The sequence below is a fragment of the Diadema setosum genome, chromosome 12, assembly GCF_964275005.1.
Source record: "Diadema setosum chromosome 12, eeDiaSeto1, whole genome shotgun sequence".
NCBI lineage: Eukaryota > Metazoa > Echinodermata > Echinoidea > Diadematoida > Diadematidae > Diadema > Diadema setosum.
This window is the reverse complement of record NC_092696.1, coordinates 28357452-28429540: the sequence shown is the minus strand read 5'-3', so window position 1 is coordinate 28429540 and position 72089 is coordinate 28357452. Positions and strand designations below refer to the sequence as shown.

General features: G+C 38.3%; 2 protein-coding genes across 2 annotated transcripts; both read left to right on the top strand.

Annotated features, from left to right (window-relative positions):
- The first annotated feature begins 13553 nt into the window (after nt 1-13553).
- On the top strand, nt 13554-18397 carry LOC140235850 (uncharacterized). The gene is made up of 4 exons (XM_072315848.1): nt 13554-13722; nt 15675-15749; nt 17228-17352; nt 18031-18397. The coding sequence occupies exons 1-4, from the start codon at nt 13554-13556 to the stop codon at nt 18178-18180; spliced, it is 519 nt and encodes a 172-aa protein (XP_072171949.1). The 3' UTR covers nt 18181-18397.
- A 21226-nt stretch (nt 18398-39623) lies between these two features.
- Nucleotides 39624-59332, top strand: LOC140235849 (uncharacterized). The gene is made up of 9 exons (XM_072315847.1): nt 39624-39702; nt 43484-43795; nt 44777-45111; nt 45546-45681; nt 46126-46200; nt 47525-49059; nt 51796-51957; nt 57063-57245; nt 59273-59332. Exons 1-9 carry the CDS (start codon nt 39624-39626, stop codon nt 59330-59332), a joined length of 2877 nt encoding a protein of 958 aa, XP_072171948.1.
- Nucleotides 59333-72089: the final 12757 nt, after the last annotated feature.

Below are 72089 nucleotides of genomic sequence, written 5' to 3'. Positions count from 1 at the left end.
GGGGAGGGGGGGGGGGGATTCCCCCCCCCCCCCCCCCCGAGATCTCGGCCATCGGTGGTGCGATCGCGATGAAATTTTGCATGCGTGAGACCCGCGTCATAATCTACAAGATTGTGTTATAAGATTTTTTGAAACAATCAATTTCTAATTTTAATTAATTAATTATGCAAATTAAGCTCAAGGTGATATTTTAGCTTAATTAAAAGCATTGAGAGTCTAATTTTTGATCTGTAAATCTGTTTTAGCATATTCAACAATTGTACATCACAAAAAATTCCAAAACTCATTTCAATTCTTATGTATTTTATTGTTTTCAGAATTTCTTATGTATTTCTTTGTTTTTCAACTTTTGTTTTTTCTTTGTTTTTTCATTGGAAATTGTCACTGACCACTTTTCTACCATAATTAGCACAAAATTAATCAATGAAAGTGATTAATTGTAAAAATAATCAGGTTTTTATGCCTTTCATGACAGAGCACTGTTTTCCATAGGAAATGTACACAAAATCACAAAATTGTGCCCGTTTTGGAGCGACATTCCGTTACAAAAATGGGCGTGGCTTCGCAAAAGTATGCGCGGACATTGCAAATTTGGTCTCAAAAGTTGCGCGAGACTTGAACGAAGAAAGTCAAGAAGCCTCGCGATGAGGCCTTCTCGCGTTACAGAATTATAGCGCGAAACGTCGAGGGGGGGGCGGATTCCGCCCCCCCCCCCCCCTGGCCCTTTCGGAGCATGTAATTTCCAGTATACCAGAAACGTGATGTGATATTCTATATTTTTTAATTTTTCAATTGTGAAAATTACCAATCTGGAATCAAGTGAGATTTCTGTAATTTTAGATTCCTTGCTCGTGAAGTTTTATTCAAATGGAATAGATAATTATATAACAACATCATCTGATGTGGAGGATTTCATGTCAGTTTCAGCTTTCCTTGCCTCGTTCTGAACATTCTGAAACTTTAAAAGGTATGTCTCTTCTTAGATGGACTACACCCAACTTGAAAATCTTTCCTCTCATTTTTATACTCAGGGGATTCGAGCATATTCTCCCACTTGCACCAACAGTCATCAATGTCTATTTGTCTCCACTTGTATGATATTGTGATGTAGTGCAGACTTGACCCCCATTTCCCCTCCTTTTTTCTTCTCTCTCTCTCTCTGTCTCAGTTTCTTATTAGGTTATCTCATTAACACCCATCTATTAATTGATTTAATTTTAGAGAGAGAGACACATCCTGCGATAGATGAAGCAAAAATGAGCAAAAACAATATTTCAAGATTTAACCAAGGCATGTTGTGATAAGTAGTTTGAGTTGACCGTTAATCATCATTGTGAATTCACTGTGTTCCTTTTTATCAAGTTGCATGGAATTTTAAAGAGGTTTTTGATAAACTAAATATAACGAGTTGTATAGTGTGTTGAATTAATTCCCTGAACTGCAAGGCAATAAAGACATTAAATTGTGCAACATTGCAAACTTATACAAGGTATGAATAGGTAAAATGTGTTCAGTAATTTGAATTTTTAAGAGAGAATTTTAACATATGATATTCCATGCTTTACAATAATTAGAGTGAATGAGTAGATTTCTGTGTCAAGTCAGTTTCTTTGTGTGGACATATTATTTCATTTTATAAAATGATAGTGTGTGATTTTCTTCTTTTTTTTTCATATTAAATCATGTGAATGATGTTATTTTCTTGTAGAATTGCCCAGATGAGTGCACTACAGGAGAGTTACATAATTATTTTCCTAACAATCACACTTACAGGGGAAATAATTTTTGCAAACTCTAAAAGTTATTGTAACACTGGTTTACCTCATTTTAGAATGTACAGCTCTTTGCTCAGCATTATATCCCCATTTCTCACTAAATGTGAATGATCTCTAATTATAAAAAAACAAACAAACAAGAGCCCGAACAAGTCTCCCAACTGCAGAAGTATATTATATCATCATACAAGACATATGTTTTGCAGATAATAATGGTGGCACCTTAACTACCTGGAAAGAGTTTGTGTATTGCCTCAAAAGACCAGGCTTACTATTCTATATGTGACCCTGTATCACAAAACCAACAAAAAGTTGCCAAACATGAATTTTTTAGTTCAGAGCAGATTATGAAAGAGCAGAATTTATGCTTTAAAATGATGTATAACTATAAATTCAAGTGTGGACAGAGAGCACACACTCTGAAAAAGTGTCAACTGAGAGAAAAGGCTCTGAAGTACAGGGTCTATTCATGTGCTTAATCTTTATCAAGCTGCTGTGCTAGCTGTGTGATGAAAGGGACCAAAAAAAAAAAAAAAATGGAGGAACAACAATAAAGGGATTATGAGTTTAAGCTTAAATTGATCATGCTCTATTAACACCTTCTGTCCATGATTAATGCCAACTTTCAAGACGGGAGCATCATCCTTTCTAAAGTTATTAGAATTGAAAGTGAAGAGTGTGTACAGGGTTTTTTAACTCTTTATGTGCCATGGTGGAAATCCCCTGTGTGCCACGTTATTCTGAGACACGAAGGTAGTCATGCTTTGAGAAAGAATTCTGTTTTCCAATTTGTATAACTTCTACAAATTTTTGTTAAGATGGCATAATAATATGCAAAGTTAAAGAGGAATGCCAAGCTTTGTTTCGACATAAATTGTATGAAGAACCTATTTTCAATTTTTCTTTTGAATGACCAGTTGCTACATTACTGTAAAGGCATGAGTTTTGCACATAAAACCGTGACAGAAACTTATAATGTACGAGCAAATCTAGTTAAGAACACCACTTGATAGTCGATCACCACATAGAATGCAAGCCGTATATGAGAGGAACAAAAGCACGAGAAACGCTCTCATTGTGCCGCGGGATTAGCAGTGATTAGCGATTTATCGATCGGTTTTGGCTGCTTTCTTTGTTGAGCAGAATATGCGAAGTTGGCACGCCGTCGACTGAGTCGGACGTGCGAACGTGGCACATAAAGAGTTAAGAAATGTTAAAGGGGACTCTATAAGACACACATAATTACACCATGCTACAAAATGTGTTAGAGAAAAAAAAAACTTGTAAAAACACAGTTTCCTGTTTGTTTTGTGATCCCAAACTTTAGCATAATGTAGAAGAAGACTTCCTCTATCAGAATGTAGGGGGAAAAAATCAAAATTGACTGGGTTAACTAATTTCACCAATGTTCAATCTTCACACAAAATCAGTGTGTGCGACTTTTTCGTGGTTTTTGTGATGCTCGGTCACATAATTAAGGGCGAGAGAGACGTTTGTTATAATAATACGTGAAGACATGGAGCCATTAGTACCCGTACTGTTGGTTTCTGTCAAGGAATGCCCCACATATTTATTTCAATGGTAGCTGCTGGGCTATGTCTCCACACCTTTACAGCCAGGCATTCCCCATTGTGAGAGGAATGTAGTCATTATCAGTGGCAGATCCGCCCTTGATTATGAATGCATCTGCATTATCAGCATTGCCATTGGAAATTGAATCTTTACTGCTATGATATTTGAAGCGGGAATACCTTTGCAAATCTCTGACTTTTCTGGGCCATGTATTTTGTGGTGACTGTGTAAAGAGAACTTGTTTCTAGTGTTTGCTTCTGTTTTTCACCTGAAAAGGCTTGGGATATCAAATATGCTTGAAAGTATAATAGGTTATAGTATAGGATCCAACTAACCTCAGACCTGCCTGAGTTTAGATGAAATACTAAATTCTGTAAAAGATTCTTCTCTCCCGTGACAGAAAAAGAACAAGAAATCCACTCCTTATACCTTCTTGTGGAATATTCAAGAGTTGCATTGGCCAACATATAGAATGTTATGTTAGTTAATAAATGTGGTGGCCGACATGCAGAATATTATGTTAACTGATGTATGTGTAAGCCATGGAATATTGTAAAATGCATGTCAGAAAGTGAAAGGAACAAGGAATATGATGATTGTGATGAAATGCCCTCTTGCTTTTGATCCATGTAGGTAGATGTTTAAAAGAACATTCTGAGTCAGTGTTTAGGACATTTTTTTTTTCTCTCTCTCTCTCTTTTTAACTTGTATATTGTAATTTCTCAGGGATGTATGTGAACTAATAAGGCGAGAATGTATACGTGTTTTGCAGCGTCGGATTTGGGTGTAGGATTTTTTTTTTTTTTTGCATGGAGAAATAAACCCAGTTCTGTTTCTGTTTTTACCCCATTTTTCTTTGTATATTCTAGACACCTTCTATTTTATCTCTGTGGTAATACCTGTCTTCTTGTGCATAAGCCAAATTTAATGAGTGGAGCCTTTTTTATGATGGTGGTGCACACCTTATCTGGCTGTGTATATAAATGTTCTCTATCTTTTCGTCTTTATTCTTTTATCCTGATACGGCTTGCCAAAGTGTTGTACCATTTTTCAATCCTTGCTCCTTTTTTTTTTCCTTGATTGTTTGTTTGTTTGGGTTATTATTGTATTTTTTTCCTTCCAAATCTTGGCATCCTGAAAGAAATAAAAAAAAAAGATAAAATGTGAAACATTCTCACAAATTCTGTTTCTCTTTCTTACATTGCTGTGTAAAGATGTTATGATGTAGCTGAAATAAGAGCAGATATCAAATCATAAATATGATAAGATAGTTAGAGAATGCCATGTATTTATGTTTGTGACTGTGTGTGCTGTGTGTACAATGTATGCATGTTTTATATACAGTTTGACCTCGATTATCCGGCCATGTCGGGACCAGCGCTCATCCGGATAAGCGAATTGGCTGGATATGGGAGACACAATGTTAATGTATATAGCTGTCGTCCAAGCTGCCGTCCCAGTGCACTGGAAGCTGGGCAGGTAGCGCACCCCGCAACAGTGGAGTAATCTATGCTGGCCTGCGCAAAATTGTAGTCCCTTCTTCACAAACATAAAGTATATCTTTATGTGAAAATCATAGATGTTTTACCTCATTAGATATTGAGAAACCTATCATGCACATCTTATGAAATTAGTGAAATAGATCCATGAAAGTCACTGTTTTTTTCTTGATTTTTGGAAGGAAAAAAAGTCCTTCACTGCGTGAACGCGTCCGGATAATAGAGCTTTCCGGATAAAAGGAGGCCGGATAATCGAGGTTGAACTGTATATATATATATATATATATATATATATATATATATATATATATATATTTGTGCAAAATGAGCTAAGCACCATTTTTAAACATTTCAAAGTGAGGCCATCATATTAAGATAAATTAAACCTTTCCAGTAATACCTCACTATTGACATAACAAGGAAGATTAAAGATACTAGTGATTTTCTTTTTCTTTCAGCAGCTTTAATCACAGAATGTAGTTAGCTTGTTTTGTGAGAAAACTCTTCACACACACACACATTACATATATATATATATATATATATATATATATATATATATATATATATATATGAAGAGTTTGTTTGCAAAAACCATATTTGCCAAATGGAGATATTTGCGATTAAAGTTCAAGAAAAATAAAGAAAATAGAAAAAAATTGCTCCTTTTGACCATAACTTCAAAAATATACCTTTAGTGACCAATATATCATTTAAAAGGTATTATTTTGTACTTTTTGACAGAGATCGTACTTCAAAATCTTCAAAAATGGACTTATTGGTTTCTGCAAACAAACCCTTCATATATATATATATATATATCCAGGTTTATAGATAGACACATATCTACATGGTGTACTATGAATGTTATACACATAATGTATAAAACATTATGCTCATGTCAATATTTGTTTGTATATGAGTGTATGTCGGGGAGGAGTGGGTTGGCCTTTGTGTTTCAATGACAGTATAGACAATGTCTCAATGGCTGATAATAGCAATTTTAGGGGCCAGCAAATGTGCAGACCGCATGACATTTCTTCTCAACACACTTAATCACAGTTTTTGTCTTGTGTCTGGTGTAAAATAATTATGCATGAAACAGTCTGGTATCAATACTTTATTTGATGGACAAGCAATAACAGTTGTGTTAAAAAAAAAAAGATGTGGAAGTAGTAGTAGTAGTAGTAGTAGCAGTTGTAGTATCGGCGGTGGTTGTTGAAGTAGTAGTAGTAGTAGTAGTAGTAGTAGTAGTGTTGGTGGTATCGTAGTGGTAGTAATAGTATTATAGTGGTGGTGGTTGAAGTAATAATGGGGTAGTAGTACAAGTACTAGCAATACTTCTGCAAGTAGTATAGTGGTAGTGGTTGAAGTAGTAATACGGGTAGTAGTACAAGTACTAGCTATACTACTGCTAGCAGTAGTAATAGTAGTAGTTGTGGTGGTAGTAGTAGTGGTAGTAGCAGCAATGTCAGTACATGTAGTAGTAGTAGTAGTAGGAGGAGGAGGAGGAGGGGGAGGAGTAGCAGAATTAAAGTGGGTTGTATCTAGTGGTAGTGGAATGTAGTTGTGGTGGCATAAGGTACGTATCTATTTACTGAGGTAATACTGATGTTAAAGCAGTTGATGGTGATTGACCACTGAAATATATGCTAACTTAAGGCTGAGTTGTTTGTAAAAATGAGCAACTTCGACCTAATTCGTCACAAGCACCGTCTGATGTACGTCTTATGTTATTTAGGTAGGCCTATGTGAAAACAAAGTCATGTTGACGTCACTAAAATCACTTAGCGATGATAGGGCGACAAAACCCCGAATCTAGAAAATGTCCCTCCCTCTCAAAAAACAAACAAACAAACAAACAAACACAAAACACAACACAAAACAAAACAAAACAAAACGATGATCAGGAGTGCGAAAAGCAGCATAGCCAAAGCACTATAACAAATGGGATAGCCTTTTCGTTGACAGTCCGCGGTGGCTTCAATTTAGGGGCAAGTTAGCGAGGATTTGAACAGGATATAACTGTATGACAATCATGTTTTTTAATGTGATTTTCACCAAAAATTGAGATAGGCCTAGCTACAAAATTGTATCCTCCCGGCAACGGTAGGCCTAAATAATTTGTATAGTAGGCTGTCGTGATTTACTTCTTTAGTTTTGAATCCAAAATGGGGACCATGCTACCTGTGTTTGCCTATGAAAGAGCACCAGAATCCCTAACAGCAAACCTCACCACACATGGACAATAATTTGACATTGTGAAGTTCATTGTGGGTGTGTTCGTCCTCTCCTGTTTTTTTTTTAAACGTTCGTCATGCCACAGTTCTAGACCAAGGTTGGCTGTCGTGCCATGCAACAACGATTTCTCTGAAAAGGGTGAATCAACTGGAAATAGCTTTATTTCATACATTTCATGGGGGGCTCGGCTGGTGCAAAACACGACTCGTGTGAAATATGAAAGCAACAGATGAAAAAAAAAGAAGGTATGCTTCTCTATTATGTGCGACTAGTTATGGGAAGCAATGTGGGTGTTCGGTGCGTGTTCTATGCGAGCGATGCGCTGACTTCAGACGTGTTGTATACATTGTGAGTGTCATCTTTGATATTTCATGGATACTTTTCTTGGCTAAACGTCGGCGCGTCATTCGGGTAGAAAACAGGCAACGTCCTTGGGTGAAAAAAAAGGTAAGATTTGTAAAGACACCCCCAAAAATCGATGATTCTTTGTAACACTGCCAAAGAGATTTTTCTCCTCCCCACCAGTGTACTGGGGAAAATCTCTTTGAGCACTGCCTATACATTTCCCCTTTAGTTTTCACATTGACTACTACACCTCATGTCGACAGGGGGTGTCGAGAGATCGTGCCGATACGAATCGTCACATATTTGCCATTCTAAATCAGAGGGTAGAATCTGACAGTAACTGACTTGTTGGGGCGGACTTCCAGCCATTAGGAATGACAACTTGAGGCTGATGTATGCAATTGTAATCGTCAGCGTTTCCTAAGTAATCATCATAATCTTAATTCACTCCGAACCGCAACCGTCGTTGCTTCATGTGATACTAAATGAGCTTTGGCTGTTGCTGTTGTGGTTTTCATTGTTGTTGTTGTTGTTGTTGTTGTTGTTGTTGTTGTTGTTGTTGTTGTTGTTGTTGTTGTTGTTGTTGTACCGTTCCGCATCTGTGAAATCAATGCCTTCAAAAACTCGTTAAATCTTCAGCAATCTCAGCATGTAATGCAACCGATAACAAGGCCTGAAGTATAGAACCATCAGTAAATGATTCTAGATTTAGCATGCAATATATAGTGACAAAATACTGTAGTTATACGACAGTTAGTGGAGAGGCAGTCAGTAACAGTAACTTTCGTATTGACAATTTATTTTTGCGCCCATTCTTGCGGTAGTTTATAGCGCAACTTCCAAACTTCAGCTGATATGAATAGTCTTACAAGTCACAAATTCTAAAACTTTTTAATGGGCATATGTTTTGTGGTTGTGGATGTTTTACACTTTGGGCTTTTTATTCTTTTTTTTTCTGCACATACTAATAAGCTTCGCACATATAAAGCAGTTTGCAGTTTGTGATGCTTGATACTATGCACCATACTTTCACTACAGTGCGTATCCAAAATAGTAATAATAATAATGATTTTGTTTGTTCAGCATTCTTTATTATATCAATAAGCAATATATCATGAAAGGCCTAGGTTGTCTCCTGGATTGAACAGGAGGCACAAGGCAAAGACAAAGGACAATACAGAAAAACATGTAAATACATCATACATTGTAAAAAAAAAAAAACACACTCAGTTACAGTTACGTACTCACAAACAAATTTACCAAAGATACATTTATACACAAACAAATTAAGATATGCAATTCATATATTTCATTTCAAAATATACCTTATTATCAAAATAATGCAACTTCACCTCATTCTATTATTTTCATTTCTTTACGTTTTATATAAATCGTTCTCATAAAACCTTTCTCTCTCTCCCTCCCTCCCTCATTCACTCTCTCTCTTCTCTCTCTCTCTCTCTCTCTCTCTCTCTGCCTTCCCCCTGCTTTTCTTATACCTTTCTTTTACTCCAATACCATTAATGGAGTAAATTAATAACAATGGTATTAAAATGGTATTAAATGGTATTAAAAATAATAATCCACATTTGGAGGGCTACTTTCTCATAATTGTCAGCTATGAAGAGCGCAATATTGGTTGTGAGGAAAGAAAAACTCTTCCTCTTTCCATTGATACCTAATTATGTTGACAAACGTCATGCATGACTGAGCACATGAGCTTTAAAGACAACAATGACAAATTGCACTTTTTCCAAGTTTGAGTGTCTCATAAAGGAACCACTGAATGTCTCACTGAAGGGAGGAGATCTGTCAATGAAAGTGGCCACATAATTAATAGGCCAGCTTGCACGACCTGCAAACTCTTGTTTAGGGTTTGTGTTTAGGGTTTCTTCATACATTTTTTTTTGAATGGTCCGTAACCTTTAACATCATCATGGCCGCCTGTCCGTTGGTCACTCTCGCAAAGGCCAATCCATACAGTGCATTTTTCTTTGTTCATTTTCAACACATAGCTCGCAGCGACAAGCCATATGTTTTGAATATGAAGAAAGAATAATGGACAATGGTTTAGCCTTTGTGTGAGTTATCGACAACGTGGCCATGTTGAAGATTATGGACCGTAAAAGATGAGAAGAAATTTTACCCTACAAACACAAACCCGCAGTCGTGCAGGCTGGCTTGTTTAATTGACCACTTTCATTGACAGATCTCAACCATTAAGAGACACTCATTGTTCTTTAATGATAACACTCAAACTTGGAAAAAGTGCAATTTGTCATTGTTGTCATTAAAGTTCATGTGCTCAGTCATGCATGACATTATTTTGTCAACATAATTAGGTATCAATGGAAAGAGGAAGAGTTATTCTTCCTCACAATTTCAATTCAGTTCAATTCAATCATAATTTATTTCCAATCAACGAAAATCAAAACAAAGTACAAAGTATACATGTCATGAAATAATATTGTTCAAACATTTGCAAAAGATTCATTTAACAATGTGAGCTCTCCATTGCCACGATTGATGATAATTATGGAGTAGTATGCATCCATAGTTGGATTCAGGGGATGGTATAGCTTTGGTTGAGGTGGGAAGTTAGCTTTAACTTTTTGCGAGGTAATTAGAAACCACTTTATATGAAGTTACACAAAGTTTATTTGATGAATAAACGGTTCTGAAATGGCCGAGATATCCAAAAACAAAGTGAAAGTGAAGCTAATAAAAGGTGGGACCCACCTTTTCTTATGACAACTTTATTTGTTTTTGTTTTTGGATATATCAGCCCTTCCTACGTCGATTTTAATCAAATAAACGTTTAATTCCTCTGAATTGTATGCTGTTTAATACTTCATTAATACTAAATTATTATACTATTGATACTTAATTGGTTTCTAAGTAGCTCGCAAAAAGTTACAATTTGAATCTCATATCTCAACCAAAAGTATACCATCCCTTTAACTTGTTTTTGATAGTACTCACTTTATTGCTCAAAACCCAAATTGGCAACACAGGTCTCATAGAAGACACCTCAAGGGACATTTCAGATGATTTTCATAATTGAAGGGGTCGGTGCAATATAGTGCTAACCCACACTTTTGTCAAAATCGAGTTACATGGATTTTCATAATCCTTATCCTTCACTCTAACCTCCGTGAAAATATCATATTTTAATTCAACCAATAAGATGGTAAAAAATGCATGCATTCATGTTTTATTAATGTACAATGTATGGACTTTTCGAACATTCAACAGCGATTATCTCAAAATGACTATTGTGTGGGTTAGCACTATATTGCACCGACCCCTTCAATTTCACATCATGTAGTATATAAATCGACAACTTCATGTATAGATTTGTGGAATTTATTGTGGTTCTTGAGCAGAGAAACAATACTTTGAAAAACCTTAAACAAATTACACTGAACAAGGATGATGACATATCATAGGAGGTTCACATATTTCAGAAATGTAGCAGTGTAATTCCATTACAATATCGTTGCTTGCGAGTTCACCTGTATATAATCTATGCATGCCTTCTTCTTTTGTGCTTCTTCCTTTAGCCCCAACTCATGCATTCTTATGGTGATTCTGCCAAGTCATCATCCTTGTTTATTGCAGTTTGTTCTAAATTTTGAACATATTCTTATTCTTCATCCCAATTAACACAAATTCTGAAACTCTGTCCTTAGTATAACTAATTTATAGTTGTTCAAATGTAAAAATCTGAAAATCATCCGGAGGTCTCCTTTAAGTAGTTAACTATGAATAGTCCGTGACATGTGTGAAATACATTGCATTGTCATTGTGTTGTATTGTATTGCATTGCAGTGCGGCGCATTGCATTATATTAAATGGGTTAGTCAAATACCGGTTAGTGATTGGCTAAACACAGTCACGTGATGGAGGCACATTGGTTATGTTCGCCCATGGGCAGAACATTTTTGTAATGTTCTCCCATGGGAAAACATTTTCACGTACCAAATGACAAACGATAATAGTACCAAACGATTGAACGATCATATCTTCACGCAATCGCCCTGGATAGGATAACCAATAACATGAATAACAGATGATGGTATTTGAGTAACCCATATAATATAACAGATGATGACTTTTGTTTTCGGGAACATGCACGAAACGTTCCACCCTCAGGGTTTGAAATGCTATTTCGGGAGGCTTATAACCTCCCTCAATAGCATTTCAAACCATTCGGGTGGAACATTCGGTATGTTCCCTCCCCGCCAGTCATCATTCTATATACAATTGTAATGTTGCAGTGTATTGGAATGTATTGCAATGATTGTATTGTATTGTATTGCATTGTATTGTATTGTATTGTATTGTATTGTATTGTATTGTATTGTATTGTATTGTATTGTATTGTATTGTATTGTATCGTATTGTATTGTACTACCATGTATGTGCACACCATTTCCTTTTTTTTTTTTTTTTTTTTTGCTAGTTTTAGCTGATTTTTCTATTGATGACAACATGAAAGGCATTTCTTTGTTCTTTGGTTTTTTTTTTTACGGTTGGAGCTGAGCGAATGCAGGAAGAAAACAATAATTGAAAAAATGTTTAATTATATTTGAAACATGAACAATCATTATGATTATATTCAAAGGGAATATATGCATTACAAAATGAATGCATGCTAACTTGTATTGATTTACATAATACCCTGATCATCACTTAATGTGCCAAAAATATAATATGTGTCATATATTTTGTAATAATTGACGCAAGCATTATAATGATATACACGCAAAAAAAAAAAAAGTCACGAAGAGACAATCAAACTATGGCGTTTTTCTCGATAGTCATTTGTCCTGGGCTCCACAAATAAGTCATTTTAAGTCAAATGCATTAAGTAGTTTACAAGTGTTAAGACCCACACGACCATTCATTGACCTAGATACCGCGATTATATTGTACAAAAGCATGATACAACCCCATTTTGATTATTGTAATACAATTTGGATGAATTCCAATCCCACCGCCACACGGACACTGCATGAAGGAAGTAAATGGTATGTATAGTCGAAAGCTACTGTATGAAACATTTTAGATCGTCTGAAACACTAATTTCAAGAGAAATAACACATTTTATGTACCGTCCAACGTCTATAACAACCTCCCAATCAATCTCAGATGTGAAACCCAGTTAAATAGATTTGTGTCAAACATTGATCATATAATTTCCAAACTCCGTTTTAATCAGGTAATTTCAGATTTCTATAATTTTGTTTTGTACTATAATCATTATTTTGTAGTTTTATACCATGTAAATTGATATACTGTATACGGATTCACTGAAAAACAACCCCGACGTGCCTGAGGCTGATAGTGGGGTTCTTTAATCCGTATTGAAATAAAACAAACAAACAAACTCATTTTATTGATTTACTTCGATGTGAAAATGAGAATGATCTGTTTAGTCATGCATGATTGAGCACAGAATAAAGATAAATTGTTAACTTTTAAAAGTCACATAAGAGTCAACTTTGGGGGGTCTTTGGAACAAGATTTTTTTGTCTGTTTGTTTATTCATTTTCCATCTGAGAAGATGTGCTGTTGTTGTTTTATCATCCACCAATTTTCCCCCTCAAAACTATTTTGATAATTTTGACTTTTTACAGTTGGATGAACCCAATTTTAATTAAATGACTATGTCCATCTTTCATGAATTTGAAAAGTTCATTCAGTTAACTGAAAAAGTTGACATAAGGTGTTGTCGCTAACATGTACAAGCACATTGCATGCTGTGTAAACATGAGTATTACTTTCTGAATACAGAATAATGCAAATACGTACAGATGCCAAAAGTTCTCGTTGTTGTTGTTGTTGTTGTTTTTGTTGTAATTGTTGTTGTTGTTGTTGTTGTTGTTGTTGATTTGTTGTACTGAAAGTTCCTAATGACATATTACAATAAAATGTATGAGGATAAACTAACGCATTCCAATCGTCTAATTCCAATATATTGTGTAATGTTATAACAATAACGTTGTTGTACCATTATCTGCAGGTTATATAACTGATTGTCTCTCGCTGTCTATCTTTCTGTTTGTCTGTTTGTCTGTCTGTCTGTCTGTGCTCCTCCTCTCAGAACAGCCTCACAATGACTATGGCAGCTGCAAAGCAATCGACGATAGAGAGGGCCAATTACTACGGGCGCGCCCTCAACGGCGGTCGTGGAACAGTGCGCGGTTCGCGGACAGTAGCAGTCAATGGCTATGTGTATGGAAGTCTCAACCATCCCAGCACGTCTATGTCACCTAGCAGGAGACGTTAGTTGTTATTGCATTTTTTTTGCGACAGTGTGAATTTACTTTACGTTTTTCATTTCCTCGTTGTTCGAAATTATTGTTCGAGGTTGAGTAACACATCTCCGTTTACCTGCTTCCCGAGTAACAGCAAACACAACAATTGAATCTAAATTCTGAAGTCTAGACTAAAACGAGTCACAATATTTAGAATGTTTATGAAAACTCTAGCACAGAGCAAGAAAAAAAAAATTGAATTTAACCAAGTTGTGATTTCAATCGTAAGTTCAAATGCAAAGTAGATGAGGTGGTGCTTTAACACCTTTCCCTATTATTTGAGCAAGCGTGGAGGTGAAAAAAAAATATAAGCTCAACCTTTTTGATAGATAATTTGACAGCTACAACCCACCCACCTAAACTTGATTATTACTACGCTTATAACATGATATTCCATTAAGACCTTTCCCCATCTAACATTAATCTCATTGCTCTCTAAAGAGCAAATCCACCCCAAAATAATATTTACTTCCAAAGAAAGAGACAGTATTCCCTTATTTGAATATTCATAAGGACTGGTCAAAAAAAAAAAATAAATTTCACTTCGAACTGTTACATCTTCTTTATTATTTCTCATCCGATTTTCGTCATTTATTTTTGTATCGTTCTGTTGGGAATATTATTTTTCTTTCTTCTAAAGTTTGGGTGGATTTCCTCTTCAAAGCCTTCTGTGGAAACAAAAATGACTTTTTTTGTCTGCAATAACCGATTACGTTTGTAAAAACAATATATGAAATTAAGACATAGAAATTAAATGTTATCATCATCATATCTAACAGGTGTCCAAACTGGTTTTGACTATAAGTATCACCTCCGTTAAAAATAAAAGTTTAGGTGTAAAATCATAAATTAAGATCCCAATTGACTTTGCTTTTTCTGACCTCGATTTTCATGAACCATCGACTGCAATTCGTTTGTTTTATTTCACATAATAAGATCAACAGTGAAATAAACAAAATTAATCTGTGAAGAGGTATGCTATTCATGTACAAATAATAATTATGGCTAGTTTGACAATTGAAAAAATCATGTAGCTTTACTCCTGGACTTCAAGTCTTATCAATCCAGCATCGCTCCCGATAAACATTCGGGAGCGCATAAACTATTTTCTCTGTAATTCTTTTTTTTTTCTTCTCTCTTTGTAATCTATATACCTTCCTCAAAGATAGTCTCTGAAAGGGAAATTCCAGACTAATTAAAATTAGCATGAAAATAACGAATGAAATATAACTAGCGCAACTGTGAAAATTTGATCAAAAGCAGATCAAGGACAAGGGAATGATGAAATTTCAAAGATTCATTATTACTTGCACAACAGTTCTTGAACAGTTGATATGTATTATGGATATTTAAAAGAGTGAGCTGATGATGTCACAAAAAAAAAAATGGAGAAAATGAATTGTTTCATGTGTACAGGTTTAAAGTATCATTTTATTCCCGGTTGAATAACTTCAAAATAATGATCCGTCAGGATTTGAGACTGGGCCATGCATTTGATCAAAAAATTAGAAATTTTATGATTTTATGAAGGACCTATATACATACTGTACGTAACGTGAGGGGATAACATCATCGATTCACTAGTGCATATTTATATTGTCTGTTCAAAAACTGTTTCACGAAAATTAGCGAAATTTTACAATTTTACAATTTCCTTGATTCTCATTTGATTTTGACCAAACTTTTACTGTTGTGCTCTTAAGATTTTACTCTTTTTTTTTAAATCTCAGACTAACTTATATTTGTCCCGGATTTTCCCTTTAAGTGTCATAAAAAAAACATGTGATTTCGCCGGTTCAGTAACTATTTCGTAACTATAACAAGCAAAGAAAAACTTAAATGATAAGTACGACCCCCTTTTAATTCCTTGTCACGTCGTGTTTCTATTTCACTTTTCTTCTTATACATTTTATTTTCAGCAAGTCTCGATAGACCGAGAAATATCAAAGAGATTATGAAATTCCTGGACGATGAGAAAATGAAACAAGTGAAACGTAAGTACATCACTGTAAGTGAGAAACAAAGTTGCAAATGTACTTATGTGTACATTTTCTGTCTAGGTTTGTGCGTAAAATCGCATTATACTATTCTGTCAATGTACATTCTCTGTATGAATATGTAATCAATGTTTGCATATGAAGAGTTTGTTCGCAAAAACCGATAAGTCCATTTTTGAAGATTTTGAAGTTTGGTGTCTGTCATAAAGTACAAAATAATACCTTTAAAATGATATATTGGTCACTACATAAAAGGTACATTTTTGAAGTTATGGTCAAAAGAAGCACAGATTTTCGTATTATTCTCTTTATTTTTCTTGACCTTTAATCGCAGATATCTCCATTTGGCAAATATGGACTTATCGGTTTTTTGCGAACAAACTCTTCATATTATTATACACACACATATCATATACATAGATCTTTTTTTTTTATTAATTCCACAACGCAGTCGTGTAAGCATGAGTATGGAAAGCAATTATTATTCAAATTCAATTCAGTTCAGTTGTGCTATATTTCAATCCACAAAATGTGATACACTTGATAAATCATACTGCAAAAGTTAATTTTTTTAAGAAATACTTATTCATAGATTTAATTATAAATTCGATATGAACGAATGGATCGACACAATAATCATTGAGATTTAAGTATTGATCTTCCTCAGTCTTTCCTACCCCCTCCTCTTCAACCTCCTCCTTCTCCACTTTCTTTCTCTTCTGTCTTCCGCCTATAGTTACCTTAACTCCTTTGTTCCTTCATTGTTAATAGTCATGCTTTCCTTCTTCTATTTCTTTTTCTTCTCCTCCTTTGCATTATCTTTTCTTTCATTATTTTTCTAACATTTTTTACTCTTTGCTCGTTTCTTCTGCCTCTTCTGTCACCTGCTTCCCTCTTTCTATAGACACCTTCATTTTTTTTTTTGTTCATAACATCATGCACCTACTCATCTTCCATTTCCTCTTCTGTTACTTCTATTCCTCTCTTTCTTGTTTTCTCTTTCGCTTTTCCACAGTCTTGTTTTTTTTTTTTTTCTTCTTCTTTCCCGTCTTGCACCTTTTTGCCCTCTTTCTACCTCGCGCTTTTTCATCATATCGTCCTTTTCAAGGGGCTGATCTAGCTTTTTGCTATCAAAAGGGGGGGGGGGACGTCATATTATGATTCTTTCCAAGTCAGTTGACAAGCAAGAAGAAAAAAATATCTTCGCATTTTTCGCTGCCACTTCCCTCCAAAAATCGTCTGACAAGGCAAGCACCCCCCTCCCTAAAAAAAAGAAGAAGAAAATTACATCTTTGGCAGTCCAAGAGAGAGGGGGATGAATCCCCTAACCCCCCCCCCCCCGTTATCCGCCAATGTTCTCTTCTTTATCTTCTTCTTCTTCTTCCTTTTTCCCCTCCTTTTCACCTGTTAAAGGGAGACATTGTAGCAATTTATCGGCATTCACAACGTCTTCCTTTCTCCTTCATCCTTCACAGTTCGACAACAAAAGCAAAAGTTCAAATCTTTTGTGGCAGAGCCGATGATTGGTCGACCTGTGATCGATATTCCCGGTATCGGCGAAATAGAAGCTGATAGGCTCTATCGGCATGATATTACGAAGGTTCGTTGAATTATTAAAAAAAAAATGTCGCCATTGTGACTTCTACGCATCATATGTGAAGCAACATGAGTAACAACAAAACAGGAACGAAGTCCAAAAAATTCAAAACAAAACAAAATAGATGAAAGTTATTGTGATTTTGATTGCAATATATTGTCGCTAACACCAACTGATATCTTTTTCGAAGGACACTTTCAGCGTTAAGCAATATTGTAGACACTGAAACCATTCCGAGATTTATTCCTGTTTAAGCAACTCCATTATGGGTTTTTTTTTTTTTGAACAGTCATTTCATTTTCTTTTTTACAGGCATTGATTATGTATTGATTATGTGTATACTCTTTGTTTAACCCCTTATCAATAATTTATTCATTATTCAATAATTATTGCTGTACATGACGAGTATGTGAATACAATTACTGTGTATATATCTGTCATGCAAGATAATTAGAGATTTGACTCAATGACGCAGTACCTTATTAATTAGTGCCAATCATTCAGTGTTTAATGTTATTTTACGCAATAAATGCTTGATATGTTGCGCTTTAATAGACGGTACACAATAATGGAATGTTTAAATCTTAATCAATTTTTTAAAGAAAGAAAGAAACAAACAAACCCCAGGAGCAATCGAGGATGAAAATGTGGATATTCTTTCACTTTTGAACTTTCTCGCAGGCCTCCGACCTTCGGGAAGTATTCCTCGATCTCGGAAAAGAGGAGTTCATTGACTGGCTCGTGTATCTCGGGATTCCCGAGCCCAACGTGCGGGAATGCACGACAGCGATCAACAGTTGGTGTCTGAGACACATCCGTCTTTCGCAATAGGAGCCGAAGTCAATGACCACGATAAAACGTCTTCCGATTATGACGACGGACACGACATCGACGAAAGGAGTGGGAAGACAGAAGCCATTCTTTTCATTCCGGGACAGCCGCTATTGCATGTTCTATTATCACTACATACATGACGTACAAACTCCAGTTATCTTTCTTCTGTTAGAAATTGTCATTCTGCTGAGACGAAGCGTTGCCATGGCAGCGAAAGAAGCTCAGTCCCTATTGTAGAGCCATTCGGGCAGCTTATGAATGAAATGCGACCCGGCTTCACAAGACCAAAAAAAAAAAAAAAAAAAAAAAATCACCAGTTATGGATTTTTAGTTGAGAACAGATTCTTAAAGAGTAGACATTAAGCTTGAAAATGACACATGACTCATTTAAATGCAAATTCTCCTAATATATCTAAATGTTGGAAAGAAAGCACACATTCTTGAAAAGTGTGTATTGAGGAAAAGAGGCTCAAAGTATAAATTGGGTTTCTTCAAGCGCTTAATCTTACCGAACCGTGCTCTGTGCAGTGAGAGGTACAAAAACGATAGAAAAAACCCACAAACAATTGAAAGTAAAACTTCAAAGCAACAACAATGACGAGATTATCAAACTGAGCAAAATTTGATCATGCTGTATTAACACAATTCTGTCCATGACTAATACAAACTTTCAAAGCAGTATGATCATCCTTTCAAAAGTTGAAAATGAGATAGTGTAAAGGAATTTTGAGAAATGAAAGGGGGATCTAAGACACAAATCACAGTGTTTCTACTAAAAAGTGTTTTAGAAAAAAAAACAACTAAAAACACAATTTCCCATTCGCTTTATGGTCCCAAACTTTACAATCTCTAGAAGCATTCAAAGGAAATGAAAATATGAAAAACTCAAGATTTACTAGGATAACCCGTGTTATATATTTTGAGTACTCATACAAAATCATTTTTAAAACTTTTTGTTAGTTTTGTGATGCACTGTCACAAATGCATTTACTACTTGTAGTTTGCATGTATGTCTATCTTGTAATCAGTTTGCAAATATCAACGTTTTCTGTATAGTATCTCTATAAATAATGACATGTCGCAGGGAACGGGATATTTTATACTTCATTTTAACTCTGTGTATCTTTCTTTCTTTCCTTTCTTTTTTTTTTTTCATTCCTTTCTTTCGTTCTTTTAATTCTTTCTTTCTTTCTTTTTTCTTTATTCAGATCTTTTTATTTGTCCAACCCATAGACACCGTGAGAATGAGTGAGCCTAATGGAAAATTGCTATTTTCACGAATATCGTAATTATCTGTCTGTTGCCTAATCGTTTGTCATTGCCACTATTGCATTCATCATTAGAATTCATAGTCTGTAGTAGAAAAAAAAAAGCTGCAATCTAAATATTAGTACGTAATACGGTGCAACTCATATTTGCAATGCGGCTTTGTGCATTTAATAGTTATTATGACGTTAGATATGTCTGGAAAATACTTTGACTATCATGATAAATTTATTATAAAATATATGTATTATTATTATTGTACATGCATATAAAAAAATGTATGTAGGCCTATGTGTGTATGTATGATATTTGGACGCTTGTGTGCCTGATATACGCTGATATCAATAGGTTGTTAGAGCGATCTATACCATCGTCTAAAACCAAAATAAAAAGTCCTTCACAACGCATGTAGTGCTTTAAACATTGGCGACTTAACTGTAGCTACATGGTGACGTACCATGTGTACGATATAAAAAGCACTAGACAGTTGTTGTTGTTGTTTTTTTCTTCCCCTCAATCATTTTTCAGGCACAGCGGAGTGGAAATTACTTGTCAGTGACGTTCGTTATTCCAATTATACGTTAAAAAAAAAAATGTGGTTTCTTGTTCATAAGGTTCGTTAATCCGAAAACGAAAGAGGGTTCGTTATCCCGAAGTTTCGTCAATCCGAAAATGAAATAAGTTTCGTTTTTCCGAAACACACAAATTCCCTATACCTATAGCTGTTCGTTAATCTGAAAATGAAATAGGGTTCCTTATTCAAAACATTTGTGGAGTTTGAAGGGACTGTATAGTGCTGGTTGAGACCTAACTTCAGGTTTCTAACACTTTTTTTTTTGTGAGATAATGAGAAACCTCTAATGAAATATGAAAGAGCATTTGATTAAAAGAGGGATTTCACATCTGTTTGATGAAATTTGTAGTTTTGACAATGTTTGAAGTGGCTCAGATATTAAAAAAAAACAAAAAAAAAAACCAGAACAATCCTGATAAAAGGTGGGACCCACTTTCTACTATAAAATTGCTTTGTTGTACTTTGTGTTTGGATGTCCCAGCCATTCCAAAACCGATTTTCATCTCATAAACTTTATGTGTTCTCTTAGAATGGTATGCTCTGCATTATTTCATAAGTGGTTTCTTGGTATCTCGCAAAAACATAAAAGCCCAGTCCTCATCTCCACCATTACTACACCATCCCTTTAATATCCCGAAGGTTTTTTGTTGCGAAGGTTCTCTACTCCAAAAAAGAAATAAGGTTCGTTTCTTCCGAAGGCTAGTCCATTCAAAAATGAAATACGGGTCCCTTTTTTGAAGATTCGTTACTCCGGAATTATGAACGTTAATTTGAATAACGAATCTTATTTCAATTTCGGATTAAAGAAACTTCGGAATGATAAGGAGCCTCATTTCATTTTCGGATTAACGAACCTTCAAAACAAAGGAACGGAACCTAACACCGTTATTAGGTAAAATAAACGTTCCTACCATCTAGACTGTACTTGGCTTTGTTGTGATAACATGCTTTACGGATGTTTTAACCGGGAAGGGGGGGGGGGGGTGCAAGAGCGTATTGATAGGCTGCTCCTATTACATGTATTCAAAGTTACGGAAGATACCTCTGGTGGAGGGTTGAATGTAAGCAGTCATCGCACCTGTTTCGTGTGGATATTGTTGCAGTGCTGGGGAGGCCTTGTGGCAACTTGCGCGAGGTGTACATAGTATGACTGTAGTATTTTATTGTCTCACTAAACCGACTTAGTGGCAGAAATTAGGATATGACTGTGATGAACGAGATGAACTGTCGAACTCACATGCCACATTCATTGTATGACGACATTATAAGCATCCAGTGATCATAGAGGTAGCGTCCTTGAAGTAGACGAAGTAGATATAGAGTGAAATTGTATGTATGATGACTTTATGTGCATTCAATAAATGTAGTGTCCTTGAAGTGGACAAGTAAATAGATGTCAGAGGTGAAGGCAATACTCCATCGGGGTATCGGAAAGAGAAATAATCATAACAACTGCTTCAAAAATAATAGTTGTTTTCATTATCGCGAAGTGAATTCACATTGATATCACAAATGTTGCTTGGTAAAGCCTTGGCTTTTAGTTTGTGTTTCCAATTCGTTGTAATGTTATTGGAGTAGATTATTCTGACGTGATATATACACATTGCCATGTACGATATATTTATGTTTAGTGAATACAACGTATAGACCTACATTTATGGCTACTTGTATTTGGTTTGTCCTATCTTTAGATGCATAATAAAACGGCACAGCTCTGGTACTGGTAAGTGCTTCAGAGAAGTATGTACATGCAGTATAACATAGTTTGAATATAGTGGGTAGGACGTATATGTGTGTTGTTGTCGATTTTCTTTTTTTTTTATTGCAGAAAATGTGGTTAAATGAAATACGCAATATTATGAATCCCAATATCTTTTTTATAATGCATCGTATGTCACAAGAAATAAATAGGTTTGTATTGACCAAACAGGCATGTTTTAAAGTTGTCCTCTTTCCGTTAGATGTGTTTCCGATGTTTGTGGTGAAAACTCGCTTCATTGTGAGAGTAAAAAAAGAGTATTTTCCATGTTGTTGCCTATAATTTCAAAGCATCATTCAAAGTCATTATGAAAGGGTTGAAGATGAGTATAAATACATTTTATTACGAGTACTCAAAATGTAGAAACACAATGCCAGTTTTTTCTTCTTTTCTTTCTGACGTCAATGGATACAAAATATAATGCATGTAATATTATTATGCAAATATAATAGAAACGGAGAGAGTAGAAGGGGGAGAGAGGGAGAGAGAAAGACAGGAAATGATAAAATAGCTCCGAATACCAAATCTTAAATGCTAGATTTTAAAACTACGAAAATGTGGATAGTGCATTTTTAAATCTTCGATCCATGATTATAGTTTCAGATATGTGTGTGTGTGTGTGTATGTGTGTGTGTGTGTGTTTGTGTGTGAATTGTACTTAGTGAGGCGATTAGTGTAATCAATGTTGAAAGGCCTGCCACGAACTTTTTTCATTAAAGATGCCGATACTCTTAATGAATGGTTCAGCATACTTGAACATTTGTTTTGTTCCAGTGTTCCACGTTTTACAAGCGTGGCTTTTTTTTAGTGGAACACTGTTTTCCATCATTGTGATTATTTACTATTTTTGTTGCCATGACAAAGTGCATTATTTCTTTTTTACGACATCATTCGTGTATAATATACTTTATATTGTATTGAAAAAATCCTTTATCAGACGAGTGTAAGAGAAATGAAAAAAAAATGTATCACTTTGGATTATGTGTACTTTTTCTTTTCTTTTCTTTGTGATGATGGAAATAGATAAACTATTGAATTGAATTGAATTGAATTGAACATGAATATAAAAGTCAAAACGTCATAAAATGATTTCAATTCATCACGTTCCCCTGCCTGACACAACAACACCTGAAAATAAACAAACTATTTGCGCATACATTTATGCCAACATAAGTTACAGTATATCTCTTGCTCAAAGACAAATTAGGCAATTCTTGATGTACAGAAATTCAGAAGACCATCATCATAAGCAAACGCTTGACGAGGACAACGGCCTCAGAAATGATTGTCTAAAAAATACAACATTGTAAGAATATGATATACAATTCACTACTCACTGAGTAGCGATAAAGATGAAAGGAGGGAAGAGTGGGGGGGGGGGGAGTGCAGCGGTGCACTATGCATTGTGCAAGATGTGAGGTGTTTGCGTGGAAATGAGTTGTGAATATGTGTTAATGTTCATGTCTGTTGTGTATATATGTTCAGTTCAGAGCCATTACTTTAACTATAGAAGTGAAAAAATAAAACAGATAAATGCAACCTGCTCTAAAATTCAGATATATATTGAGTAGCATCATATCTTTAAGATCTCTTTTAATGTAGATCTATTAAATAAATAGATCTACATTGCCTAAGGTTATCGGGTAAAAAAAAAAGTCCTAACGTCAGGGCCATGATGTTTTAAGGATTTTTGTGCTATAACAATTCTTGGGTTTTCAAGATGATAATTAGGTGAACGGCGAGTTGGGTAGGAATGAATAATGAAATTAGGAATTAGGAAATCATTGAACACCGAGGGAAGTAATTATGGTTGAACGTGTATTAGTGCATTAAAAAATGCCGTTTGGAAAGTATGAATCTCATTAATCCTCAATTCTTTTTATTGAGAAAACAACTGGTCAGAGGGAGAATGATAAGTAGTGGGATTTGTAATCAATCGCAAAGCTCGTTTTTGTAAAGGTAAAATATGTAATATATAGTAAGGTAATATCAAAGTTTCTCAGGTGGTATAAATTTCCGATGCCTCTAGAAACTGAAGTATGGACATTGTGTCAATGATGACTCCAAGACAAATTTAATAATGATAATATCTAAGAATTTAGTAAATGTCTTTTCAACAATTGGCTGTCCGTTAATACAAATACAATCACCAGTACAATTAATATTCAAAGAATTATGAAGCTTAACTTAAGTTAGCTTAACTTAACTTATGAAGCTTAACTTGTTGGATTGAATCCAACAAAAGTTGTCTTAGATATATCAAGTGACAGTTTATTACATAGAAACCACTGAGATACCTTACTTATCTGCAAATTTAATGTGGTAATAAGACTTTCAAATACTTTATGAGAATGCAAAATTTTTGTATCATCAGCAAAAAGTATAAAACTAAGAGACGAAAATGAATATTTATAATATCATTAATATAAATCATAAAAAATAAAGGACCAATATGGATCCTTGGGGGACAGCGCATGTAATATTGGATTTGGAGGATTCTGAAGAATGAAATGCGACATATTGTTTTCTGTTGGATAAATAATCACAAATCCAGGATAGGGCTATACCTCGGGTACCATATCTCATCAGTTTATTAATCAAAATGTCATGGTCGATGGTGTCAAATGCCTTTGACAAATCCATAAAAACGCCAATCAGATGTTCTTTATTCGCAAATCATTCTGTCACCTTATTCAATGATTATTGGGCAATAACATAATCAGCAGAGTGTCGGGTTTTTTTTTTCTGAATCCGTATTGGTTATCGAAAAGCAAAGGATTGGTATTTAGGAAATATACAGCCGTTTATTAATAATTCTCTCCAGAATTTTAGACATAGAGGGTAATACTGAAATCGGTCGGTAATTTGTCAAAAGTGAAGGATCATCTTTTTTTTTTTTTTTTAAATCGGAATCAACTTGGCTATCTTAAAGAATTAGGACATTTTCCGGTACAAATAGATGAATCAAAAGTATACTTAAGAGGTTTAACTATACTAAAAATATTTTTCTTCAGTAGACACACACTAAGTCCGTCATGGCCGGTTGACCTATACTAGACTTAAGATTTCTAACAATCTGAAGTATTTCTTCCTCATCTGTTGGGGTAAGAAAATGTCTTATTGAAATGAGGGGGAAGATACTTTGTTAAACTGATATTAGAATTATTAACAACATTAACAATGCTCATTTTGGACCTATATTATGCTGGGAGTCCACTGGGCCGGCGCCAGTTCGCGCCAGTTCGCGCCAATGCAATTTGCTGTGGCGCCTAGTGTCGCCAGAAGGTGCTTAGTGGCGTGCAGTGGCTCAAACTGCCTCCCAACTGGCGCGCGGTGGCCCGTAACGGCGGCAAAAATTGAGTTTGGCGGCAAGAAAATTTCAAAATGTTTGAAATCTTCGTCGCGCCACTTTCAGCGCGAAGTGTCCACCAAGTGGCATCAAATGTCGCAAACAATCCGCCTATTGGAATCCACTGGAATGTTATGGCGCGCGCCACGTTGCGCCAATGAGATTTTGCGCCACGTGGCGCCACTTGGCGCTACAAAGGCGGATAGTCCGCGCCAAAGCGCTCCAAATCAACAGTGGCGCGAGCCAAACGGCACCTGATTGGTGACTATTTCGCGCCAAATACCACTTGGTTTCCGCCAAATACCACTTGGTTTCCGCCAAATACCACTTTGTTTCCGCCATTCGGCGCCACTTACCGCCTATGGAAGCATGACTGCATCGCAGGACTTTCTCACACAACTTTCAGTATTCGACTCGACAACACCTCTGTAGACGCAGTTTTTCCTTCGCAATTTCTACAAGATTTCACATAATTTTCAAAGAAGATGCCCCAAAAAGGCAACAAAGGCAGTAGCAAAGGGAAGAATGACAAACTTGAGCAGTCCAAGAAGAAGGACCCCCAACCCAAGAAGCTCAAATTGAGCTCCAGGCCCCCTGCAAGCAGCAAAGATGACGAAGAGGATGAAGATCTTCGCGTGGTGGCGCTGGCTCAAGCTGATAGAGGCTCCGCTCCAAGACCTGCTACCCCTGTCCAAGATGTTGCTCCAGACCTTCCACCCCAGTTCACTGTTGTTGTAGATCTGGGCATCAGATTGATGGCCAACCCCACCCACATCGATCCACACGAACTGGTACTTTGAATCTACGAGAGCCATTAGGACAACCGAGAAGAACTGCTTGTAGTTGATGTAAAGGCTGCCTGAGTTCTTGGGCTTCTGAATACGGATGTGCTTTCCATCCAAGGCTCCCAGACAGCGAGGAAGATTCCATCTGACTTCAAAGTCACCTTCAACCTCAAGCCAGCCTTCATTGGTTGTGGGGAGGGAGATGACTTCTGCAGCATACTCATCCATAGCTATCGCTCTGGCTACGTCAGGGACAAACTTCTGGATGGTTTCCTTGCCCACTCGGAAGTTGTAACCCAGCTCGGCATAGGTGGCCCCAGTGGCGAGATGGCGCAGGAAGACGCACAACTTGAGACCAGGGGGAGTGGCCTTAGACTCAGCTGATTGTGGCGCATGAGTCTAAACCACCACTTGTGCTTCCTTTTCTTCTTACGAGGCTCTTCTTTTTCAGGATTGGCCACCATAAGTTGATAGGCAGTGGCCACCTCAACATCTCTCATGATCTTCTGATGGAGCAGCATCATCACTCCAACATTATCAAAAGCCTCGGACATATCAAAATTGTAAATAATAGCAGAGAATTTGTTCATACAGCAGCTGAGGAGGTTCTGAACCAGGTAGTCGATGGCCGATATTCATATAGTCGGCAAGTAGCGCAAAGTGGCGGCAAGTTTAAACCAATTTTGCGACCGTTTGGCACAAACTAATCACTAAGTGGCGCAAAGTAGCCGTCCATCGGCGCAAATGGCGCCAACATGGTGAAATTTGGAATCAAATAGCCGTGTAATGGCGCGAACTGGCGCACCATTTTGAAGCAAGGCAGGTGGCATTTGGCGCACGCCATATGACACCCAGTTTATTCCACTTGGCGACATACATTCCGAGCGAACATTAATTCGGCGCCACAGCGAGCCACTACGCGCCAATCACATAATCTTTGGCGCGAACTGGCACCAACTGGCGCCGGCCCAGTGGACTCCTAGCATTAGTGAAATCAGTGTTTTCCCTATGAAATAAGTGTTGTGCCTATAAAAGTGTCCAATCTTTTGGACCTTATTTTCAAGGTGTCTAACTCGTGGTCTTTATTTGCGTATTGTCGAGCTTGTGCATATTATACTGTAGCTCGTGGCCGGGCCACATTTATATATTTCAGTGTCGAGTTTGTAGGCTGCTTGACTTTCAATGAGCTGTATTATAATTATATAGCTCGTGGGCGTCGAGCCTTGTGACGTCCACCACTCGCCACTATCCATTTTAAAACGTGTTCATAACGGGAATACGCAGGAAACACGATGGTGCTTGCTGTAGGAGTTTCCAACTGACACTTTGTTCATCAAGACTACAATTTGATGTTCGGCCATGCACTGGTCTGAAGATTGTATAATCATTCTCCAGTACATTATTGAACAGGTAGCACTCCCCTAATTATCTTCCAGGGCCCCGCTTTATCAAAAGATAAAGACGTTTTTAAATTTCCTTACTACACAGGCTGCCATAGACTTACAGTTGAAATCAACTTTAGAATCAATTTTATCTCTTCATAAGACAGGGCCAAGGTCGCCACGGGAATAGAACGCAGCAAAAAGGACCAATAAGAGCTCTATAGGGAGTTTTCGCAAGCACGACGCGACCGGGAGTTGAGCATGCCGTGTGCAAAATTTGCTTCTGCGCGTGATCAAAATAATCCGAGAAACGTCCTGTCCTGGGGAAAACGAGTACGGTACGTGGCCAAAATAGCAAATAGCGTCCGGTCCCGATGCTCGGCAGGAGTGAGCCAGCCAGCCAATCAGCGATCTTGTCCCCACGTCTCCGTCCTTTTTACAGGAAAGCGTAACCGCTATGAAATGGGGACGGGAGTCCAAGTACGGGGACTGTCACAGATGATTGCTTCCGCGTATTCTCGGTCTCCCCGTCGTGTAGCGAAAACTCTCTATTATCACACGCGATACGAGCAAACAGGCAAGTTTATATACTCCTCTTTCAATCTTGGACTATGTCTCGTATGAACCAACAGTGCCAACTTACAATATGTTGTATGCTGATCTGGGAATATGACGACTTTTACAACTTGAGCAAACAAACGACTGTGTTGCGGATAGGATCAAAACATTTACTTCCACGCACTCATTACAGACGATTTCATTTTGTCTCCATGAGTTTAATTTATTACTTGGGGTGTCTTTTTTGTTTCAAATTATGATTAACGTGATTGCTTGACAGTATTTCAGGACATTACAATCAAGACGTGCATTGAACTTATTTTCTATGAGATATCTCAGTCTAGGGCAACCTGTGATGTATAGAAGATACTCCTAAGTTCTTCTATCAACATTGGCTGCTACTGTGCTCTGTGGCTACGAGGTGTGTCAGAAAAGTTTCAGGACTGGTATCATAAAATATTTATTTCAAATCCAAACTTCAAACTAAGAGGTTTCACCTTCATAGTAGCCTATATGGAGTATAGTTTATAACTGTGATCTATAGCTCTCTACAGCCATCAGATTTTTTTTTTCTACATAATTTTATATACACATCCTCTGTTTCACGTCGTTCAGTAATGGGCACAAACAACGGACAAACTTGAAGTTTCTGGCAGGGTTGGGGAAAACTCTGTAAGAAGCGCCGAAAGTGCTGCAGCAAATCTACGGAGATGAGATGATGTCACACACAGGTGTTTTTGAGCGGCGGAAGAGGTTAAAAGAACGGCAAGAGGACGTGGAAGATGACCCCGGAAGGCCTTCAACAACCAGGAGTGAGGTGATGACTGGTCTTCCTACCAAGTCTGATTTGGTTTCAAGTTTCAACGTAAATGAGAAGCAGACACAAATCGAGTTTCCGAGTAAACAGTCACCTTGAAGGCATTTAATGGAACCCAGCTTCAGACCAGATACCCAGCAGTGTGTAGCAGACAGTAACCCTACAGTCACCGAGAGGTGGCGCTATATAACAAGCTTGACTTGTAACATTGATAATCATTAACAACACTGGCGTGATTGCCTTTCTTTTTTACTCTTTCATTTTTCACCTGAATGATAAAGAAAATATAAAAGCTCTACTTGAGCTTAACAAACCATTACCTTTAAAATGAATAAGGGTGTAAACTATTATAACATACAAGTAGTTGCACTGTTCATGACCTATGATACTTTCAAGAGTAAACTGCCATGAACTATAATAGGCTAGCTGGCTTATAAAAACACTAAGCTAACACCTGAAAATAACAATTACACTAACACCTGACTTAGACACCAAGAGTGTAATCATAAAAACTTATTGGGTACCGTACGTTTAACAATAACACCAGATACGCATTCTACCATCAATTGTTCTCGTCAACGTTAAAGAAAACAAAAACAATCATGAATTGTTACAAGTATATAACCATCACATCATACCAATACCTCTCTCAGACGTGCTGACACTGAGTCATACAGTCCTGATTGACATGAAACATACCGTTCAGCAAAAACAACAAATTTGACAATCATGTACGACCTGATGGGGCAAGCTAGGATGGCATGAAATAAGTAGCTCCTATAAAGGCATAGACTTACACAGTATAAACAAAAATATGAAATGATGTACAAAATGTTCATGTGGGGACACAGGAAATACACATATCTATATGAAAATAGAATTACATATGCACGTAGCAGAAAACATTGATATGTACGAGTAAAGGTGCAATTAGGGACAGGCACCAAACAGACACCAGAGAAGTAAATATATAAAGGTAACTGGGAAATATTAAGAAGATAAGGGTATGTGATAATAAACCTGGTATTACATACACTCAGAAACAAGAAGGCGTATGCACCCACTAAGGATATAAGCATCATATGTTAAACACAGCACAAAGGGGCAAATCACTGAGACATAAGCGGGGTGACTGAAAAAAATACACCTATAGAACATATCCACAACTAAATTATACGCAGAACATACCAAGACAGCTAGGTGAGAGACAATAAAGATAAACAAGGATGTCATACAAAGACGGATTGGTAGAAATGAAGAATAAACATGATACAAGTACAGCTTAAAAGAAAAACAAAAAACGCCCGTTTGGGGCACCTCAGAAAAAAGGTTATGTTAAGGGACATAATGTAATAAACCAGATGGGGGAAATGAAATAACATATGTGGCACCAGGATAACATGGCTATAAGAGAGGTACATTGTAAGGATACACAGTGAGTGAGGGGGGGGGGGGGCATTAATCTGAGGTAGCCAACAGTTCGCACAGAAAACAAAATACATGTACATTGTATATCATTGATTAATACATCAAATAATCATCAAACCTAGGTGGGAGGCGTCGGGAGCGCTGAGGGCGCCCAGTGGGGGTCACATGGGTGGGGGGACAACCTGGACCGTTAATAATCGGAACAGTGGGGGCAGGTTCCTGGGGCAGAGGGGGAAGGGGGGCTTCAGGAGGGGGCTCCTGCAGGGGGACACACGGGACATCTGGCCCAGGAGGCAATGAGAGTTCCTGTGGAATGTCTCTGCAGGTGTCCGGGGGGAGCAAATCTCGCTCGTCATCTGGGGAAAGCAAGTCTGTCTCATCTTCGTCGGACATCTGGTGCTGGGGAGGAGCCACAAGGGGAACAGGGACCCTCATGCATTGCGATGTCTTTACACGATATGACGATTTTCTGAGCTGAGAGCCAATGAATTTGCGAATGTTACACCACTTGCCATCTATTGATGTTACAAGGTATCGAGGGCGTGCGGAGGACTTGCTGCGATCTGACCGGAGATAAACAAGGTCCCCAACTGCGAGAGGGTCATCATTGGGGAGGATGCGGGAGGGAGCCTTGGAACGCTCGCTGTGGGGATGGTTCGAAAGGCGCTGTTCATGTTGTGAAGAGATGAGGTCTGCATCCGACAGTGGAATTTGGCTGTGCGTGAATTGGTCGCGCTGAGTCCACATTTCACGTGCAGAAAGGCCACGCGAGCGAAGACGGCTATTGAGTCGGGCAGTGGCGAGGGACAGGGACAAGGATGTCAGTGGTCCTCCGGAGGGCTCATGCCGCAGGATTTCATCTTCGAGTTCACGAATGGCCTTCTCAGCAACCGGGTTCTTATTGGGATTTTTGGCATGACCTACTTCAATGGAAAGGTGAAACTGGGCGAGCAGGGCATCATCTTGTAAGGAGGCGAAACCAGGGGCGGGGTCGGTGCGGATGACAGCAGGGGGCCCATCGAGCGGGCGAAGTTCCACACAGAGACGGATCAAGGTATCGCGAAGAGTATCTCTGCGCTCATCTGGAAGGAAACAAGTGGCGGTGTAGGAAGTGACACATTCGCGGAGAAGTAAAATCAGTTGTTTCGAGCGCTTGATGACATCAGCGGCGAACGATGTACCCACGGCTGCGGGGGGATCGCCAGTGGTCTGAGGGACAACCGTGTGTGGAGCATTCCGCAGGGATGCACACTGATGGCAAGTGTCGGTGACACGTGTGATGGCAGAGTCCATGTCCAAGGCAAAAAAATGCCGGTTGACAACGGTCTTGAGTTGGTGGTGGGTGGGATGATCAAGTTGGAGATGGAGTGAAGTAAGCAGGCCATCAAGAACGCTACGGGGGATGATGATGCACTCGCGAGGTGACAGGAGAGCCTGTTCACGGCGGACAACCAACAGCCCATCTCTAGCTATGGTAGCAACACGGAGATAGCGTTTGACGTCTTTGATATTGGTCAGTTTCTTAGAAGGTCGGGTGCCCTGGAGAAGGTGAGCATGAGTGCGTCGCAAGTCTGGGCACTCAGATTGTATGCTGACCCACGCTGGACGGGAAGTGAAGGGTAACTTCTGCTTCCCTGTGAGCACGTCCGTAGGGGACACTCTGTGAACAACAGAATCCTCTGTCTGACGAATGAAGAGGCATACCTGACAAGAGGAATCAGTGCACTCTGGGGCATTCCTGCTAGCAAAATCTGACGGAACATTGGCGGATCCAGCCAGATGGAGCACGGCACATTGGAACCGGCTAACAGTGGACAGGAAGGTTGACACACGTGGGCTGGCAGAGAACTCACCACGACAGAGTTTTTCAAAAGCCTGTACACAGGGCTTGCTATCTGTGAGAATGCATGGCCGGTGCTTGGACTGCACAATGTACGGGCTGAAATACTTGCAGGATGCTGCAATAGAAAGGGCCTCTATCTCACATGGGAGCCAAGTAACCTGCCGATCACGAAGTTTGGAGCTAAAGAAACCAGCTACCTGTGGCTTTCCTTGTCGTGTTATGTACAATGTGGCACCAATACCATGATCTTTGACAGCACCATCAGTAACAATCCAAAGCTGGTCGGATGGTCGGGGAAGGGTAATGGCACGGGGGGAGGCTAGGGCTTCCTGAGCGGTCTTGAAAAATGAACGCAGGTCATTGGACCAATCAATGCGATCACTCGACTGACCACCAGCAATTGCGGTGTCCAGTGGTGTGAGGAAGATAGCGCAAGGTGGGAGAACACGGGCGAGCATCTTATATGCCCCAATGAAGGAACGCATTCCTTTCACCGTAGTAGGAGGGGGGCATGAGGCAAGCGCCGCAATGCGATGAGGGCTCGCTTGTAGGGTCCCTTGGGACCAGATCCAGCCCAGGACCGTGGTAGACTTTGGGCAAATCACAGTCTTACGGGCTGAAAGATGAAGGCCTGACTTTCGGAGGGCATGCAGGACACGTGACCAATTCTGGAGGAGCTCCTCGGGGGTATCACCACCAATGAACAAGTCGTCTGCAAGTTTCACAACAATACCTTCCACAAGTAGATCCCCAAGCACGCGACACATCAGCTCTTCAAGAGCAGTTTCTGAGCCTGGCATGCCCATGGCACAGCGTGTATACACACGGACTCCACGATAGGGGGTTGCAACACCACAATACTTCATCGAGGCCTTGGACAGGGGAATTTGATAAAAAGCATTGGTGAGATCTGTGGCAATGAGATGTTTCCATTGACCAATTTTTCTGAGGGTGGAATCCACATCAGGCATAAGGGAGGGCTGAGGCTTGGCATAACGGCCTACATCGGCAAAAGCTGTAACAAGGCGGAAGCCGCCGTTGGCCTTCTTCACAAGGAAGGATGGATTCAGGTACTCAACAGAGATGCCCACATCTTCTGGGCGAGCAAAGACACCCTGTTGTTCTAGTTCATCGAATTTCTCTTGGAGATCAACCAAAGAGTTACGGGAGTAAAGTGGCAAGCGACCCTTGCGTTGGGGAGGCTGAACCGGGCCCATGTTGACAACGGCCTCAAACGGGCCAACAGCACCATTATACCCAGTGAAGGCAGGGTCAAAAACATCGTCGAACTCCGCATGGAGAGACTGAAAGTCATGTTTCGTACCAATGGGGATAATGCAATCAGGATCGAGCAATATTGGGTCAGAAAAACGATGCTCAGTATCACGTGAGACACCACTGGGCACGGGCCTATCGGGTACACGGGGGAGGTCATCAGACTGAGGCTCTGAAGGAACGTAGACCGGACGGACCTGGCAGAAATGTTCATGTTTACGGATCAGGCGGGGTTGAGGCGTAAGATTAGGGATACGCACTTTGCCTGCTACACTGGAGACCATGCACGGTTCAGGCCAAGATGGATCAGTTGGGGGAACACCTTTCTGAGGGACAATCCTGGGCTCAAGGGCAAGTGTGTCATGAGACAGTAGCTCATCAGGAACTGACAGCTCGACGAATTCACCAGGCAAAAGCACAGTAGACTGAGATGGGGCACGAAGGACATGAGCACGGCGAACTGCATGTGTCACATTGTCCGAAGGCCTGCGAGAACCATATGAAATGATCATGTCATCACCCACACACACCTGGCGTTTAGCAGGACGAACCGACACATCATTGTGCTCCATGAATGGGGTACCTGCGAGTACTTCTACATCAAGATTATCAATGACCAAACCCTCAAACACGAATGACTTGCCGTCACGAGTGAAGGACAGAGTGGTCTCCCCAACAACATCAAGGGGGGAAGACCCATCGGCTTGATGAGCAGACTGCGAGCTGGGTTTTATGACACCCTGGAGGGACTGGACAGTAGAAGCTCTGATCATGTTACCAGTAGCACCACTGTCGACAGTGATGCGAACGACCTGGTGCCCGCAAAACGCATCAAAATATGGAGACTGACGGACCTGGACTCTGAGGGCCGATGAAGAGTCGCTGGTAGCCGTATCATCCTTCAGAGGGACAGGCTCAGACAGGTGGACCTGTTCAACTTGGCACAAATCATCAATCTCATCATCAGACTCTAAAATATGTGCAACCTGGCGGGCCTTAGCAATGAATCGCCTGTCTGCTTCGGGTAAGTACGTACACTCACTTAAATAATGAGTGTCTGGCCGGCGCGCTTCACGACAGAGAGGACAGTATTTACTGTTGCGCTGGGGGGTGCGAGTCTGCAGATTGCGGCGACTGCGGGGCATTGGAGCACGCTGGGGGCGTAGGCCTACAGGGCGCGGGGAAGGGGAGGTCAGGGTGCGCATAGCACGAGAACTCTCTGTGGTGTGGATTTCATCCAAAAGACTATCTAATGCCTGAGAGATTTCGGGTTTCAGTGAAGCTAGGGTACGAGAGCGCAATTCTGTCCCGTAGCGCTGCTTGACCAGGCGAGGAAGATCTGAATGAATGAGTTGGAGCCAAGTGAGGACGATAAGGTTTTCCAACGTGGGAGTAAGCTCCTCATCTTCGCTAACACGCTTACCATGGTGAGTTATGCCACCTGCGGATGTGAGCAGGTTGTCTTCGATAAAGGCCACCACCCTTTGGTAGAGGTCCTCAGGACGCTCATCCGGCTCTAGTTTGATGTCACTGAAATCAAGAAAGTGAGCGCCGGTACTTTGAAACCCATAATGAAGCCTGATCTTCCCCCAAATATCGTTGAGGGAGGTGGAAGTCTTGACTATGGAATTGCGTGAGATAATGGGACAATAATTAGCAATCTGTCCGAGCATAAGCTCAAGCATACTGGCTTTCTGGTGTGCTGATTTTCGAGACCCAGTCGGGACGCTTTCTGGGTCATCAACAAAGCCACGGAGTGGGCAAGATTTAGATTTTTGAGCCCATGAGCAATCATCATCTAGGAACGGCGCAAAATTTGAGTCTAGGGTGAGAGTGTACACTAAGTTTTGTCGCCAATTTTCGAATGAATTGACTGTTTCACGTTTGGTGAGACACCATTGCTTGGGTGCTCTTGGAGCTGAGGCCATCACTAAAGCCTATAGGTGGGACCGTATAATGTAAGAGAAAAACAAGGAACTTACACCAACTCTGGATCGTTGGCCGATTTGGAGCTCAGCAAGCTTAACGTCTGCTTGTGCAGGTGAAAACAAATCCTCAGGAGTAGGTAACGTTTCCAGAGCTGCCACCACGTAAATGAGAAGCAGACACAAATCGAGTTTCCGAGTAAACAGTCACCTTGAAGGCATTTAATGGAACCCAGCTTCAGACCAGATACCCAGCAGTGTGTAGCAGACAGTAACCCTACAGTCACCGAGAGGTGGCGCTATATAACAAGCTTGACTTGTAACATTGATAATCATTAACAACACTGGCGCAAGGCACTCGATGATCTCCTGGCAAAGTTGCATGCATCGATTCTTCTGGTCATCACTCGGGAGTTTTGGCACCATCTTTGCGCAGACTTTCCGCATGTCTAGATCTTTAGAGAGAATCTTTTAGACGCCGTCGCGATTCATGCCAAGCTCATTTGACATCATTCGAACACTAGCCGACGACTGCCACGCAGCATCTGCCTGTCGCCCTCAATGTTGACCTCAGTCCTGGTCACTGAGGGCCTTCTGCTCCTATGGGGTTATCTTCCACGTCTTCTAATTCTTCTTTAAACCTGTTGTAACACTCAAAAGCAAATGTGCATCACTTCATATCACCTCGGTAGACTTGCTGCAGCACTTTCAGCGCTACTGACAAAGTTCCCCAACCATGCCAGAAACTTCAAGTTTGTTCATTGCTCTGTGCTCATTGCTGAACGACGTAAAACAGATGATGTGTAAATAGAATTGTGTAGAAAAAAATCTGATTGTTGTAGAAAGCTAAGATCACAGTTACATTTAAGATAGATTACTTTGAATGTGAAACCTCATTAGTTTAGAGTTTGGGTTTGAAATAAATCTTCTATGATACCAGTCCTGGAACTTTTCTGACACACCTCGTATAATCAAAAAAGGTAAGTAAAGTGTATAAACTCTGTCCTTTCGAACCTGCACTCAGTTTAGTTGGCCGAGTAATACCAATACAACGGGTGAGTTCAGATCGAAAGATCCGACAAGAAATTAAAAAATCAGAAGATGTCTAAAATCACTGTGTGTTCCTTCAAAACCATTAAGACATATAGACACCACCCACTTAAATTAACTTAAATCAGAGTATTTGATATAAGTATGTTCCTTTCAATGTGTGAAAGAATAGGCCCACCATCTGTTCAAAATACACATTTTCATTAGATTGGGGCCCACCAAAGGAAACTGGGGAATAGTTCACACCATGAGCTGCGAATGTTAATGAATGATCAGAGTAGAACATTACTAATATCGTCTGCTGAGCAGAGTTCTATTCCTCATCGTTTCCTTCTTCGTTGTCTTTTCCTCCTTCTGATTCTCCTGCTTTTTCTCTTCTTCTTCCTCCTCCTCCTCTTCCTCCTTCTTCTTCTATTTTTCCGTGCTTTAAGCAATTTACTTACTTTCCAACCGATCTTAACTAAAGCCCCAGCACCTGTCAGGGCAATTATCAAATGTGGGATTTCGAGTTTGGCGTCACATAACATAAGCGTTGCCATAGACCTATAGCCTACCTTACATCTAGGAATGTGCACATCGTCCCACTCTCATCAGGTACTCACGTAGCCTGGGCTAATCCACCAGCCAACCGTGTTAAGTACAACAACACTCTAGAGACAACTACATCAACCTGTTCAAAGGAGGAAAATCAGCGTTATTTGTAGTATCTTTTTTGTCTGTTATCACTACGTCTTGTGTGACACAGAACACTCATACCTGCATTTTTTTCTCTTTTGATATTTACTGTAACCTTCCCTTTTGTGTGTGTGTGTGTGTGTCTATGTGTGTGTGTCTGTGTGTGCGTGCGTGTATGCGTTTTTCGTCATGAAGTTCCAACGAAGATTTCGCGCTGCTATAACTTAAAAAAAAAAAGAACTTACGAAGAACAATAAACCATTTTTAATACCCGGAGGTCCCCGCAGGTGTCCCGCACATGAAAGTACCTAGCACGTATGTCACCCGTAGTCGCCCGCAGGTGTGCACTCAATTTATTTTTTAAACCCGCAGCTATAATTAGGCCCTGTCACGCCTTACTGAGAAGTACATCTGTTAGAGCAGAGATGCCAAGTTCAAAAAACTTTTATGAGTGAGATTTTTATGACTCGGCATCTCGGCGATCGCGCGCATGCGCACGCGAACGAGGAGTGTGTCCCCCTCCCATGGTAGGGAGCTTTTTTAAATTATTAGCTCTTAATGATGCGATCTGGTGCATACTTAAGTGACTATTTTTTACTAATTTTGAAAGGCAAAAGGGAAATATACCTTCAATTGCGACTATCACTCTAATCCTTTGAGCTATGCTCCTTATTTTTGGCCCAAATTGCAGACTTCACCAGATGCGTGAGAAAAATGGGTGCCATGCGTGAGATCGTGAGACAGACCCTAAATGCTTGAGTCTCACGCAGAATGCGTGAGACTTGGTAGCTCTGTTAGAGTTGCCTGCGAGATGCTGCCGGTAAGGGTCTCAAACTTGTGTTCTGCGTGTACCTCTGCGAGAGAACCCCACGACTTACTCGGAACAAGTTTTGAGCATGCTCAAGGCCTTGTGATACCGTATCTTGGGAAGTTTTGCGGCCTGACTTGCGGGGAAACAAATTTGCCACCCAGAGCTCAGGTCCGCACCTGACAGTACCTATAGAGCGTATCTCGCCTGTAGTTGCCCGGAGGTGCTCACGCAAGTCCCATTTAACCGCAGCCAAGTTTTGAGCATGACCAAGACATTTACCGGGTGAGTCGCGTTGATGCCTGGAGAGGTCCACGCAGAACACCAGTAGGAGGCTCTTAGCGGCAGCACTTGGCAGGCAACTCCCACGCAGATACTTCGCAGTCCCCGTGTATGCAGCCAAGATAATGACATTCCGTGGGACTTTGCTATTCCTTCAGAGGAATTCCTTCACTGAGTTGTAACAGCCCCCACGCGACTGGTACAAAGGTCACACAGTATACCCGCAAGTTGAATTCAAGTAGAACGTGTCCAGCAAGTAAGACACATGCACTGACTCGCCCAAATCCTTGTTCGCCCTCAGAAATTGCCGGTATGCTGGAAAATCCCTACACGCAACAAGCCTGCGTAGCTTGCCCGGAAAGGTGTGACAGGACCTAAACATGGTTGCGGGTAAAAAAAATTGCGTGCACACCAGTGGCCGGGTGACTACGGGTGAGATACGTGCTAGGTACTGTCACGTGCGACTTATTCCGGGGACCTCCGCGTAGTTAAAATTGTTCTTTGCACGTCGCACGCAAGGCTTGCCCGGAAAGGTGTGACACGGCCTTTAATCTTTCACCAAGCCGCGCTAGCTGTGCGATGAAAGGGACAAAACACAGGACGTCAACTACCTGAGCAACAACAATGAAGGATTTATCAGATTAAGCGAAATTGGGCATGTCCCATTTACACATTAGGTCAATGATTAATGCCAACTTACAAAACAGTAGCACTCTCCTTTCAAAAGTTATTAGACTTGAAATAAAGAGTGTACAAAGGATTTTAAGCAATGAAAAGGGCCCCCTATCATACCTGATCATTCTACTCTCACCAAAAAAAAAAAAAAAAAAAGTTGTAGAAAAACTGTTGAAAACACACTTTCCCATTTGTGTTATGATCCCAAACTAAAGAATAACGTAGAAGAGAAATAGCTCTTTCAGAAAATATGAAAAACTCAAGATTAATCTAGTTGACCCACTTCACCTGTTTCGAGTCCTCTTGTAAAATCAAGGGGTGCGACCTTTTTATGTGTTTTGTGGTGCACGGTCACAAATAATTTTGCTATCAGATAAATCGTTGCTATGTCACTGTTCTATCCAGGTATCTAGGGGCGCAAAACTGCGAGTGAATAGTGTGTTCATGACGTTTCTATTGTTAACATTTGAACCTGCACCACCTTATTCATCACAAATATAATAGATGTTGCAGTGCTATGCACTGAATAATTGCACCCAATCCAATTGCACAGGTGTAGCACCCCTGTTTCTACCTGTGAGGTCTGCTTTGAGCGCGGGAAACGAACGTGTAATACAGTATCCGTTGTACGAAGTCATTCATGCATGATACCAGCAAACGACTTTGTGTCTCATGAACTGTGTCTACATTATGTTGTATACGACAGAATGTTCAAAATATGAGGACTTAACACACATGAGCAGCGAAACAGCCGCACCGCGTCTAAGAGCGTCGCATAGTTACTGCTACGCTCTCATTTAACAAAAGAATTATGTCTGCATGAAAAAGATGTACTGCTTGGGATGTGTTAGACTATCGCCATTTTGTTTTTGGAAGTTACGATTATTTATAGTCCTGTGATTACTTGACAGTCTTTCGGGGCATTGCGGTCAAAATGTGCATTGAACTTATTCTTGATCAATGATCTCAGTGTTTGACTACCTGTAGTGATGGATAGAAGATACGACCTCGTACGCGTTCTCCTGCTAACATTGGCTGCTACTGTACTCTGTGGCAATAGTGGAGAAGGTAAGTATTTATTACTTAATTTTCGTGACCCTATTATACACTCAGGTCTAACAGCGTTGCCGGGTCCCAGCCGAGTATTATGCCTCCCTCTGAAAGGTGTGTTCAAAACGACAAAGCAAAGTAGAAAACTACCAATTCTAGAAAATACTCTGTGCGAAGAAAGTCGGTTAACGATTTGGTTATTCTTAAAAAAAAAAAACACACACACACACACACACACACACCTGAGTATTGATCTTATACAGCACCATACTCATGATAATAAAAGAGCCAAAATCAGCTTGTGTGTATCGGACTTAACCTTGCTTTTTCAGCTCTTATGAACACGAATCATCTGGAATAACGAGCATGTTATACTTTCGATGGATTACCAGAAATCACCCCTCTGAATAGAGATGAACCCACTGACTTATTCAAATCAACGTGTTCATTTGATTGGAACATGGGACTGTGATGATTGAAAATTATTCTACGCGTAAGTGTTTGATTATGAACGAAATATACCAGCTAGAAAGAGCACGGTATCCCTTCATAAAAAAGACTCTGTTAAACACGGTGTGAACACACTTTCAACATGGTGTCTAATCTCTTCTCATCGCTTCGACAGAGAATCTTCACGTCAGTGTTTTTTGTAGGTTTTTAGCTGCCAAGTTATTTTACTTACGTCACAATTTCTAAACAATATTCTTAATTCTCATTAAAGAAACTGCCAGTTCGGTATTAACTTTTGTAAGTGTAAACTCCTTACATTGGTGTTTGTAATATGATTCTTTTCGAATTAACTGAGAACTAATTGAGAGAACAAAAACGGAATTAATATTAGGAGTATCAATAAACATTTTGAAGAATTGAGTTTATTTTTAAATAGTCCCATTATGCACAATATCTCGGCAGTAGGTTTAACCGAACCTGGCTTTCTCATGACTCGTCTTCCATTCGCTCTTGACGGGTATGATTTTGTGGTTGATAACAGACAAAATAGGGTAGGTGGTGGTGTTGCCATTTATGTTTCACAAAATTATGATTATGTAGTTCGTGGTGAGTTTAACAGTATGACTGATTCCTTTGAGTCTTTACTTTTTATTGAAATCACAGTTCCTGGCAGTGGTGTAGTATATAGACCAACAAGCGCGAATATTATATCCTTTTTAGATCATTTTTCGGATTTGGTTAAAAACCCACTTTTTATTAACAAAAACTGTTTATAATGGGTGATTTCCATATAGATTTATTAAAACAGAATAATATGTCACAAGATTTGTTGGAAATGATTAATTCTTATCTGCTTCTTTCTAACCCTTGCGCAATCCTAAATCCACACGTATAGTTAATGAATCCACTTCTCCTATTGATAATATTTTTGTAACATCATAATTCTTCCTCCTCCCGATTCTTTTGTAGTACTCTCAGATATCACCGATCATTTCCCCATCTCGACTGGTTTTTCTTTAAATGAAACAGTTAATGATAAATACACAACAGAATCAAACATGAAAATATAGCCAGGCTAGGTGCTAGTTTAGACACTGCAGACTGGTCCTGTATTTTTATACAAATGATGTTAATTTGTCTTTTGAATATTTTATGAAGATTTTTATCCAACATTTGGACATTTGTCTTCCAAAACGCAGAGAAAAATTAGCTAATTTTAAAAAATAATACCTAGGCTCCAATAGAATTTAAAATCGGTTTTGTGTTCAATAGATAGAAAAAATAATTTATATTACAGATTTGAAATGAAACGTACTGAGCAATCAAAATTGAAATATAGTTATAAGAATACTTTGACGAAAATTATACGTATAGAAAAGAAAAAATATTATACTAACCAGTTAAACTTTATAGGCATGATATGCAAAATACATGGACAGTTTTAAAGCTAGCTATGAATATATCAAATGTCAAATCAAGTATTACAAAATTTAGATTCGATCGTGAAATTTTCGAAAGTCCAAATTTGTAATATTTTGAATAATCATTTTTCATCAATTGGGGAAAATCTGACAAGTAATATTCCTCCCTCCAAAAAACATTTTTCCGAATTCTGGGACCCACCAAATTCTAGTTCAATATTTTTTAGTCCAACATACAATCAGGAGATGATTAATATTGTCTCTGACTTTATTTCCAATTAAAAAAAACAAACAAACTGATGGACACGATGACATCAGCAATTTTCTTTTAAAGGGGGTAACATCGTCAATTGCGGATCCTAATAGCTCATATATGTAATATATCCCTTTTTAACGGCACCGTCCCCGAAAGTAAGAACACAGCAAAAGCAATCACTTTGTTTAAAAATAGTGACAAATTATGTACGTAAATAATTACGGACCAATGTCTTTGTTAAGTACATTGTCAAAAATTCTTGAAAGGACTATTAATTTCTTAAAATCCAGTGATATGTTTTCAAATTTTTAGTTTGGATTTAGAAAGAAACATACCACTACACACGCATTATTAAGTGGCACATGCTATCGACTGATCTTCTCATCTGATAGGTTTGTTCCTGGATTTCTCCAAGGCCTTTGACACCATTAATCATGATATTTTACTCAACAAATTACATCATTATGAAGTGCGTGGGAAGGCCTTGGGGTGGTTCACTAGCTACCGCATGGACAGGAAGCAATATTTTTTTTTTTCATTGGTTGCAATTCACAAATGTTAAATATTAAAGGTGGGGCCCCACAGGGAAGTTTATTAGGTCCACTTTTTTAATGTTTACATTGTACATAAAAGACTTTTAAGATCATCAGATGTTCTTTCTTTCATTGTTTTTAGAGATGACTCAAATCTATTTTTTTTTTCGTACAATAATCTTCTTAACCTTGTAAAGCAAAAAAATTAGAATTAGAAAATGTTGCCCAGTGGATAAAAGCAAAGAAGTTATCTCCTACTCTTCAAAAAACAAAATATATGCTTTTTAGCAATTCTACTGAGGCATTACCTGTTGACATTGTTTTAGATGGTACTTCACTCGAAAATGTTTCCCATGTAAAATTTCTTGGAATGAAAGTTGATAACAAGCTTTCATGGAGATTTCATATTTCATGCTGTCTTGTGTATTTTCCGAGGGTCCCATATCCTACAAGCTTAGCTTCTTAGTGGGATACTCCATTTCCATCCCCGTCCTTAGTTAACTTGTATTAGACCAGGGAGGTGGGACCTCCCTGATTATACGCTTTATGTATATTAACAAAGATATAATTGCGGTTTTTTTTTTTTTCATCTGCTACTCATTTTCATATGTACTTTGTTAAACACAATTGTTAATCACATTCTGCAATTGTTACAAATATCCTCTACATATCCAATGTATATGATTTCTTTGTTTATTTGATGGAAGTGAAAATAAAATTGAATCTTGAATCTTGAATCTTGGAATATATAGAGCTTAAAAAAAACAAAAATAATTATTTTTGACCTTGAATCTTACAGCAATCTCAGCCAAAGCTGTGACGCACGACATTTGTGTATGTCACATGTATGTGGAAGAATAATAAGCAATTGCCATCCGTAGGTTCTGTATAACAGTATATATATGCCTAGCTGGACAAACTTATATTTTTTTATTAAAGAGTAAGAGTAGGAGTACTGATTATTCTATGAAAGGGTGAAGCATCATAAAATACGCAAACAGATATTTCCGCCAGCCAGGATCGATCATGAAGACAAGTAGCATTCATAAAATAGGAGGAGTTGGCACTTGGAAGTATTTAAGCTTGATAATGGATGTATACGTGACATGAACCTACTTCGCTAAATTTCCACTGTGTAGCCTCAGTGGTAGGCACTGCCCCCAACGTTCAAGGATGGAAAGGAGAAGACATCCTATTGCGATGTGACATCAAGGGGGAGCCTCTAGGTGTGTACTGGGAAAAGGAGGACTTCTTAAATCCAGAACAGAAGACGCTTAAGGCTGAATATTTCGATGGAAATTTTGATAGCTTGGAGGAACGGTTCAACATCGACAAGAATTTCAGCCTCGTCATCAACAACTCGGAGGTGCTAGATGAGGGTCGTTACTTTTGTCAGGTGCTGCTGAAGAATTCCCAGAGTTATGGAAATTCTACCATCATGTCGATTGGCTGTAAGCAATGTTTTCTTTTCTTTTCTTTTTCGATGTCATTGATTAGTGAGAGAGGCAGAGTGAAAAAAAAAACTATTCAGTGATCAGGTGAAATGGACAATGATAATAATTATGATAATAACGACAAAAATAATAAAATCTCGCACACACTCAAGCTAAATACATACAGAGGCGACAAATTTTTCAAAATTCAAAATCATCTGCCATGCGGCATATGATTTATGAATAAACACGGTGCGGGCAATTATCAGAGTAACTGTGATTTTAGATAACTGAGACTTTGATTGCACTAAAGTGTTTTGTCGTTGTTGCTGTTGTGTGTGTTGTTGTTGTTGATTAAAGAGTTTATAGCAATAACATAACGTGGGTTTGCTTCACCATGTGTTAGTCCTGAAAAGGACTGTTGGAAGGAGAGGAGATAGGAGATGATTGATGAGGAAGAAGCGATAAAAAGAGTGAGCGAGAGTAAAAGTATTCTTTCTCAAGAATGTGATAGTCCTGAAAAGGACTGTGAACCAGAGGAGAGTAAGGAGCAAGGAGAGATGTCTCTCTCTCTCTCTCTTACTATCTCCTCTCCTCCCAAAAGTCCTTTTCAGGACTCTCTCATTCTTCATGAAATTAATTTTGTCATTTTGAAATACAATATCAAAATGTCTTCTTGTTTTGTCATTTCAGCTCCTACCATTCATTTCATTATGTCGATGGTACATCATATTATTATTTGTAAATTAGTAATTTCAGCTTTTTTAAGATTCGAATTGAAATGCAAACATGTGAGTTTTTGTTTATTTTTTATTTGCTATCCACTTGCGTCTTCTTTCTTATATGAACATTCTTCAGCTGAGAGTTTCAGTTGTAACATAGCTAAACGAGTCGTATATACATCAAGTCCGCAAAAAACTCGTTGCTTATTTGTTCAGTAAAAGTTCAGATTCGTATAGAGCTGTATCTAATTTCAAATTAATTTTCCTATTTTTCTAGCGATGGCATCAAGACATACAATTAAGGAATGCGTTGATGAGAACCAATCTGGTCAAAGCCGGTGTACATACCAATCTCCCTCCAACATTCCCTTTTCTCTTACGTGTGTCGTGAGTGGATTCAAACCTAACGTTTCCATGCTGTGGACCGAGGAGTCAGGAAAGAGACTGAATTCTGTGGTTTCACAACAGAACACACTTTCTGATGGCACATACGAGAGGTTCGAGACAATCACTGTATCAGCTAAACATGGGACAGAGCAAACCTTCATGTGCGTGGCTACCGGTGACTCGATTGATGGGACGTCGGCCGTAGAAATCACCGTTCTGCCTTTACCAGGTTTTGTAAAATGTTAACTTTTCAGTGTTTCTGAAGATAATTGTTGAACAAGTTATAATACTGTAACATTTTTGTTTGTTGAGGTTTGTCACAGATAATCTGATTGAATATTTTACCATTGCATTTCCGTTTTGCCACTAGTTCCCTGCACACAAGTACCATGATCAATATTTCAAAAGTAAAGACAGAGAGAGAGAGAGAGAAAAAAAAAAAACCAGCCCTCTGACTGCCATCTGATTGACCTCCAAATGATGAAATATAATTATTCTACCAAAACATGTATAACCATTTTCACTTTTAAATTATCAATCCTTTGGTGCTCACGTAGAAAACAAATGTTAATGCCATACCTATATCGAGGTTTACACGTTCTTACTGTCTTCTATAAGTGTACTAGTGAATAAAACACGCGCTCCACACGTGTCTTTATCAAATTTCAGGAAAACGTGGTAATGCGGGTCTCATCATTGGATTAAGCATTGGAGTGCCTGCTGCCATTCTCATCCTATTTCATCTTCTTGGAAAGTGTCTTCAAAACAAACATCCGGACTACCTACCGAGAAAAGGTGCCGATTTATGCAATGTTGACATCTGTGATTGTTGGGAGGGGGCGGAATGGAAGGGCACTGTGTCTGCTTTACCATACAATCGGTCTGCATTGGCACAAATTTCGTGGAAAGGAGAAAGCTATTACCCACAATGAAATATGTAACATACTTTACTTACCTCTGAATAGTTGTATATAAATAGTAATGATAGGCCATTTCTTTTGAACACTTGTGTTTTATTCCCAATAATAGACTGAAAACAGAAACAACGTGAGAGCAATATCTAGCAGGTATAAGGTAACTACTAGTATTCTGGGTCTTTCTACTCTTCGACAACTGCCTATCAGAGGCATTGTTCTATACAGCCATGATTTCCAATGAATACACATATTAACAAGATTATAAGAACATTCGTTCTCATCATAACTGAGTTTGGCTGTTGTTGGTGGTGATACTTTTCAGGATGTGACTGGAATCCCTGCTGGCGCAGACCAAACACACCAGAGCAATGTCAAGAGGAACAGGAACTTATACAGAGTATGAAAAATATTTAGATAATCACAGTATCCTTTTGAAGAAAAACAGAGATTGCTGAGACTATTCTTGTATAATGTACACTTCGAATTTCAGGTTCTTGCCATCAATCATTATACAATAACATTTGGTTCATTTTCATTTCAATTTATTTCCTTTCTTTTTTTTTTCTCAATGAAAACACATCGCGTATAACAAATTAAAATGATTCGTGATATAATTTTTAAAAATGCACCATATATATATATGTATATACATATATATGGTGCCAAAAAAGAAACAAACAAACAAATGCAATGGTCCAAAATAAAACAAAAGATACAATTTGAGTTTGAACTTTAGCTGCCCGATTTGGCCACACAAAGATAATCTTGTTGAAAATTTGTGGGTCAGCTAGACCACCGGGCCACCACTTAATGTCAAACGTGTTCATACCTATATGTATGAACACGCTTGACATTAAGTGTCATATTATGTGTCATAATTTTATTATCTACATACACTCTAAAAACGCAAACGTTGATTCAACATTTAAAAGGGCCGAGGAGTGACAGCATTTTTTGAAGTGTTGCATCCAACTTTTAAAATAACATTTTAAATGTTGAATCTAGCAGGAAAACCAACATTTTGAAAATGTTGTCACTCCTCGGCACTTTTAAATGCTAATTCAACATTTGTGTTTTTAGAGTGTAATTTTATGTAGAGTTCGCAGATTGTGTTCGCAAAAACCCATAAGACATTTTGTTCAATTCTTTTCAAGTATTTAACAATGCTCATGAAGTTCAGCACGCATACATAGCTTTTGGGATGGAGGTGTGCAAGACCCTTTTTTTCCGAATGTTTTGGAAACTGCGTTGGCATGGTGACGGCATATTATTCCATAAATCACGGAATAGCTTTTGGCAATCGCAGTACTTCCGCATTTTTCGAGCAACAATCATGAAATTTGGAGCGCACATTGGTCTTTGGTAAATATGCAAGTGACAATCTCTTCATATATATATGATTTAAAAAAAAAAAAATTAAGAGGCATAGACGCTTTATCCTGGCTAGGAAAGCGCATGATTTTAGAAAATATATATCAAGTGTGTGTGTGTGTGTGTGTGTGTGTGCGCGCGCGCGCGTGTGTGTGTGCGTGTGTGTGTGTATGCTTGTGTGTGTGAGAGAGTAATAGTGATATGGTGCTGATTGTACAGAACGTTTCTGCCGTTCTTGGGGCTTATAATTGTGATAAATGAATAAGGGGGCTGAATATATTTCTTTGTGTACACATCCAAATGTAATACATAATCATTTGTCTATCACTCTTTTCATTTCTCTTCAAAAGGACAACTGTTGCTTACAAAGGAACAAGTACAGCAATGCCAAAAAGACTTAAAGGCGTATTACCGCATGACAAGACGAAAGGTCAGAGTGGATCCACTCAACTTTATGGAACTTGCTGAATTGGATGACATTTATACAAATCTAAGTATTATAGACCAAAACAGCATGCGAAAGACTAAAATGATATCATACAGCCATCTTTTGACGAACAGTGAAAATCTTTCACAGCGTCTTCTGATACAGGGTGAGGGAGGTGTTGGGAAAACAACACTTTGCGCTAAGATTGCCTGGGACTGGTGCCAGGGACGGATTCTCCAGGATCTGGACATGGTGCTCTTAATTCCTCTTCGAGATGTTACTAACAAAATAAGTATTGGTGGCATTGTAAAAACATATCTCACTGATTCAAATACAGCGACACAGAAAATGATAGATGACTATATTTCAGCAAATCAAAGTAGGGTTCTCATTATATTTGACGGTTTCGACGAGTTTGACGAACAGTTAACTAAAAAGAACAGCAGTGAGGTCATTCGCATTCTAGGAACAGAGCAATACAATTCATGCAAAGTAATTGTGACCACACGTCCATGGAGAACAAATGAATTCATGATGGACAAGATTCTTGCCGAATCTTATACTTTTCTTAGCGTTGAAGGATTCAACAACGTAAATATTTCAACTTACATAAGGAGATACTTTCATATTAGAGAGAAGGATAATCTTGCAGAAAACTTGATCAGTTTTATAGAGGAAAATGATGTCATCCGGTCGAGCATTGCCCCGTTTCCTTTCTACTGTGCGATGCTTTGTCTCATGTGGAATGACTTTAGTGAAGAAAGACGAAAGAAAATGCAAAAATTGCAAACTTTCTCCAAGATTTTTGGAGAAATGATCTCTTTCCTTAAAGGACACTACGCATCAAAGGTTTGTGAGAATCTACAGACTCAGAATATTGCCTATCATTTGAGGGAAGCTAGTGGGGCAATTCAAGACATAAGTAAAATAGCGCTAAATGGTTTATTTGAGAGGAAATTTTCACTTCCTGTAGAACAATTTAGCGATTATCACGATGCCATGGAAACATGCTGCAGAGTGGGTGTGCTAACAATAGAAAAAGATGTCATCACAAGGGAGCGTTGGCGCGATATCAACATTTCATCCTTGCTTACATCAACTGTTTCCTTTCCCCACAAACTGTTTCAAGAATACATTGCAGGGGTATGTATTGAGTATTTATTCGACAATGATCGTGCTGAGTACGACAAGGTGAAAAACAAACTTCTAAGTCGACCTGAAGAGTTCCGCTACGTCCTCTACTTTGCCTCAGCTTCTAGGAATGAGCTCGGCTTGGATATCATTGAGGGCTTGATGGAGTTTTCTAAGCGGTATTTCTGTGTTGACGTCGCGTTTGAATGTCACACTGAAGAGGCAGCAAGAACAGTGGGGAAAAGTTGGAATAAATACATTTTATCATCCTCTTCGACAGAACACAGAGTGGCAGGAGTTGCTTTCATGGTGCGATTTAACCAAGTGGTGAGTGACAGGAATATATATATCAAAAGAAAGAATAGAATAGCAATATCATTGTAGCGTGTGCCTGCGTCTTTCCCTGTGTGTAATTGATTGCAGAAAACTCAATCTCAACTGCTGTATATTAACAGAGTCACAACGGTTTTTAGATCTGATAATATGTCGATAAAGAAAATCGTTCTAAAAAGCTAAACTGAACTTTAAAAAGGGATCATATTCTCATATTATTCCTAATATACTATGCAAGTGACTTGGTATATGAACATCTCATTCTAAACCGCCCTGTCATTTCTCTAATATCGGCAGTTTCACTCTTTCATTCAAACCGATATGGAAAAGTTACTGTTGCCAAACCTCTGCTGGTACCAGACGCTGCGTATCAAAGAAGATGTCGTACGAACTGGATATCCCGTTTAGTGCATATACTGTATCTTGGGCACATGAGTATGGATAAAGTCATTTTTGTCGCACCAAAGCTGTTTTGCATGTCAAAGTAAGCATGAAAATTTTGTCGCCCGTATTCAAGGTATTGCGATTATTCAAATTACGATATGAATCAGAATACTGTTAATAAACTCATTTGATCTGAGTTTCACACCTCCAGCCAACTGCGTTTTCCATGTGTGACCCTGCATCACAAAACCTATAGAAAGTCACCAGACATGGATTTTACGTTAGGACAGATTCTGAAAGACCAGACTCTGAGCTTAAAGATGAGATATAACTCGCTACAAATACAAAATCGAAATAGAAAATCGAAAAAAATAGAAAGAACGTGCACACTCTGGACAGGAGTTTACTGAGAAAAAAAAGAAAGAAATATGCGAAGTTTAGAGTCAAGTGCCCAATCTCGCACCAAGCTGTGCTCTGTGCAGTCAATGGGACCCCCTTAAAACACACACACACACACACACACACACACACAAACAAACAGAAATTAAACTCCATAACAACCTCAATGGAGGGATTATCACAATCTATACGTATAATAAGCACATTCTATTCATGAGTAATACACTGTACCAACTTGCAATGCAGCAGCAGCAGCGTGGTTTCAAAAGTTGCTAGAGTTAAAGAGAAAAGTGTTTCAAAGGTTTTTAAGGAGTTAAATCAGGGAGCTGTAAGATGGTGAATTATCACTATTTTCTACTAAAAAGTGTTATAAAAACACAGAAAAAACAAACAAACAAACAGAATGTGAGCCACCACAACAGGATTCGAAGTCACTGCAGGCTCAGCAGAGGAAGTCGAGTTTGAAGTCAGATCATCAAAATCAGCCAAAGCTATCAAATTTCTGCTTTCGGCAGAACTTAATAGTCTAATTTTTTTTTTTATCATCTGCCGAAATTTCGAAGCTATAATGACCCAAGGAAAAGCAAGAAGTTAGCATTTTTTCCGGACCATGATTTTCCGACTTTCAACGGAAGGTTTGGATTAAGCGCCGCAGATAGACTCAGCCCTTAGCAACGAGGGAGTGATCTTATTGGTGGGGGCGCTGTGGCATAGTGGATAAGACTCCCGACTCCCGATCGGAGGACTCGAGTTCGAATCCCGCCCAGTGCTATGTCCTTGGACAAGATGTTTTTACCCACTGTGTCCCTCTCGACCCAGGTGTATAAATGGGTACCTGGCAACGCTAGGGTAATAATAATAGCAGGGCCCTCTCGTAGAGCAGTGGCAACAATGAAGAGGCTACCCTGGGTAAATAAGACCTTATTATCATTATTATTATTCTTGGTCAGTGCAGGGAGGTGCTAGAGAAGGAGAGGCAACTAAAGCTCTCCTTTGAAGTCATGCGCGGCACCGCCGAGAAGTTATGCGTTCAACTACAGGTGTTACCCATGTGCTTTGACAACAGAGAGCATCAATAATCGGGATTAGCGCTCTCACATCTAGAAATATTTGCTCCTACTGCAATTCGCTCTCTCTTTCAATGTGATGGCAACAATGAATCATTTGTGTACCTTGAATTGGAGCAGCGAACCAAAATGCAGTGTAAAACTCACAATCTTAACATCGAATAGTTTAAAAACACGCTGGAACACGCTTTAATGGAGTACTTTATTTGAAAGATCAAAATATCCCTTATTAAAAAGATAGAAAAATCAACATGCGGAAATGTGCGCATTATAGAAAAAATTAGGTTTTTAAGAGGGCCTAATTTTCATTTCCTTTCGAGTTGCGAATTACGAAGAAACTAGAAATACACGTTAATAATATTGAATTCTTTCCTAAACTATTCTAAATCAATTCGAGTATTTCATATAAAATTTTGCGGTGAAATAAAGCTTGTAATTCAACGAAAGGTGAAATGCGTAACTTCGTCTTGCAACTAGAGCGGTGCCGAGCATGACTTCAAAGCGTAATGGAATGCTAGACATCCGATTGTAACGCCTTGAACCCAAACATGTGTTTGCATGAATTACGAAGAGTTGCCACTCCATCTCTGTAACACCTCCCTGGTCAGTGCGTGGCATCCTGTTTGCTGATTGATCATGCGTAGACCGCAGGCGCTAAGCTTGAATGAACATTCTACAGTCTACCATGCGCACGGCGGCGCTTCAATGTTAAACACTAAATATTGACTAGGTTGACCCGTTTTATCTATTTTGAATCCTCACAAAAAAATTAGGGTGTGTGACTTTTGTTGGTTTTGTGATGCATGTCACAATAATTTCAATATTACTTTACTCTGGATAATTGATTTTCTTTACTGTCGTTCATTGTTCGTTCTATCAGCAAGTGTTGATTATAGATATAGGGGAGTGCGGAAGAACTGTGTCACATGACTTGGCGGAGGGTATGTGCTCCAGCAGTTTACTGAGTGAGGTGAAAATATCGTACCCACAATTTCACCAGGAATTCTACGAGATCCTCGGCGCAAGGGCTTTAAGCTGTCAGGTAAGACCTTATCACCATAGTTCCAAACTCGAAGTTATATAATGCACATCCCGGAGATGGAGTATTACTACCGTATTGCAAAGAAGTGATACATTGATTTGATATTAAGATACTCAACAACGAACAACATCTTATTGTCTCTGTAGGGGTAATAAAGAATTTATAAGTGTTCTGATACTTGATAACCACACAAAAAATAAAACATCTGAAATAAAAGCTCTCATTAATTGTGGTGAAAGCTTCTCGAACAAAGAGTCAAAGTTACATTTGAAAATATTATAAGTAATGATATGTACATTATGAAGTTGTTTTATAATACCTATCGAGGAAAGAGGGAAGACTGTCTTCGTCACCCAAAGAGAGTCAGTAGAAACTTAAGGTGCTCCCTTTCGGCATGGTCAAAGCACTGTTTGTTTTCACTCAAAGAATGGAGAGAAGTCTGTTGGACGGTTTGCCACGAGTCATCCATTGCATTACCGTCATATGATATGCAGCAGGGGAGGAACAACTCGACAACGTCAGACGAGTCTCATGGCAGCTCATCTCCCAGCACGAAAAACCAGTGTCTGATAATAATGTGTTTCTTGGTCCCACTGAAGTGAATGCATGCCTTCAGTTGATTTGATAAAGAAAACATTTTGTGCCACACCCACGCAGAGGGACACCGGTGTCAAACGGCCATAGGGAACTTTACAGTCCGAACTAGAATACTCCCTCACCACTCCTGGAGCAGGAAAAAAAAATAGATAAATGCTTTGGCATGACAAAACAAATCTTAATCTCCTTACAAATTAATAATTTTAAATTCAAGCTACCAACCAGAGAATGTAGCTGCCTTCATGTCACTACGGACATGGACGTATACTCTTCAGACAGTCATACCTAGCAGAGCCCTCACTTTCTCCTTTGAGGCCTGGACATCCACTTTATTTTAGTTAATCTCCAAACCTATAAGGAGGTTATAGCTTGTCCTACCCATTGGCATTAGGTATACCACAACGCTCACACATCACATTAAAACACCGTGTTGTTTGAGTTATCTGTGCAGCTGACTTGTCAGCGAATAAGTCCTCGAGATAATGAAGGACTCACTGTGAAGATGCAATGCGCCAAACAACGTCAAGCCTGTATTAAAAGAAGCATTCTTTTAATCAGCAGAAGACATGTACTGTTCACCAAAACACAAACCAGGGAGTAAGCAGCTGGAAGCAACAAAGGTGATCGTTGTGAAACCCTTTGACACCATTTAGAGGAAGGCTGCAAGTTAGACAAAGCTAGTTAGTATCAGAGTAGCAGGAGAAGGATCAAAAGTATTGATGTACAATGGTCTCTGCAATTGTGACTAAGTTGTTCATGACTGTGACAATTTGTTGTGTTTGTTCTTTTTCTTTTTTTTTTCGCAAAATGCTTTTGTTAATCATCTTATTACTGCCTCTTTTTTTAAATCCAGGTGTCATGGGAAGAAGAGTTTGTACAATGTTGGTGAACTCAGTGTGTTCTTTCCCTGTTAGCTCAAGGCTACTCTTAAAACAATATTTTATTCATCTTTTCATTCTGTCATTTATTCATTCATTCATATGAACCATAGATGTTATGACAGTGTTTGATCAAACTTCTAAGTAAAACACACACACACACACACACACACCAAAGTACATTCCCCCCCCCAAAAAAAAAAAAAAAATGAAGCTGACCCTAGCCCTAACCGTTGCTAAGGACTACGGACAAGGAATGATTTATTACCATTCTGTATTCAGTGACTATTATTTCCTAAATTAAGTAAAATATCCAGTAGTTCAATATGTTTCAACAGTTTATGCTCTGTCCGCATTTGCTCCGCCAACATTTCCTCCTTCAACGTTATTTTGTTCCATCAGTGTTACATACACGCACACGCACGCAAGAGCACTAACATGCGCGCACGCACACACACACGCACACATTATGTAATACATTACAAAAATGTTCGGTTTGCTTTTTCATGCGAAACTATAAATCTGGCAACATAAGATATCATTCAGAAGTTATTAATCGGTTGACAGTAATACTTACTACAACAACAACAACAACAACAACAAAAAGATATCGAGCTAAGGGCACGATATTAAGGTTAAGACTGGTCGCAAAGTGGAAAATACAATCGTTAGGTTTCAAGTTATTGCTTTTCGGTAAGTCTATACATTATACCCATGTAATATTTGTACTGCCTCAAGATTGCAATTGTACAATTGTTGCAATTTAATTATCGTTAGCAACACATAATGTTAGTTCCTATGTTGGATATGAGTCCGAGTATGTTCTAGTACTTATTTTGTACTAGTTTATTAAATTCGTCAAAATGAATGTAAGAATGTAAGACATTTCGTCGCTGTTCCTTCGCAAAGAGAGTTTAGGGATGAGTCTGTATCTTTTTATGGTGTTTGGAACTAATGCACGCGAGGTGCATATATTTTATATATAATATATATGTACATGTATACATTATTATTGTCATTGTCTCCCTCACTCCCGTCCCAAGTCTAGCAGTCTACCCAGATAGTGTTTAATTTTTTCTCTTTTTTTTCTCTCTTTCACTTTATAAACATGTTGCCTCAAGAGACGTAGAGATATCGCTTGCTATTCAATGGTCCTGATTTGTTGCAGGATAAAAGAGAAAACTTATCATTCAAGGGAAAGAAAACAAGAGACTGGCCTTAGTAGCGGGTCGGTCTTTGAAATCGTCGCTTTCACTCAAATTTACTATCCTTTTCTCTTATTCTGTTCTAATTCGTTTTATTTTTCTTCACACAGATACAAAATCTGGACTTGACTTTTAGCATCAATCAGGATGATATTCTAAATCAGCCTTCGGTGGGACGTGACTTGGCCCAGTGGGTGTGCGCTATGCCATGCCTTTCGAAGTTCAGACTTCAGTGCCCGTACTTGCCCGATAGTTTCCTTGCAACAGCCGCAGCCTCAGCAATCTTATGTCATGTATGTAATTCTCTACTATTGATATTAGTCATAAAATGTACTGTTTGGAGCGTAATATAGGACCTACTTTCCTCTTAAAAAACAAAACAAATCAAAACAAAACCAATAGCTATTTGTCATACTCGGCTCGCCTTTTTTTCCTTGTTTAGTGTTTATTCCTTTGCAAATCAACCCAATTTTGTCACGATGAAACCTTGTACATGAACATAATTTTCGTCTTTCTCAACATTATGACTTTCAATGCATAATCGTTATGATTTGTTTGGTCACTTTTCATCCAGTAAAATATGTAATGAAATAAGAAGATAATCAAGACAATGAGTGAAAAATATCGAATACTTTATCCGTATCATCCTTGCATAGCCTCAACACTTTCTGACCAAACAACGTTTCACTTTGATGAGTTTGATTATCGTATTTCTGTCAAGTGTCTGTTATGAAGCATGGATTGAGACGGGGGGGATCCCTGAATGTGGTGATATGTTGGTGCAGCTGCATCATCATTCAGTAGAAACAAACATTACATGCATTTCTCTTCACGAAGGGAGAAGAAAAAGGACCGTTTACAGGGCATCGTTGCAAAAATATAGAATCACAAACACTGGAGTGACAAACAAGTAATAATTCGGGCAAATACACTTTTGACAGAAAATGAAACAGATCGAAATTATGACATTTAGTCTTGGTTTGGTTGAGCAAGTTTAAAGATTGACTGGAAAGCAATACAATTATATTGTTTTTTTTAAGTGATTTGATCATATGAATTCTAAGCGATGTCACAATTATTATGCAGTGCTTCCACGGGCCCGGTTTCACTGCATGCTCCAGAAGTTCGCATTTTTTTTTCACATGGTGTCTATAAAATTAGATTATGTCAGATGTTTGTTATCTTTACAGTCAATATAGTCTTTAAAAAACCAATGACGTCACCGGTTTTAGCTATCTCACGATTTGAGTTGTATGAGGTACAAGCTTTTGAACCAGGATCAACAAAGTAACACTGGAGGCTGCAATTAAAAAAAAAAATGCAATGAAGACAATCACCTTCTGAAAAAAAAAAAAAAAAAAAAAAACTCCATGAGAAACTTTCTCTTCTAGATAAAGGGATCGTATAGTTTGGGTTGGGATCTAATTTCAGGTTTCTAACATGTTTCTTTATGGCGAGATAATGAGAAACCTGTTATAAAATATGAAAGAGCATATAATTTCATTTATTAAAAATTGGGTTTGAAATAACTGAGATACCCCGAGAGCGATTCTAATAAAGTGTGGAACCCGCCTTTAATTACGCATGAGTGAGCACATTCTTTTTTGTCTTCCAAGGCACAAATGTAAAAATCGCAAAATGGACAAGTTGTTATTCAAGCGTATTTGCTCTTCCATGTAATAATGAGAACAAAGGGCAAATTTAACACATAAAAATGCAAATTAATTGATAAAAAATCAAACTATGATCTCAATAATGTCTCTGTAACCCACCAAAGACAAAGAAAGGCAAACAAATAATGGAGGACAATTAAGAATCTTCTATCAAATCCGCAGTCATAAAAGACATAAGAGAAAAATTATGGTAACAAAGAAAGTTAAATTTTAAACGTTGTTCCAAAGTAAGAAAATTTGAAATAGTATTTGGATCTTGAATTTGTCTTGTGCATTCGTAAATTCCTTAATTAAAAGGTAAAATGAAGAAATTCTGTCGATTTTATCACCTTTACGGCTTACTCCCTATCTCATTTAAAGTTTGAATAGATGGAAAATGCTTATGTTGCACTTTCAGATTCCCCACCATATGTTTGTTTTGAACATAAAGGGAAACAAGGGAACGAAAGGTTATTTCCGCTGTTTCATTCATGTCTCTTGTATAAACGTACCAGGTTTATAGCCAATTAAATAATCTTTGATATGGTATATGCCACACTGATTTTTATCTAAATCTTCTATTGAAAAAAAGAAATGTTAACTTTCTTTTTTTCTTTTTTTTTTTGAGTGTACATGTACGGGACATGTTCTATTCCTTCACCTTTACATTGGTCTTTGGCATTATACTATCATTCTTTCTTAACCATTTTCACTCGATTCTTTTTCTCTTTCAGTTTTCAGTACTTTATTTGGTCTATTTGATTTTTTTACAGATTCAGGATCTGAACTTAAATTTTGACAGCCCTCCTGGCGACCCCCGATATCAGTCCTCGGTGGGAGGGGACTTGGCCCAATGGGTGTGTGCTATGCCACATCTTTTGAAATTCAGTTTTAGCTGTCCCTACTTGCCCGACAGTTTCCTCTCAACTGCCGCCAGCTCAGCAGAGTCCTGTCAGGTATGTTATACCTTCGGCTTAGCGGTATTTTTTCTTTGCTTATTATTAGTAGGCATATATATATATATATATATATATATATATATATACAATAGATATATATATATATATATATATATATATATATATATATATATATATAATTTCTTTCAATTATATATATGTGTATATATATATATATATATATATATAATATATATATATATATATATATATATACGTGTATATACATTAGGGAGCATAGTCAGCGGTAGGGTAGTAGACTGACGCATCGTTGAAAGAAGAAAAAAATAAAAGTCACATAATATGGATTTACAACACCTTTGCCAAGACACAGAGGTGTTTTCACTAAAATACTTGCGATAATAGTAACAAATTTTCGGTTTGGAAGACTGGGGCTGATTCGTCACAAATGCTACTAATGGAAAATCAACATTGTTGACATGAGGGATGTTCTATTTTTCCACAATGGGAGTCAAACGCTCCGTTTTACAAGGACGAATCCCGTTTTCAGGAGATGGTTCCATTTTTCTCTTTTAAACAAAACCTTGGATGCCCATCCACATCCGTAATAATCATTACGTGTAAGACTACGCACATGGCATATTATGTACAAATGTAGGACTCTTTACTATTGCTGCACCTAACTCCCACTTTTGTAATGAAACTGAACTGATATATCAGAGTAGAATCACTTCAATTTGACGTAGAATGACGCTTGAGGAGTGTGCATGTGATAATGACATAGGTGTCCTTGGTTATTTCCTTATTTGCAAAGACTTGAACAGCTACGGTCACGGAGAAACAACAGTACAGTGTATTATCCTCATTGACTGCATTGACTCGAATCACTGACGATGGTAGAAGCATCGTCATCCCAAAGCACGCCATGACTGATTTTTTTTTTTTTTTCACAGCTGATGATCCAAATCACTGCTAGTGGTACGGAGATACAAATCGTGACATGAAGCCTACTCCAGTGTCTATGATGCTACTAATGCTTGTGGATCAATAGCTTGCGGGAGAATAAAGATGGCAATTTGAAACATTCTTGTTAACCATTTTCTGTGTAACAATATTTTCTCAAGACTTTAAAACATACAGCTCCTATTGACCAGTCATACAGGAAGTACGCTACAATTGTGTTTGAAACTGTTCAGTACTTTTGCATACTGTTTTCTTTTTTTCTTCTTCTTCTTCTTCTTCTACTTTCTGTACTAGAAAGCAATAGCTGTTTCGTTGCTGCGATGTGTTTTACCGAGCAGAGCGTAACGACATTAAAGCAATTAGAACAGGCCATAAGTAGATAAGAATGCTTAAAAGTTCGTCTTTTGTTTGTTTGTTTGTTTTTTTTTTTCGCTCAAAGATCCGCAGTCTTTTCTTAGAGTCAACCAAACCATTGTCAAGTTTCCTCTCAGAGTCAGCCGCAGCAAACTTGGCTGAGTTTCTTTGTTGTCTGCCTCATCTTGAACTTGCTGATCTGAAATGGCTTAACCTGCCAAGGACATTCTTCACAACAATTATTGTCTCACAGGCTTCACGATGTAATAAAGTAAGAATCATTCTTTGTCATAATGTTCGCCATGCTTTGTTCAGAATGGGATGGGGGTAATATCAATAGCCTTCAGGGCGCTTTCAAAATGTATCGCACCTGTTAGGTTATCGCGGATAGGAGTGTTTTCCTAGTCTGATTTATAGACTGATGTAGTACTGTTATTGATCTCAAACGAATTACTAATCAAAACAACGCAAAAACATTTCATACATCATAAGCATTGACAATGACTAAGTGGATTACCATTTCGAGTCGTAAACTAATCAACTTTTCTTTTTCCTTTTACATCAAATTATCGGAGTAATATATTTCTGCAGCTGATAATGTGCCATTCTTTTATTTTAAAAAAAAAGGAACATGGTATGTAATTTCTATGCGGTATGTTGTCATTAATCTTTTTAAGAGAAAATAAGAATCGATTTTCATTGATAATACGTGCCTTTCTTAATTCGTTTTGTTGACCCTGCTATAGTTGGAGTGCATTACCATCGATGCCAAGTCATTAAGCGAGTTACTCAGCGAGTACCAATGAGGGCCACAGGTATGAATTTGGCTCTTAAATATTTGATTATTGTCTCATCAGTACAGATTATGCTTGTGTTGTAGTCATAAATACTTACAGCTTATTTTGATGAGCCAGCATTATGATGATATAGTCTGGAAGCCCGTTGGAAACAACAACAACAACAACAACAACAACAACAACAACAACAACAACAACGATAAAATCTCCGTTAACCCTTTGCTTGCCCCACTACTTTCCTTTCCTTAGGATTGTGTGTGAAGTTTGTGCAACTCTTTTATCGGTGCCCAAGGAAGGGTCAAACAATGTTGTTTTTGTAAAGAGTACTCTAACAACCTCTACATGACCGATTGTAGCGCATGCGTAAAATTATATAATGTCGATATCATTCTCTTTCGAGTTACAAGTAGAATAGCAAAGAGACTGTGGTGTCTCGTAAAGTATGACGACATGATATTTTGCACTAAAATTCTGCTGAAGGCCCCGCCAGCCTATCTCCACCTTATCCATGCTGCATGATTGTTATAATAAGGTGTTTTCTCTTTCATTCACACCTTAGAACAATTTATTTATATTTTGGCCGTGCTTTTTGGTCGTCCACTTTTTTATGTCAGAGCATGATTACACTGCTTACCCCAAAACAACCTCGAAAACTTCTCATCATCAGTATTCTAGTCGTAATGCTTAAGATTAAGACACTTGTGGAAAGCGATAACCCTCCCCCCCCCCCCTGAAAAAAAAAGATAATAAAATAATTACCTAAAAGCGCTAAAAGATAACTGCCAAGATTTAATCACACATGATAATTGTTTCATAATTCATTCTATTGTAGCACTGCTTTCCCCGATTCCAGGCATTTTTGATTTTCGAATGATTTGACGCTCATTTGTTGTAGACATAAACCCTTCGAATATTCTTTCAAAAATGACAGTCCTCAATAATCCAATATGCTCTAATCAATCAATTGATCTTCCATAATGATGATTGGAGAAGAGAAGTAAATTTTTATCATTACAAGAATGTACAGGCAAGTGAAATTTCATCAACGATGATCTATTTTTCAACATAGTTATTATATATTGTTTTCTCCCTCTGGTAAATAAAATGAATAAATAAATGAACAATAAATAACTTAATAATTAGATTTAAAAACAACTTTGCAAGATTAGATTCTTAACCACTGTAATAACATCAAATTCGAGATTGAAAAATAAAACAAGTGGACCCTGTTTCATAAAACTTGTTATCAGTGACAAGTTGTTATAGTTGTTACACGCTACAGAAATCCGTACATCTGATTGGTTGAGAGCAAATTTGTCATAGAAATGTGGCAGTTGTCACGGATAACAAGTTCTAGGAAACGGGGCCCAGGTCACCATGTAGGCATATCGACTTCAATTTCATCATAAGCAGGTAATTTGTTGGTATGACTTGGAAAATATACTTATATAACAGCATAAGATGGTGATAGAAACATTTCACTTTTCGTGAACTTATAGTCGTACTCTGCTGCCTGCTAATGTGAAACCAGAGTTACCAACCTCATGCTCATTGATGTTAGTACCCTCATATCCACGCAAAATAAGAGGAAACTTCAATTTTGGATAGTGAAGGCAATGTACGTATAGCAAAGAGTTGTTTTGAGCGAAAGTATGCAACACCGCATATTTAGGTAGTGCAGCTAGTGCGTAGGCGCCGGCCTCCTTGGCCGAATATAAGTGCTACCACATAAGTTTCTACAATCACAATACACCATATTTTGGTATAACGAGGAAGAACCAGTTTTTCGATTAAAAACTTGAGACTTTGTCAATCTATACAATCTCTTCTCACTCTCCAACGCAGACACGCGCTGATACGAACGCATCAAAAGGCAAGAGAAAGGGCAAGGCACGCCAAGGTTCTATAACACAAGCTCCGGACGAATCCGAGACCAGCAGCTGTGGAAGAATGTAACGATCCTCATAGTTGGTTTCTTGAGAGGACCAGGAAAAAAAAAATATTGTGTACCAGAAAGAAGAGACTAAGAAAGACCGATATATTGAGGCATGAGAGGGATTTTTTTTTTTAAAGTTTAACGTTACAGAGAAAAGTCACACATTTCTTTAGAGATTGATTAACCACAACCGAAGGGGAAGGGGAAAAAACGATGAAGAACGGGAGTTTGGGAAGCTGAAGAGATGAGATCGCGGAGGAGAAAGAAAAAGCACTATAAAAAAAGGGAAGACATTGAACCAAGATTAAATCGGAGAAGAAGCGAGAAGAGACAAAAAGGAGTATGAACGGATGAGACGAGAACTTGGTATTTAGGGAAAGCAAAGGCAAAAAATAAAAAGTCACATATGCTTGTGGGGTAACCACATAACGTTCGACCTCTCAACAGGTCTCAGAGAGCCTCAGTGAAGTAAGACATTAATTAAGAATACACTGGGGGAATAAAAAGACGCCACACGTACCGAGGACCTAGCTGTTTTACCCATAAGAATTTTACCACGTAACCGAGAACATGTGTATCAGTAGGACTCTTGTAAACCAAGGACTCATTCGTATTTTATTACCATCCAACGGAACCGAGGACTTATTACAATAATGCTAGAAAATCAGAGGACCTACAAACAAATACCCCTACATGCAAAATATGCAAAAGCAGACCGTTTCGGACGGTCTGCGTACCGAGGACGTCCTCGGTTCTCTGTGTGTCCTCGGTTTAGATGTAAAGTTCGTATGTGTGTCCTCGTTTTACAACATGGATAAGTGCACACACACAAACACATATACATGTATGCATACAAACACACGATCACACATAAACGCCAGGGGACATACTCAACAATTATATTTTGAAGAAGAGCAATGAGTCTGGATGACGTTCCAAATGTCATTATGTTGGCACTTATGGATTGACCTATCGCTGTCCAAGGTCAAATTTTCTGCATTAATATCAGAATCCATGTCAATACTATTCCAAACTTGTAAGAAAGTTGGTACGGATTTATATCATTTCTGACTGACAATTCATTATGCTACATGTTGTACAGAATTTTGGAAGAAAGTTGGCACAGATTTATGTCATATTTTGATTTTAAATTTAATAAATCTTCGAATCATTTCTGATGAAACGAATATTATGTTTTAACACAATGATACAATACGTCATTGACCTTCGATGGAGATGAAGAACGAGGGCGTGACGCAACAATGATTACATCGCATTGCACACAGGAGCTTGGGCTCAACATTCGTTAGGCACAAGGAATAGGAATATGATATCATCGTGATTATTATTCTATTCCAGTCACATCCGAGTCAGCTCCCCCATGATATTCAGATTAATATTCGTCTTATTGGAATTAATTTGTGTAGGCAGGTTTCGAAGTTTGCTTGTCACAGTTACTGTTGATAATTTAATCATGTTACAATGAGTAGCAAGACATTTTGGCATTTCAAGACATTTGTATTGAGCTGTATGATCATGTAAAAAATAACAGTGTTGATGCCATACATACTATCTTCCGCAGATTACTGTGTGTACAGTGTGTACAGATTACTGTGTGTACAATATTGAAAAGCGTTCATTGGAGGATTTTATCACATAGCTCTAGGAAATTGCCTACACTTGCCTTTCGACGGGGCTGTTCATTTATCATTCATAGTTCAGAGGATTTTTTTCCTCCTGTGTATATTTCGTGTTAAAATCACTTTTGATCAAATTATTTACTCCACGTTAACTCACACTCATTTTGTATTTGACAGTTTGATTGAGACACATTCCGTTTTAATATAAGGTCATATTGATGGCTTCAGTTTTGATGAGCTTGCAGTCCTTACAATTATAAAACGCTCGCTCTTATGAGAGTGGATTAACACTTCTATTGTAACAGTGAATTTGACTCGAATTTAATCAATCCGATCAAATCTACATGATTCACGAAAGTATGTCCGGTCGGAGAGTTATCGTGCTTTGTGCAGTCTGGGCCAGCAGTAAAATTGGGTTTCCAAAATGCTCGAAAATTGAACTATGAAACCTGCACATGCATTAGTTGTGACAATTTCACAAACATATGAGCTCTACTTTGTTATTTTCCAAACAAAGATTAAAAATACGCTGCCTGATCTGATATCGACAACCAGAACTACAATGTAGTTATTATTCTAAATCAAAATGTCAGTCTGAACAGTGATTTTATGAGCGATATTATGTTGGTCCATATCCTACACATTTATCTTTAATCACGTTGATGAAAACCTAAGAATTTTTTCTCACCATATCATGATTTATTCTCATCATAGTGCCTGTACAATGAATGAAGTATATTCAAACCTGATATAATTGACATAGTTGGAGAGGGCCAGGTTTCCATTTCTGTGAGTAATATCAAACTCGCTTTCAGGAATAAATCGTTGCTTGCATTTACCAATACTCATCCTTCGGTAGCAATTTTGGAAATGTGTGAGTATGCCTGTGGTTTTAATTTGCGATTAATAGAATATCAATCTTATCCTGACCTTTACACCTTTATTCATATTCGGAACTCATATTATCATGCATTTGTGTTCGGTTTCATAAACTTCCCAAGCTTTCGAGGTTGAAAATTGAATAAAGATTTGTATTTGCGCAAGAGCAGGTGTAGTGAAAGTTCAATAGACTCAATATAATGTGGTGTGAATGACGTATCAAACATTTTAGGAGTATGCACAAATATCGTTTGCACAGTGGATTTCAATACTAGTTCATTGACCTTTTGCCATTTGACCTTGTCAAGCTTGTCTCATATTGGTATTCTATTTTTTAATGTTTCAATGTTTCAAATGAATTTATTAGGAATTTTCTGCATGGAATATATATCACAAATGAAATACAGTCATTTGCATTTCATGGTGATGTACCTGTGGTGTGTATTTGTTGTTCACAGCTGAAAACTGTGGAGAGTTACTGAGAGTACCCTACAGTATTGTGAACAAAATGCTTATCAGGGAAAGGTCATTGAGTTTTGACCTTTAACCTTAGCAAATGTCACCCATGTATATGCACTTGACCATTGTAGGTATAAATGTATGATGTGACTTTCAATGGTCACAGCTCAAAACTATGGAAAATTATTTGGAGTACAACAAATTGTCGACAACGTCGACGACGGTGGAATTATCCATGTCTCACTTCTGATTTGCAGGCGAGACAATACGTACGGTATGGACATTTTGTGCCACCGCTGTGTTAAGATTAAGATGACGTGTAAATTACCTTGTAATAACTTACTCTTGCTGTAACTCATGTATATGTTTGTTTGTGTGTTTTAATAAGATTGGCTGTGATAGTGAATGCAAAGGTTTTGACGTGATATGTACAAGTAATGTGAATAAATGTTCATTTGACATGTTCAGTATTTAAACTACTCATGTGCTCACACTGATTGTTATCATGAGCTGATTACATTTATACCAAACTCTCGGAGAAGATCAGATCAACTTTCTTTCGTTTGAACCTATAAACCTAAACCAAATGCCACTGTTTGTTCCTTGTTATTGTCAGGTACATTGCATTAAGCTTGAGATCTTGCTCAAAATTTATATTAAATATCTCAACATCTTCCCAACAACTTCACAAAGCAGGTCTGTCATAAGTATGATGAGCCCCAACAGGTATACAGTAAATGGCATTTCATACAAAATCCTTTATATAATCCTGTATTATGGCAATAGCTTGCACGAATACAAGTCTATGAACATCTCTATTCCACCTCATCTGCTTCCAGTCTTTGTCACATACTAGTTTTAACTCTGTCCACATGATTTCAGATAGCACCATTATTGATACTTCCTCTGGCCGTGCACGTTCATGGTATGTTGTTGAAACTGAAATGTTGAATCTGTATGACACAGTCTATAAATAAAACACACTTTGCGATACTGTAGTACATTGCTTCAGGATTTGGTAGTGTGTTTTGTGTGTGCGTGTGTGTGTATGTGTGTTAAATTCGGCAATGTAATAATTTCTTATTATTTTGCAGTAGGCTACCAGTTGATAAACCTCACAAAATACAATGGAATCTTGTGAAGAAAGATACTTGGGATCAGAAATTTTAGTATGTTATATTCACATCTTGTGCTATCTCGTTATGATACATTGTTATATCAATACATATTGCTATATCAATAAAAATACAAAGTAGAGAGGGACTGGAGAATGACCTATAATGTGAGAAGAACATTATACCACTGTTCTTTGTAACGAGTTTCCACTGTATTGGTCTCACGTCGTCTAGATTTCATTTACTTAGATTTTGAGACTCACAGCTAGATGTGTGTGTGTGTGTGTGTGTGTGTGTGTGTGTGTGTGTGTGTTTGTGTGTGTGTGTGTGTGTGTGTGTGTGTATGTGTGTGTTGTGTGTGTTTGTGTGGTTCAGGTATTTGGACCTGGCACAGAAACACTATTTCTGAAATGGTTGGAAACTGCGCTTGTTATTGCAAACTTCTGTCTAGAACGAACCCCACGGTGTATACTCTGATTGTGCGTATCACCTTTGGCGCCGCGTTACCGGGTGCTGTTCGTTATTCCGAAGGTTCATTATTCCAAAGGTTCGTTATTCCGAGGGGTCGTTAATCCGAAACACACAAATTCCCTACTATATCTAGAGGTTCGTTAATCAGAAAATGAAAAAGGGTTCGTTAATTTGTGGCGTTATTCCGAAGGTTCGTTATTCCGAAGGTTCGTTTATCAAATGAAATAGGGTTCTTTATACCGAAGGCTCGTTTATCCGAAAATGAAATAGGGTTCGTTATTCCGAAGGTTCGTTGATCCGACAATGAAATAGGGTCCGTAACGAACCTTCGGAATAACGAGCTTTGTTTCATTTCGGATTAACGAACCTTTGGAATAACGAATCTTCGAACTGTATAATACGAACAAAACGAACTGTAACCGCGTTACCGTATGGCTGGCGATCCGTTACAGGAACTTAACAATAATGCAAGCCTGCGTTTCCCCCATAAGTTGAATGGTATAACTGCATGTAATGGAATAGCAATGTTGTGGACAAAACAACAACATGAACCATTTCCCCGCCATTTTGTCACTTCCCAGATTGTCATTATGCATACACTATGAAATAACTGTATTTGACATAACTGATCATTTTTACAAGATAGAATTTGTCACACATTTTGAAAGCGATGACTTCGATTAGCATGTGAAATATAATCAGTCGCCGAAAAAATAGCTATAGGCAATTAATTCATTACACTGGTATTTTAGATGATACTCCTGAAATAGTCATGACGTATACAATAATGTTTTATAGGGTCATTTTCTCTAGCAAATTTAGATGCATGGAAACCAATTTTTTTTTTTTTTGGGTGAGAACACAAATCCAATTGTTGTACATTATATTGATCCTTTAATCTGATTAAGTGGAGCCCTCCCCGACGACAATTAATCACCCCTTCTTTGCATAGTAGCATGCTCTAGCTATTATATACATCGGAAAGCTCTTTGCACTTTGCACGGCCGCACGAGCAAGTGTTTTTGCATGAAAAATAGCCGTTCCTGCCGTCGTAGATCTTGCTTTTTTTATACGTATGTATAAACGTCTTGAATAGTCTCCCTGGCAACGTCGTTAATAGGTTCAAACAATATTGATCAAAAGATAAGTGGTTATTTGACTAAAATGTTCCACAGTGTGTTCACATATAGTCGACTTTGTGAAAACACTCGAATTTAACAGCGTGAAGATGATTTCACATTGTGGTGTGGTGTTCACATAGTAATGCTTTGTTTCACACTGTGAGTTGATGACTCACATTGCGTTCACGCTGTTAAAACGTTCGAATTTAACAGTGTGAAGAAATTTCACACTGAGTTCACACTGTGTTGCTCACACTGTGAGACACTGTGTTCTTTCCAGCAGGGTTGATTATAAGCTCAAATACCCGACTTTCGCTATACTGAGTACCTTTTAACATTGAAAAAAAAAAAAGTTTCATAATGTGTTTTCATCGGTAACTTAGTTTGTTTACTTTTTGTTCTAGTATTTTACTCTGGGGTTTTTGAATCGCCGCTGTGTCCTAAAAGTGTCAAAATCTCTTTCAGGCTCAACTGTAGACGAAGAAGAAAAACTATGTGCTTGTATCACATTAATATGTGAGAGTAGCAGAATCCAGGGAAAAAATAGATGTCCACTGTTCCTCGCATAGCAAGAACGAATACTTGGTAATTGTGTTTGAAGACTAGGTAATGTAGAGAAAAATTATAGTTGAGTACGGCATAGTAAACTGGCCCATTGCTCGATACCCGATAGGCTGAATTCGCTTTTGACATTCTTTTTATTTTAATGTTATGACATTATAATTTCTTCTTCTTTGTTGTTGTTGGGAAGGAAAGGGGAGCGCTGGAGCAATGGGGTTACTTTTTCCAGAAAAAGATGTGCCTTTCGTCTGCAGATTTATCACTAAAATTGGTCGGATATCATGCTAATGCTATACATTTCAATGTCGCGTTTTCCAAATAGATTACCAATGAGCCCTGATGGAATAATACCGAGGCTACGTAGATTCATGCTAAATTGGAGTACGTTCGAGAAAATCCTCTTTTAGCTGTTACAGTTGCTGAGTGTCATTTCATTTCACTCTGAAACAAACGTCATCAACCACTGTTACTGCCCAATCTCGGATTATCTCTAGATATTTTTATTTCTCACATTTGGCACAAGGTCGCACGTGTTTAGCCATTAATGACACGACGATGGGAAACATACTCTATTAACCCTATCTTTGCCAATGAAACAATAAGTATTGTGCCTATCATTAATGTCAAGCACGAATCTATGGGAGGAGATAAATGTGGCACATAGAGGGTTAATATTCAAAACAGTCGAAAAGCCACGTCAGCACACAAACCCTGCAAAAAAAAAAAAAGTATGACCGGTATAACTGACAAGAGTAATACGAAAAGGGTGTATGCATAAACGAGGCTGCATTTTGATATAGTCGTCACAACCTACAACAGGGCCTCAAGAGGTAGTACATGATTTGGACTCCTTCGCCAATGCCACGATTGACAGCAACAAATACTGTATCAAAAATGTTCTCCACACGAAACCTAATCCCATTCGTCTTCGCAACAGCGTGTCTCCTTGCAAAGCTGATCGCAAGCGCAGGTAAGTTTATAATTTCATTTTTTTTTTAACTTTCAATTTCATTTCATTTCTGAAATTTTTCTTTTTCAGAGATACAATGTACAAACCAAAAAAAAAAATAATGTCATTCATTATGGTAATATAACATTTTCTTAGGGAAATAAAGAGTTGTAAACATAGTCATAAATTATCAGAGGCATAATGCAGTATATTGTTACATTTCCATTTGCCATGGTTGTCGCAGTATACATACGTATAACGATGTTCTAGAGATGATAGCCCTATTCTGACAAGACGTCTAGAAATTATTCTCAAGAATTTACTCGCAAAAGAAAAGAAAAGAAAAGAAAAGAGGGGTTGAAAGGTCCCAGTGCAGGGGGAGGGAGGAGTCATGAATAGCCTGGATTGATTTCGCTTAGAAAAAAGACGTAATTATCAGTATCCTCAAAGGGACCATCAAGTTAACATAACTCTATGAATCTGTTGCATTTGTCACTACGTTACTATATTCTAATCATTCGTCTGTACTCAAAACTTTCATTATTCAAATTTTTACTCATGTGCAGCAATTTTCTTCATTTTACAAAATATAAAACAATTGCATAATTCCTCTAACACGTGAGCATGATAAAGACGTATCTGTATTCATTCTAAAGACAAAAATGAGAAATTGATAGAAAAAAAAAGGAAAAAGAGAAATCTGCCATAATATTGTCTATGCATAGTTTAATATTGCTCGGGCATGTTACGCCACTGTGAGTAGGTATTGACAGTGTGACCACCTGAAACAGAAGAAATCACCTATGAAAACAGACTTTTTTGTTTTATGGCGCTCGAGCTCGACAGCACACACACACCAAAAAAAAAAAAAAAACGAAATAAAAAAAAAAAGGTCCATGAGTCATTCAGCCCAGGCATGAGCTCGACACTAGGCAAATAAGGCCCATTATCATGAGCCCAATACGAGCGTGTAAGAGGGCAAAAACTGCGTAGGTCTTACATTAAAGGAATGGTACAGTTTTGGTCGAGATGGTGTGTGAGGTTTCCAAAGATTTTTGATGATGATTTTTTGAGATAATGAGAAACCTCTTATGAATTATGAAAGGCAATGTAATTCTAAGAGGAATTCAAAGTTAATTTGATGAAATATTAATTTGGTTTTGAAATGGCTGAAATATCCAGAACAGAGCGATCCTGATAAAAGGTGGGACCCACCTTTTATTAGGATCGCTTTGTTTTACTCTGATTTCGGATATCTCAGCCACTTCAAAACCGATTTTTATCAAATGAACTGTAATGAAGACCTCTTAGAATTGTAGACTTCTTTACATTTCATAAAGTGGTTTCTAACTATGTCGCAAGAAGTTAAAAGCTGAATTCACACCTCAGCCAATACTATGCCATCTCTTTAAGGCCCCGCGTGATGTAATTACGGTTTCATAGACCATTTTTGCTTTGATTTGTTTTGTTTTGTTTTGCTTTTTGCCTAATGACGGACTTGTGGGTCCGTTTGCGTCGCACTGCGTAGTGTCGGTCTCATTGACTTTCTTTGCCTATAGTGTCGAGCTCATGGGCTGTATGACTCGTGAGCTGTATGACTCGTAGGCTGTATGACTCGTAGGCTGTAAAACTCCTTGGTGTCGGATTCGTGACGTTCCGTCATTTTTGAATGGTCCCGTAACCACACAAAAGTTGGTGTCAGTACTTAAAGTAATATGTCTTGATGTTATCTGCATTCAAAGCAATGCCCTTTTTTCTCGATTCACCAGAAGAAAAGTGATGCTAAAAGAAGAAAAAAAGAATCCGAATTAGAAAAAAAAAAATGAAGTCAGAGGAATACAATGTAATTTAATGCTGATTTAAATACTATATTTGTTCTGCACACAAAGATGGCGCTAATTGCCCAAGAGATTGGATTAGCATAGGATCTGGCTGCTATAAATTTGCTTCAAATGCATCAATGAAGTCATATGATGAAGCGGTGGGCGCGTGCAATTCGACTGGAGGTCATCTCTACGTGACGAACAGCAATGACGAGAAGGGGGCTGTGCAGAACCATCCGTACGTCACTAATCATTCCACAACTGATCACGCTTGGATCTTGGAAGGCTGCAAGAAGAACGCTACAACTGAAATGTACCGATGCGTGGACGGAACACACTTAAGTTCCACAGAAAGTAAGAGGAAAAACCTCTAATCGTAATCATTTTAATGTCGTAATACTGTTATCAGTCTAACATCCATGTTTCAATTGATTGTAGATAATAGTATTGTTCAAAGATGTATCATTTTTCAACAACAAACTATAATAAGACTTTTAACGCCCAGTATTGTTTGAGTGCACATTTGCTCATGCAGCCTTAGGGCGAATGAATGTAATGTTAAGGCCAAGTGCAATAGACCGGTTTACTAATGTATGCACAGATCTTTAATTTTGCACACGGCCGCAACCTCGGGCAAACAAAGGATGCGAGCCTGCAACGTCGGCTGCTGCAGCCGTCCCCGATACATCCCCACATGTAGACTTACGTGTATGTTGTGTACATGTGTAAGATGCATCAACTTCGACTTTACCTCGTGGCATTTCGTGTGGCTCTAAATCAATTCCTAACCTTAGATGAGGGAAAATTCTGCTGTGATCAAACGCAATTTGGACTATAGTTTCGATTTTATTGAATTTTGGCTTCGATTTTGTCTTCAGTAGTTCTGAAAATGGGTGGAAAACACTGCTGCTACGGAACATACAACAGTATGACCGCATCACTTCAAACTTCAATGATTCTAAGCATTATGATTGATTGTGAAATCTAAACTAGACAACGAATCTCTCATAATCGATATGTTTCCAAGGATTTTTTTTATAAGTCAGACTCAGACTGATTAAACTTCATGAAATAGAATGGCGATTTTGACCTATTTTTCTATTAACATTCTAGGGCCTAGGGGCCTAGCCCTATATAGACTAGATCTAGAGTAGATCTAGACGTAGACCTTAAAATTAAAAACAAAAACAATGATAGACCTAACCTCCCTGACATTCGCAGTAGGCAACATTTATTTCCCCCGTTGACTTATTCATCACGACCCAGGTCTGGTACGTTGGTTTGTTGAGGTATGTCCGGTCGGCCTAACCTCACTAAGGAAAACACGAAAAGGGCTCGTGTCCGATACCTCGTTGAACTTCAGGCTTGAAACACTCCCATCCGCGAAAAGACGGTAGTCGTCAAATGACTTGTATCCCTTTAGCTTTTGCAGTCATAGTCAGTCCGATTGATGATCAGGTAGTTGAACACGTCAAAGAGTCCAAAATCTGTCAAAGTTAGATGTAAACCCAGCGAGCTTGTTAGGATCGGAGAACGAGCAGCCTACCAGAGCGAGCTTCTCCTGCAGTGACCGGCCGGTGTCCGCCCGGGAGAGGTCGGGATCGATGGGCAAATCCAAATCGGCTACGGCAGTTGCACTAGTTTGATGAGTTTCTCCTTGTTGTAGCCGCTTGTGCTCACACCTATATCCCTCAAATACTCAGTTAATTCCTAAACTGTCCAATTCTTCCATGGCTTGCTCGAACTTTGGCTAGAACTTGAAGCTGACGCCATCTCGAAGCAAGATTATAGCAAACAAAAGTTGTCGATAAT

Bases quoted from the DNA above. Each gene is read 5' to 3' on its own strand.
- LOC140235850 (XM_072315848.1), top strand. From the start codon at position 13,554: ATGACTATGGCAGCTGCAAAGCAATCGACGATAGAGAGGGCCAATTAC. The intron at 13,723-15,674 runs GTTAGTTGTTAT...TTTTATTTTCAG, and splicing joins TATGTCACCTAGCAGGAGAC to CAAGTCTCGATAGACCGAGA. The intron at 15,750-17,227 runs GTAAGTACATCA...CATCCTTCACAG, and splicing joins GAAAATGAAACAAGTGAAAC to TTCGACAACAAAAGCAAAAG.
- LOC140235849 (XM_072315847.1), top strand. From the start codon at position 39,624: ATGGATAGAAGATACGACCTCGTACGCGTTCTCCTGCTAACATTGGCT. The intron at 43,796-44,776 runs GTAAGCAATGTT...CTATTTTTCTAG, and splicing joins TACCATCATGTCGATTGGCT to CGATGGCATCAAGACATACA. The intron at 45,112-45,545 runs CCAGGTTTTGTA...ACGTGTCTTTAT, and splicing joins AAATCACCGTTCTGCCTTTA to CAAATTTCAGGAAAACGTGG.